A 71,215-nucleotide genomic window follows, 5' to 3' on the forward strand; every position below is an offset into this window, starting at 1 on the left:
GGATCCTCAACTTCAAGGCTGTAGGAGTAAGTTACGCATTGCAGGACCCTCAGCTTCTAGGCTGTAGGAGTACGTTATGCATTGCAGGATCCTCAGTTCTAGGCTGTAGGAGTAAGTTACGCATTGCAGGATCCTCAGCTTCTAGGCTGTAGGAGTAAGTTACACATTGCAGGATCCTCCGCCTCTAAGCTGTAGGAGTAAGTTACGCATTGCAGGATCCTCAGCTTCTAGGCTGTAGGAGTAAGTTACACATTGCAGGATACTCTGCTTCTAGGCTGTAGGAGTAAGTTATGCATTGCAGAATCCTCAGCTTCTAGGCTGTAGGAGTGTGTTACGCATTGCAGGATCCTCAGCTTCTAGGCTGTAGGATTAAGTTTCGCATTGCAGGATCCTCAGCTTCAAGGCTGTAGGAGTAAGTTACGCATTGCAGGATCCTCAGCTTCTAGGCTGTAGGAGTAAGTTACGCATTGCAGGATCCTCAGCTTCTAGGCTGTAGGAGTAAGTTTCGCATTGCAGGATCCTCAGCTTCTAGGCTGTCGGAGTAAGTTTCGCATGGCAGGATCCTCAGCTTCTAGGCTGTAGGAGTAAGTTACACATTGCAGGATCCTCAGCTTCTAGGCTGTAGGAGTAAGTTTCGCATTGCAGGATCCTCAGCTTCTAGGCTGTAGTAGTAAGTTACGTGTTGCAGGATCCTCAGCTTCAAGGCTGTAGGAGTAAGTTACGCATTGCAGGATCCTCATTTCTAGGCTGTAGGAGTAAGTTACGCATTGCAGGATCCTCAGCTTCTAGGCTGTAGGAGTAAGTTACGCATTGCAGGATCCTCAGCTTCTAGGCTGTAGGAGTAAGTTACGCATTGCAGGATCCTCAGCTTGGCTGTAGGAGTAAGTTTCGCATTGCAGCATCCTCAGCTTCTAGGCTGTAGGAGTAAGTTACGCATTGCAGGATCCTCAGCTTCTAGGCTGTAGGAGTAAGTTACGCATTGCAGGATCCTCAGCTTCTAGGCTGTAGGAGTAAGTTTCACATTGCAGGATCCTCAGCTTCTAGGCTGTAGGAGTAAGTTACGTGTTGCAGGATCCTCAGCTTCTAGGCTGTAGGAGTAAGTTACGCATTGCAGGATCCTCAGCTTCAAGGCTGTAGGAGTAAGTTTTGCATTGCAGGATCCTCAGCTTCTAGGCTATAGGAGTAAGTTACGCATTGCAGAATCCTCAATTCTAGGCTGTAGGAGTAAGTTACGCATTGCAGGACCCTCAGCTTCTAGGCTGTAGGAGTAAGTTACACATTGCAGGATCCTCAGCTTCTAGGCTGTAGGAGTAAGTTATGCATTGCAGGATCCTCAGCTTCTAGGCTGTAGGAGTAAGTTATGCATTGCAGGATCCGCAGTTCTAGGCTGTAGGAGTAAGTTACACATTGCAGGATCCTCCGCTTCTAGGCTGTAGGAGTAAGATACACATTGCAGGATCCTCAGCTTCTAGGCTGTAGGAGTAAGTTACGCATTGCAGGATCCTCAGCTTCTAGGCTGTAGGAGTAAGTTATGCATTGCAGGATCCTCAGCGTCTAGGCTGTAGGAGTAAGTTACGCATTGCAGGATCCTCAGCTTCTAGGCTGTAGGAGTAAGTTACACATTGCAGAATCCTCTGTTCTAGGCTGTAGGAGTAAGTTACGCATTGCAGAATCCTCAGCTTCTAAGCTGTAGGAGTAAGTTACGCATTGCAGGATCCTCAGTTCTAGGCTGTAGGAGTAAGTTACGCATTGCAGGATCCTCCGCTTCTAGGCTGTAGGAGTAAGTTACACATTGCAGGATCCTCAGCTTCTAGGCTGTAGGAGTAAGTTACGCATTGCAGGATCCTCAGCTTCTAGGCTGTAGGAGTAAGTTATGCATTGCAGGATCCTCAGCTTCTAGGCTGTAGGAGTAAGTTATGCATTGCAGGATCCTCAGCTTCTAGGCTGTAGGAGTAAGTTATGTATTGCAGGATCCTCAGTTCTAGGCTGTAGGAGTAAGTTACGCATTGCAGGATCCTCCGCTTCTAGGCTGTAGGAGTAAGTTACGCATTGCAGGATCCTCAGCTTCTAGTCTGTAGGAGTAAGTTACTCATTGCAGGATCCTCAGCTTCTAGGCTGTAGGAGTAATTTACACATTGCAGGATCCTCAGCTTCTAGGCTGTAGGAGTAAGTTACACATTGCAGGATCCTCAGCTTCTTGGCTGTAGGAGTAAGTTATGCATAGCAGAATCCTCAGCTTCTTGGCTGTAGGAGTAAGTTACACATTGCAGGATCCTCAACTTCTAGGCTGTAGGAGTAAGTTACGCATTGCAGGACCGTCAGCTTCTAGGCTGTAGGAGTAAGTTACGCATTGCAGGACGCTCAGCTTCTAGGCTGTAGGAGTAAGTTACGCATTGCAGGATCCTCAGCTTCTAGGCTGTAGGATTAAGTTATGCATTGCAGGATCCTCAGCTTCTAGGCTGTAGGAGTAAGTTACGCATTGCAGGACCCTCAGCTTCTAGGCTGTAGGAGTAAGTTACGCATTGCAGGATCCTCAGTTCTAGGCTGTAGGAGTAAGTTACGCATTGCAGGATCCTCAGCTTCTAGGCTGTAGGAGTAAGTTATGCATTGCAGGATACTCAGCTTCTAGGCTGTAGGAGTAAGTTACACATTGCAGGATACTCCGCTTCTAGGCTGTAGGAGTAAGTTATGCATTGCAGGATCCTCAGCTTCTAGGCTGTAGGAGTAAGTTACACATTGCAGGATCCTCAGCTTCTAGGCTGTAGGAGTAAGTTACGCATTGCAGGATCCTCAGCTTCAAGGCTGTAGGAGTAAGTTACGCATTGCAGGATCCTCAGCTTCTAGGCTGTAGGAGTAAGTTACACATTGCAGGATCCTCAGCTTCTAGGCTGTAGGAGTAAGTTACGCATTGCAGGATTCTCAGCTTCTAGGCTGTAGGAGGAAGTTACGCATTGCTGGACCCTCAGCTTCTAGGCTGTCGGAGTAAGTTACGCATTGCAGGATCCTTAGCTTCTAGGCTGTAGGAGTAAGTTACACATTGCAGGATCCTCAGCTTCTTGGCTGTAGGAGTAAGTTATGCATTGCAGAATCCTCAGCTTCTTGGCTGTAGGAGTAAGTTACACATTGCAGGATCCTCAGCTTCTAGGCTGTAGGAGTAAGTTACGCATTGCAGGACCATCAGCTTCTAGGCTGTAGGAGTAAGTTACGCATTGCAGGACGCTCAGCTTCTAGGCTGTAGGAGTAAGTTACCCATTGCAGGATCCTCAGCTTCTAGGCTGTAGGAGTAAGTTACGCCTTGCAGGATCCTCAACTTCAAGGCTGTAGGAGTAAGTTACGCATTGCAGGACCCTCAGCTTTTAGGCTGTAGGAGTACGTTATGCACTGCAGGATCCTCAGTTCTAGGCTGTAGGAGTAAGTTACGCATTGCAGGATCCTCAGCTTCTAGGCTGTAGGAGTAAGTTACACATTGCAGGATCCTCCGCCTCTAAGCTGTAGGAGTAAGTTACGCATTGCAGGATCCTCAGCTTCTAGGCAGTAGGAGTAAGTTACACATTGCAGGATACTCAGCTTCTAGGCTGTAGGAGTAAATTACACATTGCAGGATCCTCAGCTTCTAGGCTGTAGGAGTAAGTTATGCATTGCAGAATCCTCAGCTTCTAGGCTGTAGGAGTAAGTTACACATTGCAGGATCCTCAGCTTCTAGGCTGTAGGAGTAAGTTACGCATTGCTGAATCCTCATCTTCTAGGCTGTAGGAGTAAGTTACGCATTGCAGGATCCTCAGCTTCTTGGCTGTAGGAGTAAGTTACACATTGCAGGATCCTCAGCTTCTAGGCTGTAGGAGTAAGTTACGCGTTGCAGGACCCTCAGCTTCTAGGCTGTAGGAGTAAGATACGCGTTGCAGGATCCTCAGCTTCTAGGCTGTAGGAGTAAGTTTCGCATTGCAGGATCCTCAGCTAGTAGGCTGTAGGAGTAAGTTACACATTGCAGAATCCTCTGCTTCTAGGCTGTAGGAGTAAGTTACACATTGCAGGATCCTCAGCTTCTAGGCTGTAGGAGTAAGTTACGCATTGCAGGACCCTCAGCTTCTAGGCTGTAGGAGTAAGTTATGCATTGCAGGATCCTCCGCTTCTAGGCTGTAGGAGTAAGTTACGCATTGCAGGATCCTCAGCTTCTAGGTTGTAGGAGTAAGTTACACATTGCAGGATCTTCAGCTACTTGGCTGTAGGAGTAACTTACACATTGCAGGATCCTCAGCTTCTAGGCTGTAGGAGTAAGTTACACAATGCAGGATCCTCAGCTTCTAGGCTGTAGGAGTAAGTTATGCATTGCAGGATCCTCAGCTTCTTGGCTGTAGGAGTAAGTTATGCATTGCAGAATCCTCAGCTTCTTGGCTGTAGGAGTAAGTTACACATTGCAGGATCCTCAGCTTCTAGGCTGTAGGAGTAAGTTACGCATTGCAGGACCATCAGCTTCTAGGCTGTAGGATTAAGTTACGCATTGCAGGACGCTCAGCTTCTAGGCTGTAGGAGTAAGTTACCCATTGCAGGATCCTCAGCTTCTAGGCTGTAGGAGTAAGTTACGCCTTGCAGGATCCTCAACTTCAAGGCTGTAGGAGTAAGTTACGCATTGCAGGACCCTCAGCTTCTAGGCTGTAGGAGTACGTTATGCATTGCAGGATCCTCAGTTCTAGGCTGTAGGAGTAAGTTACGCATTGCAGGATCCTCAGCTTCTAGGCTGTAGGAGTAAGTTACACATTGCAGGATCCTCCGCCTCTAAGCTGTAGGAGTAAGTTACGCATTGCAGGATCCTCAGCTTCTAGGCTGTAGGAGTAAGTTACACATTGCAGGATACTCAGCTTCTAGGCTGTAGGAGTAAGTTACACATTGCAGGATCCTCAGCTTCTAGGCTGTAGGAGTAAGTTATGCATTGCAGAATCCTCAGCTTCTAGGCTGTAGGAGTGTGTTACGCATTGCAGGATCCTCAGCTTCTAGGCTGTAGGATTAAGTTTCGCATTGCAGGATCCTCAGCTTCAAGGCTGTAGGAGTAAGTTACGCATTGCAGGATCCTCAGCTTCTAGGCTGTAGGAGTAAGTTACGCATTGCAGGATCCTCAGCTTCTAGGCTGTAGGAGTAAGTTTCGCATTGCAGGATCCTCAGCTTCTAGGCTGTCGGAGTAAGTTTCGCATGGCAGGATCCTCAGCTTCTAGGCTGTAGGAGTAAGTTACACATTGCAGGATCCTCAGCTTCTAGGCTGTAGGAGTAAGTTTCGCATTGCAGGATCCTCAGCTTCTAGGCTGTAGTAGTAAGTTACGTGTTGCAGGATCCTCAGCTTCAAGGCTGTAGGAGTAAGTTACGCATTGCAGGATCCTCAGTTCTAGGCTGTAGGAGTAAGTTACGCATTGCAGGATCCTCAGCTTCTAGGCTGTAGGAGTAAGTTACGCATTGCAGGATCCTCAGCTTCTAGGCTGTAGGAGTAAGTTACGCATTGCAGGATCCTCAGCTTGGCTGTAGGAGTAAGTTTCGCATTGCAGCATCCTCAGCTTCTAGGCTGTAGGAGTAAGTTACGCATTGCAGGATCCTCAGCTTCTAGGCTGTAGGAGTAAGTTACGCATTGCAGGATCCTCAGCTTCTAGGCTGTAGGAGTAAGTTTCGCATTGCAGGATCCTCAGCTTCTAGGCTGTAGGAGTAAGTTACGCATTGCAGGATCCTCAGCTTCTAGGCTGTAGGAGTAAGTTTCACATTGCAGGATCCTCAGCTTCTAGGCTGTAGGAGTAAGTTACGTGTTGCAGGATCCTCAGCTTGGCTGTAGGAGTAAGTTACGCATTGCTGAATCCTCATCTTCTAGGCTGTAGGAGTAAGTTACGCATTGCAGGATCCTCAGCTTCTTGGCTGTAGGAGTAAGTTACACATTGCAGGATCCTCAGCTTCTAGGCTGTAGGAGTAAGTTACGCGTTGCAGGACCCTCAGCTTCTAGGCTGTAGGAGTAAGATACGCGTTGCAGGATCCTCAGCTTCTAGGCTGTAGGAGTAAGTTTCGCATTGCAGGATCCTCAGCTAGTAGGCTGTAGGAGTAAGTTACACATTGCAGAATCCTCTGCTTCTAGGCTGTAGGAGTAAGTTACACATTGCAGGATCCTCAGCTTCTAGGCTGTAGGAGTAAGTTACGCATTGCAGGACCCTCAGCTTCTAGGCTGTAGGAGTAAGTTATGCATTGCAGGATCCTCCGCTTCTAGGCTGTAGGAGTAAGTTACGCATTGCAGGATCCTCAGCTTCTAGGTTGTAGGAGTAAGTTACACATTGCAGGATCTTCAGCTACTTGGCTGTAGGAGTAACTTACACATTGCAGGATCCTCAGCTTCTAGGCTGTAGGAGTAAGTTACACAATGCAGGATCCTCAGCTTCTAGGCTGTAGGAGTAAGTTATGCATTGCAGGATCCTCAGCTTCTTGGCTGTAGGAGTAAGTTATGCATTGCAGAATCCTCAGCTTCTTGGCTGTAGGAGTAAGTTACACATTGCAGGATCCTCAGCTTCTAGGCTGTAGGAGTAAGTTACGCATTGCAGGACCATCAGCTTCTAGGCTGTAGGATTAAGTTACGCATTGCAGGACGCTCAGCTTCTAGGCTGTAGGAGTAAGTTACCCATTGCAGGATCCTCAGCTTCTAGGCTGTAGGAGTAAGTTACGCCTTGCAGGATCCTCAACTTCAAGGCTGTAGGAGTAAGTTACGCATTGCAGGACCCTCAGCTTCTAGGCTGTAGGAGTACGTTATGCATTGCAGGATCCTCAGTTCTAGGCTGTAGGAGTAAGTTACGCATTGCAGGATCCTCAGCTTCTAGGCTGTAGGAGTAAGTTACACATTGCAGGATCCTCCGCCTCTAAGCTGTAGGAGTAAGTTACGCATTGCAGGATCCTCAGCTTCTAGGCTGTAGGAGTAAGTTACACATTGCAGGATACTCAGCTTCTAGGCTGTAGGAGTAAGTTACACATTGCAGGATCCTCAGCTTCTAGGCTGTAGGAGTAAGTTATGCATTGCAGAATCCTCAGCTTCTAGGCTGTAGGAGTGTGTTACGCATTGCAGGATCCTCAGCTTCTAGGCTGTAGGATTAAGTTTCGCATTGCAGGATCCTCAGCTTCAAGGCTGTAGGAGTAAGTTACGCATTGCAGGATCCTCAGCTTCTAGGCTGTAGGAGTAAGTTACGCATTGCAGGATCCTCAGCTTCTAGGCTGTAGGAGTAAGTTTCGCATTGCAGGATCCTCAGCTTCTAGGCTGTCGGAGTAAGTTTCGCATGGCAGGATCCTCAGCTTCTAGGCTGTAGGAGTAAGTTACACATTGCAGGATCCTCAGCTTCTAGGCTGTAGGAGTAAGTTTCGCATTGCAGGATCCTCAGCTTCTAGGCTGTAGTAGTAAGTTACGTGTTGCAGGATCCTCAGCTTCAAGGCTGTAGGAGTAAGTTACGCATTGCAGGATCCTCAGTTCTAGGCTGTAGGAGTAAGTTACGCATTGCAGGATCCTCAGCTTCTAGGCTGTAGGAGTAAGTTACGCATTGCAGGATCCTCAGCTTCTAGGCTGTAGGAGTAAGTTACGCATTGCAGGATCCTCAGCTTGGCTGTAGGAGTAAGTTTCGCATTGCAGCATCCTCAGCTTCTAGGCTGTAGGAGTAAGTTACGCATTGCAGGATCCTCAGCTTCTAGGCTGTAGGAGTAAGTTACGCATTGCAGGATCCTCAGCTTCTAGGCTGTAGGAGTAAGTTTCGCATTGCAGGATCCTCAGCTTCTAGGCTGTAGGAGTAAGTTACGCATTGCAGGATCCTCAGCTTCTAGGCTGTAGGAGTAAGTTTCACATTGCAGGATCCTCAGCTTCTAGGCTGTAGGAGTAAGTTACGTGTTGCAGGATCCTCAGCTTCTAGGCTGTAGGAGTAAGTTACGCATTGCAGGATCCTCAGCTTCTAGGCTGTAGGAGTAAGTTTTGCATTGCAGGATCCTCAGCTTCTAGGCTATAGGAGTAAGTTACGCATTGCAGAATCCTCAATTCTAGGCTGTAGGAGTAAGTTACGCATTGCAGGACCCTCAGCTTCTAGGCTGTAGGAGTAAGTTACACATTGCAGGATCCTCTGCTTCTAGGCTGTAGGAGTAAGTTATGCATTGCAGGATACTCAGCTTCTAGGCTGTAGGAGTAAGTTATGCATTGCAGGATCCGCAGTTCTAGGCTGTAGGAGTAAGTTACACATTGCAGGATCCTCCGCTTCTAGGCTGTAGGAGTAAGATACACATTGCAGGATCCTCAGCTTCTAGGCTGTAGGAGTAAGTTACGCATTGCAGGATCCTCAGCTTCTAGGCTGTAGGAGTAAGTTATGCATTGCAGGATCCTCAGCGTCTAGGCTGTAGGAGTAAGTTACGCATTGCAGGATCCTCAGCTTCTAGGCTGTAGGAGTAAGTTACACATTGCAGAATCCTCTGTTCTAGGCTGTAGGAGTAAGTTACGCATTGCAGAATCCTCAGCTTCTAAGCTGTAGGAGTAAGTTACGCATTGGAGGATCCTCAGTTCTAGGCTGTAGGAGTAAGTTACGCATTGCAGGATCCTCCGCTTCTAGGCTGTAGGAGTAAGTTACACATTGCAGGATCCTCAGCTTCTAGGCTGTAGGAGTAAGTTACGCATTGCAGGATCCTCAGCTTCTAGGCTGTAGGAGTAAGTTATGCATTGCAGGATCCTCAGGTTCTAGGCTGTAGGAGTAAGTTATGCATTGCAGGATCCTCAGCTTCTAGGCTGTAGGAGTAAGTTATGTATTGCAGGATCCTCAGTTCTAGGCTGTAGGAGTAAGTTACGCATTGCAGGATCCTCCGCTTCTAGGCTGTAGGAGTAAGTTACGCATTGCAGGATCCTCAGCTTCTAGTCTGTAGGAGTAAGTTACTCATTGCAGGATCCTCAGCTTCTAGGCTGTAGGAGTAATTTACACATTGCAGGATCCTCAGCTTCTAGGCTGTAGGAGTAAGTTACACATTGCAGGATCCTCAGCTTCTTGGCTGTAGGAGTAAGTTATGCATAGCAGAATCCTCAGCTTCTTGGCTGTAGGAGTAAGTTACACATTGCAGGATCCTCAACTTCTAGGCTGTAGGAGTAAGTTACGCATTGCAGGACCGTCAGCTTCTAGGCTGTAGGAGTAAGTTACGCATTGCAGGACGCTCAGCTTCTAGGCTGTAGGAGTAAGTTACGCATTGCAGGATCCTCAGCTTCTAGGCTGTAGGATTAAGTTATGCATTGCAGGATCCTCAGCTTCTAGGCTGTAGGAGTAAGTTACGCATTGCAGGACCCTCAGCTTCTAGGCTGTAGGAGTAAGTTACGCATTGCAGGATCCTCAGTTCTAGGCTGTAGGAGTAAGTTACGCATTGCAGGATCCTCAGCTTCTAGGCTGTAGGAGTAAGTTATGCATTGCAGGATACTCAGCTTCTAGGCTGTAGGAGTAAGTTACACATTGCAGGATACTCCGCTTCTAGGCTGTAGGAGTAAGTTATGCATTGCAGGATCCTCAGCTTCTAGGCTGTAGGAGTAAGTTACACATTGCAGGATCCTCAGCTTCTAGGCTGTAGGAGTAAGTTACGCATTGCAGGATCCTCAGCTTCAAGGCTGTAGGAGTAAGTTACGCATTGCAGGATCCTCAGCTTCTAGGCTGTAGGAGTAAGTTACACATTGCAGGATCCTCAGCTTCTAGGCTGTAGGAGTAAGTTACGCATTGCAGGATTCTCAGCTTCTAGGCTGTAGGAGTAAGTTACGCATTGCTGGACCCTCAGCTTCTAGGCTGTCGGAGTAAGTTACGCATTGCAGGATCCTTAGCTTCTAGGCTGTAGGAGTAAGTTACACATTGCAGGATCCTCAGCTTCTTGGCTGTAGGAGTAAGTTATGCATTGCAGAATCCTCAGCTTCTTGGCTGTAGGAGTAAGTTACACATTGCAGGATCCTCAGCTTCTAGGCTGTAGGAGTAAGTTACGCATTGCAGGACCATCAGCTTCTAGGCTGTAGGAGTAAGTTACGCATTGCAGGACGCTCAGCTTCTAGGCTGTAGGAGTAAGTTACCCATTGCAGGATCCTCAGCTTCTAGGCTGTAGGAGTAAGTTACGCCTTGCAGGATCCTCAACTTCAAGGCTGTAGGAGTAAGTTACGCATTGCAGGACCCTCAGCTTTTAGGCTGTAGGAGTACGTTATGCACTGCAGGATCCTCAGTTCTAGGCTGTAGGAGTAAGTTACGCATTGCAGGATCCTCAGCTTCTAGGCTGTAGGAGTAAGTTACACATTGCAGGATCCTCCGCCTCTAAGCTGTAGGAGTAAGTTACGCATTGCAGGATCCTCAGCTTCTAGGCAGTAGGAGTAAGTTACACATTGCAGGATACTCAGCTTCTAGGCTGTAGGAGTAAGTTACACATTGCAGGATCCTCAGCTTCTAGGCTGTAGGAGTAAGTTATGCATTGCAGAATCCTCAGCTTCTAGGCTGTAGGAGTAAGTTACACATTGCAGGATCCTCAACTTCTAGGCTGTAGGAGTAAGTTACGCATTGCTGAATCCTCATCTTCTAGGCTGTAGGAGTAAGTTACGCATTGCAGGATCCTCAGCTTCTTGGCTGTAGGAGTAAGTTACACATTGCAGGATCCTCAGCTTCTAGGCTGTAGGAGTAAGTTACGCGTTGCAGGACCCTCAGCTTCTAGGCTGTAGGAGTAAGATACGCGTTGCAGGATCCTCAGCTTCTAGGCTGTAGGAGTAAGTTTCGCATTGCAGGATCCTCAGCTAGTAGGCTGTAGGAGTAAGTTACACATTGCAGAATCCTCTGCTTCTAGGCTGTAGGAGTAAGTTACACATTGCAGGATCCTCAGCTTCTAGGCTGTAGGAGTAAGTTACGCATTGCAGGACCCTCAGCTTCTAGGCTGTAGGAGTAAGTTATGCATTGCAGGATCCTCCGCTTCTAGGCTGTAGGAGTAAGTTACGCATTGCAGGATCCTCAGCTTCTAGGTTGTAGGAGTAAGTTACACATTGCAGGATCTTCAGCTACTTGGCTGTAGGAGTAACTTACACATTGCAGGATCCTCAGCTTCTAGGCTGTAGGAGTAAGTTACACAATGCAGGATCCTCAGCTTCTAGGCTGTAGGAGTAAGTTACGCATTGCAGAATCCTCAGCTTCAAGGCTGTAGGAGTAAGTTACACATTGGAGGATCCTCAGCTTCTAGGCTGTAGGAGTAAGTTACACAATGCAGGATCCTCAGCTTCTAGGCTGTAGGAGTAAGTTACGTATTGCAGGACCCTCAGCTTCTAGGCTGTAGGAGTCAGTTACGCATTGCAGGATCCTTAGCTTCTAGGCTGTTTGAGTAAGTTACGCATTGCAGGACCCTCAGCTTCTAGGCTGTAGGAGTAAATTACACATTGCAGGATCCTCAGCTTCTTGGCTGTAGGAGTAAGTTATGCATTGCAGGATCCTCAGCTTCTAGGCTGTAGGAGTAAGTTACGCATTGCAGGACCCTCAGCTTCTAGGCTGTAGGAGTAAGTTACGCATTGCAGGACCCTCAGCTTCTAGGCTGTAGGAGTAAGTTACGCATTGCAGGATCCTCAGCTAGTAGGCTGTAGGAGTAAGTTACGCATTGCAGAATCCTCAGCTTCTAGGCTGTAGGAGTAAGTTACACATGGCAGGATCCTCAGCTTCTAGGCTATAGGAGTAAGGTACGCATTGCAGGATCCTCAGCTTCTAGGCTGTAGGAGTAAGTTACACATTGCAGGATCCTCAGCTTCATGGCTGTAGGAGTAAGTTAAACATTGCAGGATCCTCAGCTTCTAGGCTGAAGGAGTAAGTTATGCATTGCAGGACCCTCAGCTTCTAGGCTTTAGGAGTAAGTTACGCATTGCAGGATCCTCAGTTCTAGGCTGTAGTAGTAAGTTTCGCATTGCAGGATCCTCAGCTAGTAGGCTGTAGGAGTAAGTTACACATTGCAGACTCCTCAGCTTCTAGGCTGTAGGAGTAAGTTACGCATTGCAGGACCCTCAGCTTCTAGGCTGTAGGAGTAAATTACACATTGCAGGATCCTCAGCTTCTTGGCTGTAGGAGTAAGTTATGCATTGCAGGATCCTCAGCTTCTAGGCTGTAGGAGTAAGTTACGCATTGCAGGACCCTCAGCTTCTAGGCTGTAGGAGTAAGTTACGCATTGCAGGACCCTCAGCTTCTAGGCTGTAGGAGTAAGTTACACATTGCAGGATCCTCAGCTAGTAGGCTGTAGGAGTAAGTTACGCATTGCAGAATCCTCAGCTTCTAGGCTGTAGGAGTAAGTTACGCATTGCAGGATCCTCAGCTTCTAGGCTATAGGAGTAAGGTACGCATTGCAGGATCCTCAGCTTCTAGGCTGTAGGAGTAAGTTACACATTGCAGGATCCTCAGCTTCATGGCTGTAGGAGTAAGTTAAACATTGCAGGATCCTCATCTTCTAGGCTGAAGGAGTAAGTTATGCATTGCAGGACCCTCAGCTTCTAGGCTTTAGGAGTAAGTTACGCATTGCAGGATCCTCAGTTCTAGGCTGTAGTAGTAAGTTTTGCATTGCAGGATCCTCAGCTAGTAGGCTGTAGGAGTCAGTTACACATTGCAGAATCCTCAGCTTCTAGGCTGTAGGAGTAAGTTACGCATTGCAGGATCCTCAGCTTCTAGGCTGTAAGAGTAAGTTACGCATTGCAGGATCCCCAGCTTCTAGGCTGTAGGAGTAAGTTTCGCATTGCAGGATCCTCAGCTTCTAGGCTGTAGGAGTAAGTTTCGCATGGCAGGATCCTCAGCTTCTAGGCTGTAGGAGTAAGTTACGTGTTGCAGGATCCTCAGCTTCTAGGCTGTAGGAGTAAGTTACGCATTGCAGGATCCTCAGCTTCTAGGCTGTAGGAGTAAGTTTTGCATTGCAGGATCCTCAGCTTCTAGGCTGTAGGAGTAAGTTACGCATTGCAGAATCCTCAGTTCTAGGCTGTAGGAGTAAGTTACGCATTGCAGGACCCTCAGCTTCTAGGCTGTAGGAGTAAGTTACACATTGCAGGATCCTCAGCTTCTAGTCTGTAGGAGTAAGTTATGCATTGCAGGATCCTCAGCTTCTAGGCTGTAGGAGTAAGTTATGCATTGCAGGATCCTCAGTTCTAGGCAGTAGGAGTAAGTTACACATTGCAGGATCCTCCGCTTCTAGGCTGTAGGAGTAAGATACACATTGCAGGATCCTCAGCTTCTAGGCTGTAGGAGTAAGTTGCGCATTGCAGGATCCTCAGCTTCTAGGCTGTAGGAGTAAGTTATGCATTGCAGGATCCTCAGCTTCTAGGCTGTAGGAGTAAGTTACACATTGCAGAATCCTCTGTTCTAGGCTGTAGGAGTAAGTTATGCATTGCAGGATCCTCAGCTTCTAAGCTGTAGGAGTAAGTTACGCATTGCAGGATCCTCAGTTCTAGGCTGTAGGAGTAAGTTACGCATTGCAGGATCCTCCGCTTCTAGGCTGTAGGAGTAAGTTACACATTGCAGGATCCTCAGCTTCTAGGCTGTAGGAGTAAGTTACGCATTGCAGGATCATCAGCTTCTAGGCTGTAGGAGTAAGTTATGCATTGCAGGATCCTCAGCTTCTAGGCTGTAGGAGTAAGTTACGCATTGCAGGATCCTCAGCTTCTAGGCTGTAGGAGTAAGTTATGCATTGCAGGATCCTCAGTACTAGGCTGTAGGAGTAAGTTACGCATTGCAGGATCCTCCGCTTCTAGGCTGTAGGAGTAAGTTACGCATTGCAGGATCCTCAGCTTCTAGTCTGTAGGAGTAAGTTACACATTGCAGGATCTTCAGCTTCTAGGCTGTAGGAGTAAGTTACACATTGCAGGATCCTCAGCTTCTAGGCTGTAGGAGTAAGTTACACATTGCAGGATCCTCAGCTTCTTGGCTGTAGGAGTAAGTTATGCATAGCAGAATCCTCAGCTTCTTGACTGTAGGAGTAAGTTACACATTGCAGGATCCTCAGCTTCTAGGCTGTAGGAGTAAGTTACGCATTGCAGGACCCTCAGCTTCTAGGCTGTAGGAGTAAGTTACGCATTGCAGGACGCTCAGCTTCTAGGCTGTAGGAGTAAGTTACGCATTGCAGGATCCTCAGCTTCTAGGCTGTAGGAGTAAGTTTCGCATTGCAGGATCCTCAGCTTCTAGGCTGTAGTAGTAAGTTACGTGTTGCAGGATCCTCAGCTTCAAGGCTGTAGGAGTAAGTTACGCATTGCAGGATCCTCAGTTCTAGGCTGTAGGAGTAAGTTACGCATTGCAGGATCCTCAGCTTCTAGGCTGTAGGAGTAAGTTACGCATTGCAGGATCCTCAGCTTCTAGGCTGTAGGAGTAAGTTACGCATTGCAGGATCCTCAGCTTGGCTGTAGGAGTAAGTTTCGCATTGCAGCATCCTCAGCTTCTAGGCTGTAGGAGTAAGTTACGCATTGCAGGATCCTCAGCTTCTAGGCTGTAGGAGTAAGTTACGCATTGCAGGATCCTCAGCTTCTAGGCTGTAGGAGTAAGTTTCGCATTGCAGGATCCTCAGCTTCTAGGCTGTAGGAGTAAGTTACGCATTGCAGGATCCTCAGCTTCTAGGCTGTAGGAGTAAGTTTCACATTGCAGGATCCTCAGCTTCTAGGCTGTAGGAGTAAGTTACGTGTTGCAGGATCCTCAGCTTCTAGGCTGTAGGAGTAAGTTACGCATTGCAGGATCCTCAGCTTCTAGGCTGTAGGAGTAAGTTTTGCATTGCAGGATCCTCAGCTTCTAGGCTATAGGAGTAAGTTACGCATTGCAGAATCCTCAATTCTAGGCTGTAGGAGTAAGTTACGCATTGCAGGACCCTCAGCTTCTAGGCTGTAGGAGTAAGTTACACATTGCAGGATCCTCTGCTTCTAGGCTGTAGGAGTAAGTTATGCATTGCAGGATACTCAGCTTCTAGGCTGTAGGAGTAAGTTATGCATTGCAGGATCCGCAGTTCTAGGCTGTAGGAGTAAGTTACACATTGCAGGATCCTCCGCTTCTAGGCTGTAGGAGTAAGATACACATTGCAGGATCCTCAGCTTCTAGGCTGTAGGAGTAAGTTACGCATTGCAGGATCCTCAGCTTCTAGGCTGTAGGAGTAAGTTATGCATTGCAGGATCCTCAGCGTCTAGGCTGTAGGAGTAAGTTACGCATTGCAGGATCCTCAGCTTCTAGGCTGTAGGAGTAAGTTACACATTGCAGAATCCTCTGTTCTAGGCTGTAGGAGTAAGTTACGCATTGCAGAATCCTCAGCTTCTAAGCTGTAGGAGTAAGTTACGCATTGGAGGATCCTCAGTTCTAGGCTGTAGGAGTAAGTTACGCATTGCAGGATCCTCCGCTTCTAGGCTGTAGGAGTAAGTTACACATTGCAGGATCCTCAGCTTCTAGGCTGTAGGAGTAAGTTACGCATTGCAGGATCCTCAGCTTCTAGGCTGTAGGAGTAAGTTATGCATTGCAGGATCCTCAGGTTCTAGGCTGTAGGAGTAAGTTATGCATTGCAGGATCCTCAGCTTCTAGGCTGTAGGAGTAAGTTATGTATTGCAGGATCCTCAGTTCTAGGCTGTAGGAGTAAGTTACGCATTGCAGGATCCTCCGCTTCTAGGCTGTAGGAGTAAGTTACGCATTGCAGGATCCTCAGCTTCTAGTCTGTAGGAGTAAGTTACTCATTGCAGGATCCTCAGCTTCTAGGCTGTAGGAGTAATTTACACATTGCAGGATCCTCAGCTTCTAGGCTGTAGGAGTAAGTTACACATTGCAGGATCCTCAGCTTCTTGGCTGTAGGAGTAAGTTATGCATAGCAGAATCCTCAGCTTCTTGGCTGTAGGAGTAAGTTACACATTGCAGGATCCTCAACTTCTAGGCTGTAGGAGTAAGTTACGCATTGCAGGACCGTCAGCTTCTAGGCTGTAGGAGTAAGTTACGCATTGCAGGACGCTCAGCTTCTAGGCTGTAGGAGTAAGTTACGCATTGCAGGATCCTCAGCTTCTAGGCTGTAGGATTAAGTTATGCATTGCAGGATCCTCAGCTTCTAGGCTGTAGGAGTAAGTTACGCATTGCAGGACCCTCAGCTTCTAGGCTGTAGGAGTAAGTTACGCATTGCAGGATCCTCAGTTCTAGGCTGTAGGAGTAAGTTACGCATTGCAGGATCCTCAGCTTCTAGGCTGTAGGAGTAAGTTATGCATTGCAGGATACTCAGCTTCTAGGCTGTAGGAGTAAGTTACACATTGCAGGATACTCCGCTTCTAGGCTGTAGGAGTAAGTTATGCATTGCAGGATCCTCAGCTTCTAGGCTGTAGGAGTAAGTTACACATTGCAGGATCCTCAGCTTCTAGGCTGTAGGAGTAAGTTACGCATTGCAGGATCCTCAGCTTCAAGGCTGTAGGAGTAAGTTACGCATTGCAGGATCCTCAGCTTCTAGGCTGTAGGAGTAAGTTACACATTGCAGGATCCTCAGCTTCTAGGCTGTAGGAGTAAGTTACGCATTGCAGGATTCTCAGCTTCTAGGCTGTAGGAGTAAGTTACGCATTGCTGGACCCTCAGCTTCTAGGCTGTCGGAGTAAGTTACGCATTGCAGGATCCTTAGCTTCTAGGCTGTAGGAGTAAGTTACACATTGCAGGATCCTCAGCTTCTTGGCTGTAGGAGTAAGTTATGCATTGCAGAATCCTCAGCTTCTTGGCTGTAGGAGTAAGTTACACATTGCAGGATCCTCAGCTTCTAGGCTGTAGGAGTAAGTTACGCATTGCAGGACCATCAGCTTCTAGGCTGTAGGAGTAAGTTACGCATTGCAGGACGCTCAGCTTCTAGGCTGTAGGAGTAAGTTACCCATTGCAGGATCCTCAGCTTCTAGGCTGTAGGAGTAAGTTACGCCTTGCAGGATCCTCAACTTCAAGGCTGTAGGAGTAAGTTACGCATTGCAGGACCCTCAGCTTTTAGGCTGTAGGAGTACGTTATGCACTGCAGGATCCTCAGTTCTAGGCTGTAGGAGTAAGTTACGCATTGCAGGATCCTCAGCTTCTAGGCTGTAGGAGTAAGTTACACATTGCAGGATCCTCCGCCTCTAAGCTGTAGGAGTAAGTTACGCATTGCAGGATCCTCAGCTTCTAGGCAGTAGGAGTAAGTTACACATTGCAGGATACTCAGCTTCTAGGCTGTAGGAGTAAGTTACACATTGCAGGATCCTCAGCTTCTAGGCTGTAGGAGTAAGTTATGCATTGCAGAATCCTCAGCTTCTAGGCTGTAGGAGTAAGTTACACATTGCAGGATCCTCAACTTCTAGGCTGTAGGAGTAAGTTACGCATTGCTGAATCCTCATCTTCTAGGCTGTAGGAGTAAGTTACGCATTGCAGGATCCTCAGCTTCTTGGCTGTAGGAGTAAGTTACACATTGCAGGATCCTCAGCTTCTAGGCTGTAGGAGTAAGTTACGCGTTGCAGGACCCTCAGCTTCTAGGCTGTAGGAGTAAGATACGCGTTGCAGGATCCTCAGCTTCTAGGCTGTAGGAGTAAGTTTCGCATTGCAGGATCCTCAGCTAGTAGGCTGTAGGAGTAAGTTACACATTGCAGAATCCTCTGCTTCTAGGCTGTAGGAGTAAGTTACACATTGCAGGATCCTCAGCTTCTAGGCTGTAGGAGTAAGTTACGCATTGCAGGACCCTCAGCTTCTAGGCTGTAGGAGTAAGTTATGCATTGCAGGATCCTCCGCTTCTAGGCTGTAGGAGTAAGTTACGCATTGCAGGATCCTCAGCTTCTAGGTTGTAGGAGTAAGTTACACATTGCAGGATCTTCAGCTACTTGGCTGTAGGAGTAACTTACACATTGCAGGATCCTCAGCTTCTAGGCTGTAGGAGTAAGTTACACAATGCAGGATCCTCAGCTTCTAGGCTGTAGGAGTAAGTTACGCATTGCAGAATCCTCAGCTTCAAGGCTGTAGGAGTAAGTTACACATTGGAGGATCCTCAGCTTCTAGGCTGTAGGAGTAAGTTACACAATGCAGGATCCTCAGCTTCTAGGCTGTAGGAGTAAGTTACGTATTGCAGGACCCTCAGCTTCTAGGCTGTAGGAGTCAGTTACGCATTGCAGGATCCTTAGCTTCTAGGCTGTTTGAGTAAGTTACGCATTGCAGGACCCTCAGCTTCTAGGCTGTAGGAGTAAATTACACATTGCAGGATCCTCAGCTTCTTGGCTGTAGGAGTAAGTTATGCATTGCAGGATCCTCAGCTTCTAGGCTGTAGGAGTAAGTTACGCATTGCAGGACCCTCAGCTTCTAGGCTGTAGGAGTAAGTTACGCATTGCAGGACCCTCAGCTTCTAGGCTGTAGGAGTAAGTTACGCATTGCAGGATCCTCAGCTAGTAGGCTGTAGGAGTAAGTTACGCATTGCAGAATCCTCAGCTTCTAGGCTGTAGGAGTAAGTTACACATGGCAGGATCCTCAGCTTCTAGGCTATAGGAGTAAGGTACGCATTGCAGGATCCTCAGCTTCTAGGCTGTAGGAGTAAGTTACACATTGCAGGATCCTCAGCTTCATGGCTGTAGGAGTAAGTTAAACATTGCAGGATCCTCAGCTTCTAGGCTGAAGGAGTAAGTTATGCATTGCAGGACCCTCAGCTTCTAGGCTTTAGGAGTAAGTTACGCATTGCAGGATCCTCAGTTCTAGGCTGTAGTAGTAAGTTTCGCATTGCAGGATCCTCAGCTAGTAGGCTGTAGGAGTAAGTTACACATTGCAGACTCCTCAGCTTCTAGGCTGTAGGAGTAAGTTACGCATTGCAGGACCCTCAGCTTCTAGGCTGTAGGAGTAAATTACACATTGCAGGATCCTCAGCTTCTTGGCTGTAGGAGTAAGTTATGCATTGCAGGATCCTCAGCTTCTAGGCTGTAGGAGTAAGTTACGCATTGCAGGACCCTCAGCTTCTAGGCTGTAGGAGTAAGTTACGCATTGCAGGACCCTCAGCTTCTAGGCTGTAGGAGTAAGTTACACATTGCAGGATCCTCAGCTAGTAGGCTGTAGGAGTAAGTTACGCATTGCAGAATCCTCAGCTTCTAGGCTGTAGGAGTAAGTTACGCATTGCAGGATCCTCAGCTTCTAGGCTATAGGAGTAAGGTACGCATTGCAGGATCCTCAGCTTCTAGGCTGTAGGAGTAAGTTACACATTGCAGGATCCTCAGCTTCATGGCTGTAGGAGTAAGTTAAACATTGCAGGATCCTCATCTTCTAGGCTGAAGGAGTAAGTTATGCATTGCAGGACCCTCAGCTTCTAGGCTTTAGGAGTAAGTTACGCATTGCAGGATCCTCAGTTCTAGGCTGTAGTAGTAAGTTTTGCATTGCAGGATCCTCAGCTAGTAGGCTGTAGGAGTCAGTTACACATTGCAGAATCCTCAGCTTCTAGGCTGTAGGAGTAAGTTACGCATTGCAGGATCCTCAGCTTCTAGGCTGTAAGAGTAAGTTACGCATTGCAGGATCCCCAGCTTCTAGGCTGTAGGAGTAAGTTTCGCATTGCAGGATCCTCAGCTTCTAGGCTGTAGGAGTAAGTTTCGCATGGCAGGATCCTCAGCTTCTAGGCTGTAGGAGTAAGTTACGTGTTGCAGGATCCTCAGCTTCTAGGCTGTAGGAGTAAGTTACGCATTGCAGGATCCTCAGCTTCTAGGCTGTAGGAGTAAGTTTTGCATTGCAGGATCCTCAGCTTCTAGGCTGTAGGAGTAAGTTACGCATTGCAGAATCCTCAGTTCTAGGCTGTAGGAGTAAGTTACGCATTGCAGGACCCTCAGCTTCTAGGCTGTAGGAGTAAGTTACACATTGCAGGATCCTCAGCTTCTAGTCTGTAGGAGTAAGTTATGCATTGCAGGATCCTCAGCTTCTAGGCTGTAGGAGTAAGTTATGCATTGCAGGATCCTCAGTTCTAGGCAGTAGGAGTAAGTTACACATTGCAGGATCCTCCGCTTCTAGGCTGTAGGAGTAAGATACACATTGCAGGATCCTCAGCTTCTAGGCTGTAGGAGTAAGTTGCGCATTGCAGGATCCTCAGCTTCTAGGCTGTAGGAGTAAGTTATGCATTGCAGGATCCTCAGCTTCTAGGCTGTAGGAGTAAGTTACACATTGCAGAATCCTCTGTTCTAGGCTGTAGGAGTAAGTTATGCATTGCAGGATCCTCAGCTTCTAAGCTGTAGGAGTAAGTTACGCATTGCAGGATCCTCAGTTCTAGGCTGTAGGAGTAAGTTACGCATTGCAGGATCCTCCGCTTCTAGGCTGTAGGAGTAAGTTACACATTGCAGGATCCTCAGCTTCTAGGCTGTAGGAGTAAGTTACGCATTGCAGGATCATCAGCTTCTAGGCTGTAGGAGTAAGTTATGCATTGCAGGATCCTCAGCTTCTAGGCTGTAGGAGTAAGTTACGCATTGCAGGATCCTCAGCTTCTAGGCTGTAGGAGTAAGTTATGCATTGCAGGATCCTCAGTACTAGGCTGTAGGAGTAAGTTACGCATTGCAGGATCCTCCGCTTCTAGGCTGTAGGAGTAAGTTACGCATTGCAGGATCCTCAGCTTCTAGTCTGTAGGAGTAAGTTACACATTGCAGGATCTTCAGCTTCTAGGCTGTAGGAGTAAGTTACACATTGCAGGATCCTCAGCTTCTAGGCTGTAGGAGTAAGTTACACATTGCAGGATCCTCAGCTTCTTGGCTGTAGGAGTAAGTTATGCATAGCAGAATCCTCAGCTTCTTGACTGTAGGAGTAAGTTACACATTGCAGGATCCTCAGCTTCTAGGCTGTAGGAGTAAGTTACGCATTGCAGGACCCTCAGCTTCTAGGCTGTAGGAGTAAGTTACGCATTGCAGGACGCTCAGCTTCTAGGCTGTAGGAGTAAGTTACGCATTGCAGGATCCTCAGCTTCTAGGCTGTAGGAGTAAGTTATGCATTGGAGGATCCTCAGCTTCTAGGCTGTAGTAGTAAGTTACGCATTGCAGGACCCTCAGCTTCTAGGCTGTAGGAGTAAGTTACGCATTGCAGGATCCTCAGTTCTAGGCTGTAGGAGTAAGTTACACATTGCAGGATCCTCAGCTTCTAGGCTGTAGGAGTAAGTTATGCATTGCAGGATACTCAGCTTCTAGGCTGTAGGAGTAAGTTACACATTGCAGGATACTCCGCTTCTAGGCTGTAGGAGTAAGTTACACATTGCAGGATCCTCAGCTTCTAGGCTGTAGGATTAAGTTACGCATTGCAGAATCCTCAGCTTCTAGGCTGTAGGAGTAAGTTACACATTGCAGGATCCTCAGCTACTAGGCTGTAGGAGTAAGTTACACAATGCAGGATCCTCAGCTTCTAGGCTGTAGGAGTAAGTTACGTATTGCAGGACCCTCAGCTTCTAGGCTGTAGGAGTCAGTTACGCATTGCAGGATCCTTAGCTTCTAGGCTGTTTGAGTAAGTTACGCATTGCAGGACCCTCAGCTTCTAGGCTGTAGGAGTAAATTACACATTGCAGGATCCTCAGCTTCTTGGCTGTAGGAGTAAGTTATGCATTGCAGGATCCTCAGCTTCTAGGCTGTAGGAGTAAGTTACGCATTGCAGGACCCTCAGCTTCTAGGCTGTAGGAGTAAGTTACGCATTGCAGGACCCTCAGCTTCTAGGCTGTAGGAGTAAGTTACGCATTGCAGGATCCTCAGCTAGTAGGCTGTAGGAGTAAGTTACGCATTGCAGAATCCTCAGCTTCTAGGCTGTAGGAGTAAGTTACACATGGCAGGATCCTCAGCTTCTAGGCTATAGGAGTAAGGTACGCATTGCAGGATCCTCAGCTTCTAGGCTGTAGGAGTAAGTTACACATTGCAGGATCCTCAGCTTCATGGCTGTAGGAGTAAGTTAAACATTGCAGGATCCTCAGCTTCTAGGCTGAAGGAGTAAGTTATGCATTGCAGGACCCTCAGCTTCTAGGCTTTAGGAGTAAGTTACTCATTGCAGGATCCTCAGTTCTAGGCTGTAGTAGTAAGTTTCGCATTGCAGGATCCTCAGCTAGTAGGCTGTAGGAGTAAGTTACACATTGCAGACTCCTCAGCTTCTAGGCTGTAGGAGTAAGTTACGCATTGCAGGACCCTCAGCTTCTAGGCTGTAGGAGTAAATTACACATTGCAGGATCCTCAGCTTCTTGGCTGTAGGAGTAAGTTATGCATTGCAGGATCCTCAGCTTCTAGGCTGTAGGAGTAAGTTACGCATTGCAGGACCCTCAGCTTCTAGGCTGTAGGAGTAAGTTACGCATTGCAGGACCCTCAGCTTCTAGGCTGTAGGAGTAAGTTACACATTGCAGGATCCTCAGCTAGTAGGCTGTAGGAGTAAGTTACGCATTGCAGAATCCTCAGCTTCTAGGCTGTAGGAGTAAGTTACGCATTGCAGGATCCTCAGCTTCTAGGCTATAGGAGTAAGGTACGCATTGCAGGATCCTCAGCTTCTAGGCTGTAGGAGTAAGTTACACATTGCAGGATCCATAGCTTCATGGCTGTAGGAGTAAGTTAAACATTGCAGGATCCTCATCTTCTAGGCTGAAGGAGTAAGTTATGCATTGCAGGACCCTCAGCTTCTAGGCTTTAGGAGTAAGTTACGCATTGCAGGATCCTCAGTTCTAGGCTGTAGTAGTAAGTTTTGCATTGCAGGATCCTCAGCTAGTAGGCTGTAGGAGTCAGTTACACATAGCAGAATCCTCAGCTTCTAGGCTGTAGGAGTAAGTTACGCATTGCAGGATCCTCAGCTTCTAGGCTGTAAGAGTAAGTTACACATTGCAGGATCCTCAGCTTCTAGGCTGTAGGAGTAAGTTACGCATTGCAGGATCATCAGCTTCTAGGCTGTAGGAGTAAGTTACGCATTGCAGGATCCTCAGCTTCTAGGCTGTAGGAGTAAGTTACGCATTGCAGGATCCTCAGCTTCTAGGCTGTAGGAGTAAGTTATGCATTGCAGGATCCTCAGTACTAGGCTGTAGGAGTAAGTTACGCATTGCAGGATCCTCCACTTCTAGGCTGTAGGAGTAAGTTACGCATTGCAGGATCCTCAGCTTCTAGTCTGTAGGAGTAAGTTACACATTGCAGGATCTTCAGCTTCTAGGCTGTAGGAGTAAGTTACACATTGCAGGATCCTCAGCTTCTAGGATGTAGGAGTAAGTTACACATTGCAGGATCCTCAGCTTCTTGGCTGTAGGAGTAAGTTATGCATAGCAGAATCCTCAGCTTCTTGGCTGTAGGAGTAAGTTACACATTGCAGGATCCTCAGCTTCTAGGCTGTAGGAGTAAGTTACGCATTGCAGGACCCTCAGCTTCTAGGCTGTAGGAGTAAGTTACGCATTGCAGGACGCTCAGCTTCTAGGCTGTAGGAGTAAGTTACGCATTGCAGGATCCTCAGCTTCTAGGCTGTAGGAGTAAGTTATGCATTGGAGGATCCTCAGCTTCTAGGCTGTAGTAGTAAGTTACGCATTGCAGGACCCTCAGCTTCTAGGCTGTAGGAGTAAGTTACGCATTGCAGGATCCTCAGTTCTAGGCTGTAGGAGTAAGTTACACATTGCAGGATCCTCAGCTTCTAGGCTGTAGGAGTAAGTTATGCATTGCAGGATACTCAGCTTCTAGGCTGTAGGAGTAAGTTACACATTGCAGGATACTCCGCTTCTAGGCTGTAGGAGTAAGTTACACATTGCAGGATCCTCAGCTTCTAGGCTGTAGGATTAAGTTACGCATTGCAGAATCCTCAGCTTCTAGGCTGTAGGAGTAAGTTACACTTTGCAGGATCCTCAGCTTCTAGGCTGTAGGAGTAAGTTACGTATTGCAGGACCCTCAGCTTCTAGGCTGTAGGAGTCAGTTACGCATTGCAGGATCCTTAGCTTCTAGGCTGTTTGAGTAAGTTACGCATTGCAGGACCCTCAGCTTCTAGGCTGTAGGAGTAAATTACACATTGCAGGATCCTCAGCTTCTTGGCTGTAGGAGTAAGTTATGCATTGCAGGATCCTCAGCTTCTAGGCTGTAGGAGTAAGTTACGCATTGCAGGACCCTCAGCTTCTAGGCTGTAGGAGTAAGTTACGCATTGCAGGACCCTCAGCTTCTAGGCTGTAGGAGTAAGTTACGCATTGCAGGATCCTCAGCTAGTAGGCTGTAGGAGTAAGTTACGCATTGCAGAATCCTCAGCTTCTAGGCTGTAGGAGTAAGTTACACATGGCAGGATCCTCAGCTTCTAGGCTATAGGAGTAAGGTACGCATTGCAGGATCCTCAGCTTCTAGGCTGTAGGAGTAAGTTACTCATTGCAGGATCCTCAGCTTCATGGCTGTAGGAGTAAGTTAAACATTGCAGGATCCTCAGCTTCTAGGCTGAAGGAGTAAGTTATGCATTGCAGGATCCTCAGCTTCTAGGCTTTAGGAGTAAGTTACGCATTGCAGGATCCTCAGTTCTAGGCTGTAGTAGTAAGTTTCGCATTGCAGGATCCTCAGCTAGTAGGCTGTAGGAGTAAGTTACACATTGCAGACTCCTCAGCTACTAGGCTGTAGGAGTAAGTTACGCATTGCAGGACCCTCAGCTTCTAGGCTGTAGGAGTAAATTACACATTGCAGGATCCTCAGCTTCTTGGCTGTAGGAGTAAGTTATGCATTGCAGGATCCTCAGCTTCTAGGCTGTAGGAGTAAGTTACGCATTGCAGGACCCTCAGCTTCTAGGCTGTAGGAGTAAGTTACACATTGCAGGATCCTCAGCTAGTAGGCTGTAAGAGTAAGTTACGCATTGCAGAATCCTCAGCTTCTAGGCTGTAGGAGTAAGTTACGCATTGCAGGATCCTCAGCTTCTAGGCTATAGGAGTAAGGTACGCATTGCAGGATCCTCAGCTTCTAGGCTGTAGGAGTAAGTTACACATTGCAGGATCCATAGCTTCATGGCTGTAGGAGTAAGTTAAACATTGCAGGATCCTCATCTTCTAGGCTGAAGGAGTAAGTTATGCATTGCAGGACCCTCAGCTTCTAGGCTTTAGGAGTAAGTTACGCATTGCAGGATCCTCAGTTCTAGGCTGTAGTAGTAAGTTTTGCATTGCAGGATCCTCAGCTAGTAGGCTGTAGGAGTCAGTTACACATTGCAGAATCCTCAGCTTCTAGGCTGTAGGAGTAAGTTACGCATTGCAGGATCCTCAGCTTCTAGGCTGTAAGAGTAAGTTACGCATTGCAGGATCCTCAGCTTCTAGGCTATAGGAGTAAGTTTCGCATTGCAGGATCCTCAGCTTCTAGGCTGTAGGAGTAAGTTTCGCATGGCAGGATCCTCAGCTTCTAGGCTGTAGGAGTAAGTTACGTGTTGCAGGATCCTCAGCTTCTAGGCTGTAGGAGTAAGTTACGCATTGCAGGATCCTCAGCTTCTAGGCTGTAGGAGTAAGTTTTGCATTGCAGGATCCTCAGCTTCTAGGCTGTAGGAGTAAGTTACGCTTTGCAGAATCCTCAGTTCTAGGCTGTAGGAGTAAGTTACGCATTGCAGGACCCTCAGCTTCTAGGCTGTAGGAGTAAGTTACACATTGCAGGATCCTCAGCTTCTAGTCTGTAGGAGTAAGTTATGCATTGCAGGATCCTCAGCTTCTAGGCTGTAGGAGTAAGTTATGCATTGCAGGATCCTCAGCTTCTAGGCTGTAGGAGTAAGTTACACATTGCAGAATCCTCTGTTCTAGGCTGTAGGAGTAAGTTATGCATTGCAGGATCCTCAGCTTCTAAGCTGTAGGAGTAAGTTACGCATTGCAGGATCCTCAGTTCTAGGCTGTAGGAGTAAGTTACGCATTGCAGGATCCTCCGCTTCTGGGCTGTAGGAGTAAGTTACACATTGCAGGATCCTCAGCTTCTAGGCTGTAGGAGTAAGTTACGCATTGCAGGATCATCAGCTTCTAGGCTGTAGGAGTAAGTTATGCATTGCAGGATCCTCAGCTTCTAGGCTGTAGGAGTAAGTTACGCATTGCAGGATCCTCAGCTTCTAGGCTGTAGGAGTAAGTTATGCATTGCAGGATCCTCAGTACTAGGCTGTAGGAGTAAGTTACGCATTGCAGGATCCTCCGCTTCTAGGCTGTAGGAGTAAGTTACGCATTGCAGGATCCTCAGCTTCTAGTCTGTAGGAGTAAGTTACACATTGCAGGATCTTCAGCTTCTAGGCTGTAGGAGTAAGTTACACATTGCAGGATCCTCAGCTTCTAGGCTGTAGGAGTAAGTTACACATTGCAGGATCCTCAGCTTCTTGGCTGTAGGAGTAAGTTATGCATAGCAGAATCCTCAGCTTCTTGGCTGTAGGAGTAAGTTACACATTGCAGGATCCTCAGCTTCTAGGCTGTAGGAGTAAGTTACGCATTGCAGGACCCTCAGCTTCTAGGCTGTAGGAGTAAGTTACGCATTGCAGGACGCTCAGCTTCTAGGCTGTAGGAGTAAGTTACGCATTGCAGGATCCTCAGCTTCTAGGCTGTAGGAGTAAGTTATGCATTGGAGGATCCTCAGCTTCTAGGCTGTAGTAGTAAGTTACGCATTGCAGGACCCTCAGCTTCTAGGCTGTAGGAGTAAGTTACGCATTGCAGGATCCTCAGTTCTAGGCTGTAGGAGTAAGTTACACATTGCAGGATCCTCAGCTTCTAGGCTGTAGGAGTAAGTTATGCATTGCAGGATACTCAGCTTCTAGGCTGTAGGAGTAAGTTACACATTGCAGGATACTCCGCTTCTAGGCTGTAGGAGTAAGTTACACATTGCAGGATCCTCAGCTTCTAGGCTGTAGGATTAAGTTACGCATTGCAGAATCCTCAGCTTCTAGGCTGTAGGAGTAAGTTACACATTGCAGGATCCTCAGCTACTAGGCTGTAGGAGTAAGTTACACAATGCAGGATCCTCAGCTTCTAGGCTGTAGGAGTAAGTTACGTATTGCAGGACCCTCAGCTTCTAGGCTGTAGGAGTCAGTTACGCATTGCAGGATCCTTAGCTTCTAGGCTGTTTGAGTAAGTTACGCATTGCAGGACCCTCAGCTTCTAGGCTGTAGGAGTAAATTACACATTGCAGGATCCTCAGCTTCTTGGCTGTAGGAGTAAGTTATGCATTGCAGGATCCTCAGCTTCTAGGCTGTAGGAGTAAGTTACGCATTGCAGGACCCTCAGCTTCTAGGCTGTAGGAGTAAGTTACGCATTGCAGGACCCTCAGCTTCTAGGCTGTAGGAGTAAGTTACGCATTGCAGGATCCTCAGCTAGTAGGCTGTAGGAGTAAGTTACGCATTGCAGAATCCTCAGCTTCTAGGCTGTAGGAGTAAGTTACACATGGCAGGATCCTCAGCTTCTAGGCTATAGGAGTAAGGTACGCATTGCAGGATCCTCAGCTTCTAGGCTGTAGGAGTAAGTTACACATTGCAGGATCCTCAGCTTCATGGCTGTAGGAGTAAGTTAAACATTGCAGGATCCTCAGCTTCTAGGCTGAAGGAGTAAGTTATGCATTGCAGGACCCTCAGCTTCTAGGCTTTAGGAGTAAGTTACTCATTGCAGGATCCTCAGTTCTAGGCTGTAGTAGTAAGTTTCGCATTGCAGGATCCTCAGCTAGTAGGCTGTAGGAGTAAGTTACACATTGCAGACTCCTCAGCTTCTAGGCTGTAGGAGTAAGTTACGCATTGCAGGACCCTCAGCTTCTAGGCTGTAGGAGTAAATTACACATTGCAGGATCCTCAGCTTCTTGGCTGTAGGAGTAAGTTATGCATTGCAGGATCCTCAGCTTCTAGGCTGTAGGAGTAAGTTACGCATTGCAGGACCCTCAGCTTCTAGGCTGTAGGAGTAAGTTACGCATTGCAGGACCCTCAGCTTCTAGGCTGTAGGAGTAAGTTACACATTGCAGGATCCTCAGCTAGTAGGCTGTAGGAGTAAGTTACGCATTGCAGAATCCTCAGCTTCTAGGCTGTAGGAGTAAGTTACGCATTGCAGGATCCTCAGCTTCTAGGCTATAGGAGTAAGGTACGCATTGCAGGATCCTCAGCTTCTAGGCTGTAGGAGTAAGTTACACATTGCAGGATCCATAGCTTCATGGCTGTAGGAGTAAGTTAAACTTTGCAGGATCCTCATCTTCTAGGCTGAAGGAGTAAGTTATGCATTGCAGGACCCTCAGCTTCTAGGCTTTAGGAGTAAGTTACGCATTGCAGGATCCTCAGTTCTAGGCTGTAGTAGTAAGTTTTGCATTGCAGGATCCTCAGCTAGTAGGCTGTAGGAGTCAGTTACACATAGCAGAATCCTCAGCTTCTAGGCTGTAGGAGTAAGTTACGCATTGCAGGATCCTCAGCTTCTAGGCTGTAAGAGTAAGTTACACATTGCAGGATCCTCAGCTTCTAGGCTGTAGGAGTAAGTTACGCATTGCAGGATCATCAGCTTCTAGGCTGTAGGAGTAAGTTACGCATTGCAGGATCCTCAGCTTCTAGGCTGTAGGAGTAAGTTACGCATTGCAGGATCCTCAGCTTCTAGGCTGTAGGAGTAAGTTATGCATTGCAGGATCCTCAGTACTAGGCTGTAGGAGTAAGTTACGCATTGCAGGATCCTCCGCTTCTAGGCTGTAGGAGTAAGTTACGCATTGCAGGATCCTCAGCTTCTAGTCTGTAGGAGTAAGTTACACATTGCAGGATCTTCAGCTTCTAGGCTGTAGGAGTAAGTTACACATTGCAGGATCCTCAGCTTCTAGGCTGTAGGAGTAAGTTACACATTGCAGGATCCTCAGCTTCTTGGCTGTAGGAGTAAGTTATGCATAGCAGAATCCTCAGCTTCTTGGCTGTAGGAGTAAGTTACACATTGCAGGATCCTCAGCTTCTAGGCTGTAGGAGTAAGTTACGCATTGCAGGACCCTCAGCTTCTAGGCTGTAGGAGTAAGTTACGCATTGCAGGACGCTCAGCTTCTAGGCTGTAGGAGTAAGTTACGCATTGCAGGATCCTCAGCTTCTAGGCTGTAGGAGTAAGTTATGCATTGGAGGATCCTCAGCTTCTAGGCTGTAGTAGTAAGTTACGCATTGCAGGACCCTCAGCTTCTAGGCTGTAGGAGTAAGTTACGCATTGCAGGATCCTCAGTTCTAGGCTGTAGGAGTAAGTTACACATTGCAGGATCCTCAGCTTCTAGGCTGTAGGAGTAAGTTATGCATTGCAGGATACTCAGCTTCTAGGCTGTAGGAGTAAGTTACACATTGCAGGATACTCCGCTTCTAGGCTGTAGGAGTAAGTTACACATTGCAGGATCCTCAGCTTCTAGGCTGTAGGATTAAGTTACGCATTGCAGAATCCTCAGCTTCTAGGCTGTAGGAGTAAGTTACACATTGCAGGATCCTCAGCTTCTAGGCTGTAGGAGTAAGTTACGTATTGCAGGACCCTCAGCTTCTAGGCTGTAGGAGTCAGTTACGCATTGCAGGATCCTTAGCTTCTAGGCTGTTTGAGTAAGTTACGCATTGCAGGACCCTCAGCTTCTAGGCTGTAGGAGTAAATTACACATTGCAGGATCCTCAGCTTCTTGGCTGTAGGAGTAAGTTATGCATTGCAGGATCCTCAGCTTCTAGGCTGTAGGAGTAAGTTACGCATTGCAGGACCCTCAGCTTCTAGGCTGTAGGAGTAAGTTACGCATTGCAGGACCCTCAGCTTCTAGGCTGTAGGAGTAAGTTACGCATTGCAGGATCCTCAGCTAGTAGGCTGTAGGAGTAAGTTACGCATTGCAGAATCCTCAGCTTCTAGGCTGTAGGAGTAAGTTACACATGGCAGGATCCTCAGCTTCTAGGCTATAGGAGTAAGGTACGCATTGCAGGATCCTCAGCTTCTAGGCTGTAGGAGTAAGTTACTCATTGCAGGATCCTCAGCTTCATGGCTGTAGGAGTAAGTTAAACATTGCAGGATCCTCAGCTTCTAGGCTGAAGGAGTAAGTTATGCATTGCAGGATCCTCAGCTTCTAGGCTTTAGGAGTAAGTTACGCATTGCAGGATCCTCAGTTCTAGGCTGTAGTAGTAAGTTTCGCATTGCAGGATCCTCAGCTAGTAGGCTGTAGGAGTAAGTTACACATTGCAGACTCCTCAGCTACTAGGCTGTAGGAGTAAGTTACGCATTGCAGGACCCTCAGCTTCTAGGCTGTAGGAGTAAATTACACATTGCAGGATCCTCAGCTTCTTGGCTGTAGGAGTAAGTTATGCATTGCAGGATCCTCAGCTTCTAGGCTGTAGGAGTAAGTTACGCATTGCAGGACCCTCAGCTTCTAGGCTGTAGGAGTAAGTTACACATTGCAGGATCCTCAGCTAGTAGGCTGTAAGAGTAAGTTACGCATTGCAGAATCCTCAGCTTCTAGGCTGTAGGAGTAAGTTACGCATTGCAGGATCCTCAGCTTCTAGGCTATAGGAGTAAGGTACGCATTGCAGGATCCTCAGCTTCTAGGCTGTAGGAGTAAGTTACACATTGCAGGATCCATAGCTTCATGGCTGTAGGAGTAAGTTAAACATTGCAGGATCCTCATCTTCTAGGCTGAAGGAGTAAGTTATGCATTGCAGGACCCTCAGCTTCTAGGCTTTAGGAGTAAGTTACGCATTGCAGGATCCTCAGTTCTAGGCTGTAGTAGTAAGTTTTGCATTGCAGGATCCTCAGCTAGTAGGCTGTAGGAGTCAGTTACACATTGCAGAATCCTCAGCTTCTAGGCTGTAGGAGTAAGTTACGCATTGCAGGATCCTCAGCTTCTAGGCTGTAAGAGTAAGTTACGCATTGCAGGATCCTCAGCTTCTAGGCTGTAGGAGTAAGTTTCGCATTGCAGGATCCTCAGCTTCTAGGCTGTAGGAGTAAGTTTCGCATGGCAGGATCCTCAGCTTCTAGGCTGTAGGAGTAAGTTACGTGTTGCAGGATCCTCAGCTTCTAGGCTGTAGGAGTAAGTTACGCATTGCAGGATCCTCAGCTTCTAGGCTGTAGGAGTAAGTTTTGCATTGCAGGATCCTCAGCTTCTAGGCTGTAGGAGTAAGTTACGCTTTGCAGAATCCTCAGTTCTAGGCTGTAGGAGTAAGTTACGCATTGCAGGACCCTCAGCTTCTAGGCTGTAGGAGTAAGTTACACATTGCAGGATCCTCAGCTTCTAGTCTGTAGGAGTAAGTTATGCATTGCAGGATCCTCAGCTTCTAGGCTGTAGGAGTAAGTTATGCATTGCAGGATCCTCAGTTCTAGGCAGTAGGAGTAAGTTACACATTGCAGGATCCTCCGCTTCTAGGCTGTAGGAGTAAGATACACATTGCAGGATCCTCAGCTTCTAGGCTGTAGGAGTAAGTTGCGCATTGCAGGATCCTCAGCTTCTAGGCTGTAGGAGTAAGTTATGCATTGCAGGATCCTCAGCTTCTAGGCTGTAGGAGTAAGTTACGCATTGCAGGATCCTCAGCTTCTAGGCTGTAGGAGTAAGTTACACATTGCAGAATCCTCTGTTCTAGGCTGTAGGAGTAAGTTATGCATTGCAGGATCCTCAGCTTCTAAGCTGTAGGAGTAAGTTGCGCATTGCAGGATCCTCAGTTCTAGGCTGTAGGAGTAAGTTATGCACTGCAGGATCCTCCGCTTCTAGGCTGTAGGAGTAAGTTACACATTGCAGGATCCTCAGCTTCTAGGCTGTAGGAGTAAGTTACGCATTGCAGGATCATCAGCTTCTAGGCTGTAGGAGTAAGTTACGCATTGCAGGATCCTCAGCTTCTAGGCTGTAGGAGTAAGTTACGCATTGCAGGATCCTCAGCTTCTAGGCTGTAGGAGTAAGTTACGCATTGCAGGATCCTCAGTACTAGGCTGTAGGAGTAAGTTACGCATTGCAGGATCCTCCGCTTCTAGGCTGTAGGAGTAAGTTACGCATTGCAGGATCCTCAGCTTCTAGTCTGTAGGAGTAAGTTACACATTGCAGGATCTTCAGCTTCTAGGCTTTAGGAGTAAGTTACACATTGCAGGATCCTCAGCTTCTAGGCTGTAGGAGTAAGTTACACATTGCAGGATCCTCAGCTTCTTGGCTGTAGGAGTAAGTTATGCATAGCAGAATCCTCAGCTTCTTGGCTGTAGGAGTAAGTTACACATTGCAGGATCCTCAGCTTCTAGGCTGTAGGAGTAAGTTACGCATTGCAGGACCCTCAGCTTCTAGGCTGTAGGAGTAAGTTACGCATTGCAGGACGCTCAGCTTCTAGGCTGTAGGAGTAAGTTACGCATTGCAGGATCCTCAGCTTCTAGGCTGTAGGAGTAAGTTATGCATTGGAGGATCCTCAGCTTCTAGGCTGTAGTAGTAAGTTACGCATTGCAGGACCCTCAGCTTCTAGGTTGTAGGAGTAAGTTACGCATTGCAGGATCCTCAGTTCTACGCTGTAGGAGTAAGTTACACATTGCAGGATCCTCAGCTTCTAGGCTGTAGGAGTAAGTTATGCATTGCAGGATACTCAGCTTCTAGGCTGTAGGAGTAAGTTACACATTGCAGGATACTCCGCTTCTAGGCTGTAGGAGTAAGTTACACATTGCAGGATCCTCAGCTTCTAGGCTGTAGGATTAAGTTACGCATTGCAGAATCCTCAGCTTCTAGGCTGTAGGAGTAAGTTACACATTGCAGGATCCTCAGCTTCTAGGCTGTAGGAGTAAGTTACGCATTGCAGGGTCCTCAGCTTCTAGGCTGTAGGAGTAAGTTACGCATTGCAGGATCCTCAGCTTCTAGGCTGTAGGAGTAAGTTACACATTGCAGGATCCTCAGCTTCTAGGCTGTAGGAGTAAGTTGCACATTGCAGGATCCTCAGCTTCTAGGCTGTAGGAGTAAGTTACGCATTGCAGGACCCTCAGCTTCTAGGCTGTAGGAGTAAGTTACGCATTGCAGGATCCTTAGCTTCTAGGCTGTAGGAGTAAGTTACACATTGCAGGATCCTCAGCTTCTTGGCTGAAGGAGTAAGTTACACATTGCAGGATCCTCAGCTTCTAGGCTGTAGGAGTAAGTTACGCATTGCAGGACCATCAGCTTCTAGGCTGTAGTAGTAAGTTACGCATTGCAGGATCCTCAGCTTCTAGGCTGTAGGAGTAAGTTACCCATTGCAGGATCCTCAGCTTCTAGGCTGTAGGAGTAAGTTACGCCTTGCAGGATCCTCAACTTCAAGGCTGTAGGAGTAAGTTACGCATTGCAGGACCCTCAGCTTCTAGGCTGTAGGAGTAAGTTATGCATTGCAGGATCCTCAGTTCTAGGCTGTAGGAGTAAGTTACGCATTGCAGGATCCTCAGCTTCTAGGCTGTAGGAGTAAGTTACACATTGCAGGATCCTCCGCCTCTAAGCTGTAGGAGTAAGTTACGCATTGCAGGATCCTCAGCTTCTAGGCTGTAGGAGTAAGTTACACATTGCAGGATCCTCAGCTTCTAGGCTGTAGGAGTAAGTTTCACATTGCAGGATCCTCAGCTAGTAGGCTGTAGGAGTAAGTTACACATTGCAGAATCCTCTGCTTCTAGGCTGTAGGAGTAAGTTACACATTGCAGGATCCTCAGCTTCTAGGCTGTAGGAGTAAGTTACACATTGCAGGACCCTCAGCTTCTAGGCTGTAGGAGTAAGTTATGCATTGCAGGATCCTCCGCTTCTAGGCTGTAGGAGTAAGTTACGCATTGCAGGATCCTCAGCTTCTAGGTTTTAGGAGTAAGTTACACATTGCAGGATCTTCAGCTACTTGGCTGTAGGAGTAAGTTACACATTGCAGGATCCTCAGCTTCTAGGCTGTAGGAGTAAGTTACACAATGCAGGATCCTCAGCTTCTAGGCTGTAGGAGTAAGTTACGCATTGCTGGACCCTCAGCTTCTAGGCTGTAGGAGTAAGTTACGCATTGCAGGATCCTTAGCTTCTAGGCTGTAGGAGTAAGTTACGCATTGCAGGACCCTCAGCTTCTAGGCTGTAGGAGTAAGTTACACATTGCAGGATCCTCAGCTTCTAGGCTGTAGGAGTAAGTTACGCATTGCAGGATCCTCAGCTTCTAGGCTGTAGGAGTAAGTTACACATTGGAGGATCCTCAGCTTCTAGGCTGTAGGAGTAAGTTACACAATGCAGGATCCTCAGCTTCTAGGCTGTAGGGGTAAGTTACGCATTGCAGGACCCTCAGCTTCTAGGCTGTAGGAGTAAGTTACGCATTGCAGGATCCTTAGCTTCTAGGCTGTTTCAGTAAGTTACGCATTGCAGGACCCTCAGCTTCTAGGCTGTAGGAGTAAGTTACACATTGCAGGATCCTCAGCTTCTTGGCTGTAGGAGTAAGTTATGCATTGCAGGATCCCCAGCTTTTAGGCTGTAGGAGTAAGTTACGCATTGCAGGACCCTCAGCTTCTAGGCTGTAGGAGTAAGTTACGCATTGCAGGACCCACAGCTTCTAGGCTGTAGGAGTAAGTTACGCATTGCAGGATCCTCAGCTAGTAGGCTGTAGGAGTAAGTTACGCATTGCAGAATCCTCAGCTTCTAGGCTGTAGGAGTAAGTTACGCATTGCAGGATCCTCAGCTTCTAGGCTGTAGGAGTAAGTTACGCATTGCAGGATCCTCAGCTTCTAGGCTGTAGGAGTAAGTTACACATTGCAGGATCCTCAGCTTCATGGCTGTAGGAGTAAGTTAAACATTGCAGGATCCTCAGCTTCTAGGCTGTAGGAGTAAGTTACGCATTGCAGGACCCTCAGCTTCTAGGCTTTAGGAGTAAGTTACGCATTGCAGGATCCTCAGTTCTAGGCTGTAGGAGTAAGTTTCGCATTGCAGGATCCTCAGCTAGTAGGCTGTAGGAGTAAGTTACACATTGCAGAATCCTCAGCTTCTAGGCTGTAGGAGTAAGTTACGCATTGCAGGATCCTCAGCTTTTTGGCTGTAGGAGTAAGTTACACATTGCAGGATCCTCAGCTTCTAGGCTGTAGGAGTAAGTTACACATTGCAGGATCCTCAGCTTCTTGGCTGTAGGAGTAAGTTACGCATTGCAGGATCCTCAGCTTCTAGGCTGTAGGAGTAGGTTACACATTGCAGGATCCTCAGCTTCTAGGCTGTAGGAGTAAGTTACACATTGTAGGATCCTTCGCTTCTAGGCTGTAGGAGTAAGTTACAAATTGCAGGCAGTGGCGTAACTAGGGGGGGTCAGGCAGGGTGCATGCCCTGGGCACTGAGGGACCGGCGGTGCGGGGGGGCGCTGCTGGCCACGGTCTGGCCCGCCCTAGTTAGCCACCAGTGTAGCGCTGACCGCAGTGAATGCGGTCAGCGCTACACATTTTCACAGGACCGGCGCTAGGCTTCAAGCGCCGGTCCTGTGCTGCACACCTGAGCCCGTTGCCTCCCCCTGAGTGCTTTCCCAATAGCGCCAGGAGGCAGGCTCAGGCTGTACATAACACACGCATCGCCGCCTGCTTTGGCAGCGATGCGTGTGTTAAACAGCTGCCAATGAGAGTCACATATACTCTCATTGACTGCTGCAGCACCCACTGCAAGAGCCAGGCTTCCATCCGGCTCCTGCAGTGGGTAAAGGGACAGACGTCATGACATCATGAAGTCTCTCCCATTATGCTGAGTGCACCAGCCCGGGAGGACTGGCGGGCGGCAGCGTCGGGAGCAGTGTCGAGGTCCGGAGCAGCAGCGTGGATTCAGGTAAGTATATTTTTATATATTTTTTTTAAAACCTGTCTGCACTACTGGGAGCACAATGGGGGAGGGGGGTGGCTACTACTGGGGGGACCTCTACTGGGGGTGGGGGCACAACGAAGGGGTGGCTACCACTGGAGGCACCATTATTGGGAAGACCTCTACTGGGGGGGCTATTACTGGGGGCCCCATTATTGGGAGGAGCTCTACTGGGGGAGGTTATTACTGGGGACACTTAATCGAGAGGGGGAACCTCAACTGGGGACCACTACTTGTGGGGGAACTACTACTGGGGGCATTATAAAAGGGGCCTACTACTAGGGGCACTGCACTGGGGGCACCACAACTGGGGGCAATAATAGGAAGGACCACTACAGGGGGCACTGGATAGGGGGGATCTCTACTGGGGGCCTGCATCAGGGGGACCACTACTGGGGGCACTGCATGGGAGAGGGGGGGACTACTGCTGGGGGCACTATATAAGGGGCTTACTGCTAGGGGCACTACACTGAGGGGACCACTACAGGGGGCACTAGATAGGGGGGGATCACTACTGGGTGCCTGCATAAGGGAGACCACTACTGGGAAAACTGCATGGGGGGACTACTGCTGGGGGCACTATATAAAGGGCACTGCATAGGGGGAGGGGGGGGACTACTACTGGGGGCACTATATAAAGGGCACTGCATAGGCGATACCACTACTGGGCGCACTGCATTGTGGGGACTGCTACTGGGGGCACTGCATAAGGGGGAACACTCATGGGGCACTGCATTTGGGGGGACTACTACTGTGGGCACTGAATAAGGGGAACTAATTGGGGGCTGTATATGGGGGACCACTACTGGGGATACTGTATAAGGGGCACTACTATGGGCCTGCATAAGAGGGACCACAACTGCATACTGGGGGTACTGTATAAGGGGTACTACTGGGGTTAAGGTGCATATGGATAGGAATGTTCAGCATGAAAATAAAGGGGTGTGTCATGTTGACATGCCCCATTTTTAAGTGACCACACCCATTCTTTTTTCCCACGCGCGCCAAAGGCGCGCGCACATATCGGGGTGTTGGGGGGGGTTCCTTTTCAAATTTGCCCTGGGCTCCAAATACCCTAGTTACGTCACTGATTGCAGGATCCTCAGCTTCTTGGCTGTAGGAGTAAGTTACACATTGCAGGATCCTCAGCTTCTAGGCTGTAGGAGTAAGTTACGCATTGCAGAATCCTCAGCTTCTAGGCTGTAGGAGTAAGTTACGCATTGCAGGATCCTCAGCTTCTAGGCTGTAGGAGTAAGTTACACATTGCAGGATCCTCAGCTTCTAGGCTGTAGGAGTAAGTTACGCATTGCAGGACCCTCAGCTTCTAGGCTGTAGGAGTAAGTTACGCATTGCAGGATCCTCAGCGTCTAGGCTGTCGGAGTAAGTTTCGCATTGCAGGATCCTCAGCTAGTAGGCTGTAGGAGTAAGTTACACATTGCAGAATCCTCTGCTTCTAGGCTGTAGGAGTAAGTTACACATTGCAGGATCCTCAGCTTCTAGGCTGTAGGAGTAAGTTACGCATTGCAGGACCCTCAGCTTCTAGGCTGTAGGAGTAAGTTATGCATTGCAGGATCCTCCGCTTCTAGGCTGTAGGAGTAAGTTACGCATTGCAGGATCCTAAGCTTCTAGGTTGTAGGAGTAAGTTACACATTGCAGGATCTTCAGCTACTTGGCTGTAGGAGTAAGTTACACATTGCAGGATCCTCAGCTTCTAGGCTGTAGGAGTAAGTTACGCATTGCAGGATCCTCAGCTTCTAGGCTGTAGGAGTAAGTTACGCATTGCAGGATCCTCGGCTTCTAGGCTGTAGGAGTAAGTTACACATTGCAGGACCCACAGCTTCTAGGCTGTAGGAGTAAGTTACGCATTGCAGGATCCTCAGCTAGTAGGCTGTAGGAGTAAGTTACGCATTGCAGAATCCTCAGCTTCTAGGCTGTAGGAGTAAGTTACGCATTGCAGGATCCTCAGCTTCTAGGCTGTAGGAGTAGGTTACACATTGCAGGATCCTCAGCTTCTAGGCTGTAGGAGTAAGTTACACATTGCAGGCTGTGGCGTAATTAGGGGGGGTCAGGCAGGGTGCATGCCCTGGGCACTGAGGGACCGGTGGTGCAGGGGGGCGCTGCTGGCCACGGTCTGGCCCGCCCTAGTTAGCCACCAGTGTAACGCCGACCGCAGTGAATGCGGTCAGCGCTACACATTTACACAAGACCGGCGCTAGGCTTCAAGCGCCGGTCCTGTGCTGCACACCTGAGCCCGTTGCCTCCCCCTGAGCACTTGCCCAACAGCACCAGGAGGCGGGCTCAGGCTGTACATAACACACGCATCGCCGCCAGCGCTGGCAGCGATGCGTGTGTTAAACAGCTGCCAATGAGAGTCAGATATACTCTCATTGACTGCTGCAGCACCCACTGCAAGAGCCGGGCTTCCATCCGGCTCTTGCAGTGGGTAATGGAACAGACGTCATGACATCATGACGTCTCTCCCATTATGCTGAGTGCACCAGCCCGGGAGGACTGGCGGGCGGCAGCGTCGGGAGCGGTGTCGAGGTCCGGAGCAGCAGCGTGGATTCAGGTAAGTATATTTTTATATATTTTTTTTAAAACCTGTCTGCACTACTGGGGGCACAATGGGGGAGGGGGGTGGCTACTACTGGCGGGACCTCTACTGGGGGTGGGGGCACAACGGGGGGGTGGCTACCACTGGGGGCACCATTATTGGGAAGACCTCTACTGGGGGGGCTATTACTGGGGGCACCATTATTGGGAGGAGCCCTACTGGGGGAGGTTATTACTGGGGACACTTAATCGAGAGGGGGAACCTCAACTGGGGACCACTACTTGTGGGGGAACTACTACTGGGGGCATTATAAAAGGGGCCTACTACTAGGGGCACTGCACTGGGGGCAACACAACTGGGGGCAATAATAGGAAGGACCACTACAGGGGGCACTGGATAGGGGGGATCACTACTGGGGGCCTGCATCAGGGGGACCACTACTGGGGGCACTGCATGGGAGAGGGGTGGACTACTGCTGGGGGCACTATATAAGGGGCTTACTGCAGGGGCACTGCACTGGGGGGACCACTACAGGGGGCAATAGATAGGGGGGGATCACTACTGGGTGCCTGCATAAGGGAGACCACTACTGGGAAAACTGCATGGGGGGACTACTGCTGGGGGCACTATATAAAGGGCACTGCATAGGGGGAGGGTGGGGACTACTACTGGGGGCACTATATAAAGGGCACTGCATAGGGGATACTGCTACTGGGCGCACTGCATTGTGGGGACTGCTACTGGGGGCACTGCATAAGGGGGAACACTACATGGGGCACTGCATTTGGGGGGACTACTACTGTGGGCACTGAATAAGGGGAACTAATTGGGGGCTGTATATGGGGGACCACTACTGGGGATACTGTATAAGGGGCACTACTATGAGCCTGCATAAGAGGGACCACAACTGCATACTGGGGGTACTGTATAAGGGGTACTACAGGGGTTAAGGTGCATATGGATAGGAATGTTCAGCATGAAAATAAAGGGGTGTGTCATGTTGACACGCCCCATTTTTAAGTGACCACGCCCATTCTTTTTTCCCACGCGCGCCGAAGGCGCGCGCACATATCGGTGTGTTGGGGGGGGCTCCCTTTTCAAATTTGCCCTGGGCTCCAAATACCCTAGTTACGTCACTGATTGCAGGATCCTCAGCTTCTTGGCTGTAGGAGTAAGTTACACATTGCAGGATCCTCAGCTTCTAGGCTGTAGGAGTACGTTACACATTGCAGGATCCTCAGCTTCGAGGCTGTAGAAGTAAGTTAGACATTGCAGGACCCTCAGTTTCTAGTCTGTAGGAGTAAGTTACACATTGCAGGATCCTCAGTTCTAGGCTGTAGGAGTAAGTTACACATTGCAGGATCCTCAGCTTCTTGGCTGTAGGAGTAAGTTACACATTGCAGGATCCTCAGCTTCTAGGATGTAGGAGTAAGTTACACATTGCAGGATCCTCAGCTTCTAGGCTGTAGGAGTAAGTTACGCATTGCAGGATCCTCAGCTTCTAGGCTGTAGGAGTAAGTTACGCATTGCAGGACCCTCAGCTTCTGGGCTGTAGGAGTAACTTACGCATTGCAGGATCCTCAGCTTCTAGGCTGTAGGAGTAAGTTACGCATTGCAGGATCCTCAGCTTCTAGGCTGTAGGAGTAAGTTACGCATTGCAGGATCCTTAGCTTCTAGGCTATAGGAGTAAGTTACGCATTGCAGTACCCTCAGCTTCTGGGCTGTAGTAGTAAGTTACGCATTGCAGGACCCTCAGCTTCTAGGCTGTAGGAGTAAGTTACGCATTGCAGTATCCTCAGCTTCTAGGCTGTAGGAGTAAGTTACGCATTGCAGGACCGTCAGCTTCTAGTCTGTAGAAGTAAGTTACGCATTGCAGGACCCTCAGCTTCTAGGCTGTAGGAGTAAGTTACGCATTGCAGGACCCTCAGCTTCTAGGCTGTAGAAGTAAGTTACGCATTGCAGGTCCCTCAGCTTCTAGCCTGTAGGAGTAAGTTATGCATTGCAGGATCCTCAGCTTCTAGGCTGTAGGAGTAAGTTACGCATTGCAGGACCCTCAGCTTCTTGGCAGTAGGGGAAAGTTACGCATTGCAGGACCCTCAGCTTCTGGGCTGTAGGAGAAAGTTACACATTTCAGTTCCCTCAGCTTCTGGGCTGTAGGAGTAAGTTACACATTGGAGGACACTCACTGTACATTCTACAATAGTTCCACAGATTTTATTTGTTTAAACTAATTTTACCAACTAATGTAAAGAGGGCTGATATTTACTAAAGAAGACTTTCCAAAATTGTTCCCAGATCTGGTTTGTCTTCAGACCATACACGATTGGATTAAGCAAGGGTGGAACCAGTAGATACAGGTCAGAGAGTATAATGTGGATATAAGGTGGAATCCTCTCACCACCATACCGATGTGATAGGAAAGAAAAGATGGCCAGGACGTATAGACTTAGAAAGACACAAATATGGGGTGTACATGTGTTAAATGCTTTCAGACGAGAGTCTTTAGATGGCAGACTGAAGACTGCAAGGAAAATCATGGTGTAAGATATTAGAATAAATAGCAAATCAACCCCTAGAATAGTGAAGGCCACCATTAATCCCCAAGCGCTATTTATTCTAATGTCGGCTGCGGCAAGTTTCACAACCGCCATGTGCTCGCAGTACGAATGCGCTATGACGTTGGTCTTGAATGCAGTAAATCTTTTTAACAAAATGAGTAAAGGACCAACCAAGACAACTGCTCTGACCAGCAGCACGATGACCAGTTTCCCTATCAGACTATTGGTCATTACAGAACCATAGCGGAGTGGCTGACATATGGCAATGTAACGGTCAAACGCCATGGCTAAGAGTAACCCAGATTCAAAGCTTGTAAAGGAATGAATAAAGAACATCTGGAGAAGACATGCATCAAAGCTAATGAGTCTTGCATTGAACCAATAGATACACAACATTTTAGGGGTGAAACTTGTACAAAGTAGGGTGTCATTGTTTGCCAGCATGGAAAGTAATATAAACATCGGCTTATGGAATCCGGGTGATGCAGAGATGACAGCCACAAGGGAAGGAGTTTATAAAGCCATTTGCATGAACTCGCAGGCCAGTGACCGCCAATAGACGCTGCTGCGTGCGACTCTGATTGAGGCCATAATTGTTTTATGTGGTGTCTGCTTTACTATCATTTCATCCTCAGCTTCTTGGCTGTAGGAGTAAGTTATGCATTGCAGGATCCTCAGTTCTAGGCTGAACTAGTAAGTTACGCATTGCAGGATCCTCAGTTTCTAGGCTGTAGGAGTAAGTTACGCATTGCAGGATCCTCTGCATGTAGGCTGTAGGAGTAAGTTAAACATTGCAGGACCCTCAGCTTCTAGGCTGTAGGAGTAACTTACGCATTGCAGAATCCTCAGCTTCTTGGCTGTAGGAGTAAGTTACGCATTGCAGGATCCTCAGCTTCTAAGCTGTAGGAGTAAGTTATGCATTGCAGGACCCTCAGCTTCTAGGCTGTAGGAGTAAGTTACGCATTGCAGGACCCTCAGCTTCTAGGTTGTAGGAGAAAGTTACGCATTGCAGGATCCTCAGCTTCTTGGCGGTAGGAGTAAGTTACACATTGCAGGATCCTCATCTTCTTGGCTGTAGGAGTAAATTACGCATTGCAGGATCCTCAGCTTCTAGGCTGTAAAAGTAAGTTACGCATAGCAGGATCCTCAGCTTCTAGGCTGTAGGAGTAAGTTATGCATTGCAGGATCCTCAGCTTCTAGGCTGTAAAAGTAAGTTACGCATTGCAGGATCCTCAGCTTCTAAGCTGTAGGAGTAAGTTACGCATTGCAGGACCCTCAGCTTCTAGGCTGTAGGAGAAAGTTACGCATTGCAGGATCCTCAGCTTCTAGGCTGTAGGAGTAAGTTACGTATTGCAGGATCCTCAGCTTCTAGGCTTTAGGAGTAAGTTACACAATGCAGGATCCTCAGCTTCTAGGCTGTAGGAGTAAGTTACACATTGCAGGATCCTCAGCTTCTAGGATGTAGGAGTAAGTTACACATTGCAGGATCCTCAGCTTCTAGGCTGTAGGAGTAAGTTATGCATTGCAGGATTCTCAGCTTCTAGGCTGTAGGAGTAAGTTACGCATTGCAGGACCCTCAGCTTCTGAGCTGTAGGAATAACTTACGCATTGCAGGATCCTCAGCTTCTAGGCTGTAGGAGTAAGTTATGCATTGCAGGATCCTCAGCTTCTTGGCTGTAGGAGTATGTTACACTTTGCAGGATCCTCAGCTTCTAGGCTGTAGGAGTAAGTTATGCATTGCAGGATCCTCAGCTTCTAGGCTGTACAAGTAAGTTACGCATTGCAGGACCCTCAGCTTCTGAGCTGTAGGAATAACTTACGCATTGCAGGATCCTCAGCTTTTAGGCTGTAGGAGTAAGTTATGCATTGCAGGATCCTCAGCTTCTTGGCTGTAGGAGTAAGTTACGCATTGCAGGATCCTTAGCTTCTAGGCTGTAGGAGTAAGTTACACATTGCAGGACTCTCAGCTTCTTGGCTGTAGGAGTAAGTTACGCATTGCAGGATCCTCAGCTTCTTGGCTGTAAAAGTAAGTTACGCATTGCACGATCCTCAGCTTCTAGGCTGTAGGAGTAATTTACGCATTGCAGGATCCTCAGCTTCTAGGCTGTAGGAGTAAGTTACGCATTGCAGGTCCCTCAGCTTCTAGTCTGTAGGAGTAAGTTACGCATTGCAGGATCCTCAGCTTCTAGGCTGTAGGAGTAAGTTACGCATTGCAGGACCCTCAGCTTCTTGGCAGTAGGGGTAAGTTGCGCATTGCAGGTCCCTCAGCTTCTGGGCTGTAGGAGAAAGTTACACATTTCAGTTCCCTCAGCTTCTGGGCTGTAGGAGTAAGTTACACATTGCAGGACACTCACTGTACATTCTACAATAGTTCCACAGATTTTATTTGTTTAAACTAATTTTACCAACTAATGTAAAGAGGGCTGATATTTACTAAAGAAGACTTTCCAAAATTGTTCCCAGATCTGGTTTGTCTTCAGGCCATACACGATTGGATTAAGCATGGGTGGAACCAGTAGATACAGGTCAGAGTGTATAATGTGGATATAAGGTGGAATCCTCTCACCACCATACCGATGTGATAGGAAAGAAAAGATGGCCAGGACGTATAGACTTAGAAAGACACAAATATGGGTTGTACATGTGTTAAATGCTTTCAGACGAGAGTCTTTAGATGGCAGACTGAAGACTACATGGAAAATCATGGTGTAAGATATTAGAATAAATAGCAAATCAACCCCTAGAATATTGAAGGCCACCATTAATCCCCAAGCACTATTTATTCTAATGTCGGCTGTGGCAAGTTTCACAACCGCCATGTGCTCGCAGTAGGAATGCGCTATGACGTTGGTCTTGAATGCAGGAAATCTTTTTAACAAAATGAGTAAAGGACCAACCAAGACAACTGCTCTGACCAGCAGCACGATGACCAGTTTCCCTATCAGACTATTGGTCATTACAGAACCATAGCGGAGTGGCTGACATATGGCAATGTAACGGTCAAACGCCATGGCTAAGAGTAACCCAGATTCAAAGCTTGTAAAGGAATGAATAAAGAACATCTGGAGAAGACATGCATCAAAGCTAATGAGTCTTGCATTGAACCAATAGATACACAACATTTTAGGGGTGAAACTTGTACAAAGTAGGGTGTCATTGTTTGCCAGCATGGAAAGTAATATAAACATCGGCTTATGGAATCCGGGTGATGCAGAGATGACAGCCACAAGGGAAGGAGTTTATACCGCCATTTGCATGAACTCGCAGGCCAGTGACCGCCAATAGATGCTGCTGCGTGCGACTCTGATTGAGGCCATTTTTGTTTTATGTGGTGTCTGCTTTACTATCATTTCATCCTCAGCTTCTTGGCTGTAGGAGTAAGTTATGCATTGCAGGATCCTCAGTTCTAGGCTGAACTAGTAAGTTACGCATTGCAGGATCCTCAGTTTCTAGGCTGTAGGAGTAAGTTACGCATTGCAGGATCCTCTGCATGTAGGCTGTAGGAGTAAGTTACACATTGCAGAACCCTCAGCTTCTAGGCTGTAGGAGTAAGTTACGCATTGCAGAATCCTCAGCTTCTTGGCTGTAGGAGTAAGTTACGCATTGCAGGATCCTCAGCTTCTAAGCTGTAGGAGTAAGTTACGCATTGCAGGACCCTCAGCTTCTAGGCTGTAGGAGTAATTTACGCATTGCAGGACCCTCAGCTTCTAGGCTGTAGGAGGAAGCTACGCATTGCAGGATCCTCAGCTTCTAGGCTTTAGGAGTAAGTTACACATTGCAGGATCCTCAGCTTCTAGGCTGTAGGAGTAAGTTACACATTGCAGGATCCTCAGCTTCTAGGATGTAGGAGTAAGTTACACATTGCAGGATCCTCAGCTTCTAGGCTGTAGGAGTAAGTTACACATTGCAGGATCCTCAGCTTCTAGGCTGTAGGAGTAAGTTACGCATTGCAGGATCCTTAGCTTCTAGGCTGTAAGAGTAAGTTACACATTGCAGGATCCTCAGCTTCTTGGCTGTAGGAGTAAGTTATGCATTGCAGAATCCTCAGCTTCTAGGCTGTAGGAGTAAGTTACACATTGCAGGATCCTCTGCTTCTAGGCTGTAGGAGTAAGTTACGCATTGCAGGACCCTCAGCTTCTGGGCTGTAGGAGTAAGTTACGCTTTGCAGGACCCTCAGCTTCTAGGCTGTAGGAGTAAGTTACGCATTGCAGGATCCTCAGCTAGTAGGCTGTCGGAGTAAGTTACGCATTGCAGAATCCTCAGCTTCTAGGCTGTAGGAGTAAGTTACACATTGCAGGATCCTCAGCTTCTTGGCTGTAGGAGTAAGTTACGCATTGCAAGATCCTCAGCTTCTAGGCTGTAGGAGTAAGTTACACATTGCAGGATCCTCAGCTTCTTGGCTGTAGGAGTAAGTTACACATTGCAGGATCCTCAGCTTCTAGGCTGTAGGAGTAAGTTAAGCGTTGCAGGACCCTCAGCTTCTAGGCTGTAGGAGTAAGTTACGCATTGCAGGATCCTCAGCTTCTAGGCTGTAGGAGTAAGTTTCGCATTGCAGGATCCTCAGCTAGAAGGCTGTAGGAGTAAGATACACATTGCAGAATCCTCTGCTTCTAGGCTGTAGGAGTAAGCTACACATTGCAGGATCCTCAGCTTCTAGGCTGTAGGAGTAAGTTACGCATTGCAGGATCCTCAGCTTCTAGGCTGTAGGAGTAAGTTACGCATTGCAGGACCCTCAGCTGCTAGGCTATAGGAGTAAGTTATGCATTGCAGGATCCTCAGTTCTAGGCTGTAGGAGTAAGTTACGCATTGCAGGATCCTCAGCTTCTAGGCTGTAGGAGTAAGTTACGCATTGCAGGACCCTCAGCTTCTAGGCTGTAGGAGTAAGTTACGCATTGCAGGACCCTCAGCTTCTAGGCTGTAGGAGTAAGTTACGCATTGCAGGATCCTCAGCTAGTAGGCTGTAGGAGTAAGTTACGCATTGCAGAATCCTCAGCTTCTAGACTGTAGGAGTAAGTTACACATTGCAGGATCCTCAGCTTCTAGGCTGTAGGAGTAAGTTACGCATTGCAGGATCCTCAGCTTCTAGGCTGTAGGAGTAAGTTACACATTGCAGGATCCTCAGCTTCTAGGCTGTAGGAGTAATTTACACATTGTAGGATCCTCAGCATCTAGACTGTAGGAGTAAGTTACACATTGCAGGATCCTCTGCATCTAGGCTGTAGGAGTAAGTTACACATTGCAGGACCCTCATCTTCTAGGCTGTAGGAGTAAGTTATGCATTGCAGGACCCTCAGCTTCTTTGCTGTAGGAGTAAGTTACGCATTGAAGTATCCTCAGCTTCTAGGCTGTAGGAGTAAGTTATGCATTGCAGGACCCTCAGCTTCTAGTCTGTAGGAGTAAGTTACGCATTGCAGGACCCTCAGCTTCTGGGCTGTAGGTGTAAGTTACGCATTGCAGGACCCTCAGCTTCTAGGCTGTAGACGTAAGTTACGCATTGCAGGACCCTCAGCTTCTAGGATGTAGGAGTAAGTTACGCATTGCAGGATCCTCAGCTTCTAGGCTGTAGGAGTAAGTTACGCAGTGCAGGTCCCTCAGCTTCTGGGTTGTAGGAGTAAGTTACACATTGCAGGTCCCTCAGCTTCTAGTCTGTAGGAGTAAGTTACGCATTGCAGGTCCCTCAGCTTCTAGTCTGTAGGAGTAAGTTACGCATTGCAGGATCCTCAGCTTCTTGGCTGTAGGAGTAAGTTACGCATTGCAGGACCCTCAGCTTCTTGGCAGTAGGGGTAAGTTACGCATTGCAGGTCCCTCAGCTTCTGGGCTGTAGGAGAAAGTTACACATTTCAGTTCCCTCAGCTTCTGGGCTGTAGGAGTAAGTTACACATTGCAGGACACTCACTGTACATTCTACAATAGTTCCACAGATTTTATTTGTTTAAACTAATTTTACCAACTAATGTAAAGAGGGCTGATATTTACTAAAGAAGACTTTCCAAAATTGTTCCCAGATCTGCTTTGTCTTCAGGCCATACACGATTGGATTAAGCATGGGTGGAACCAGTAGATACAGGTCAGAGAGAATAATGTGGATATAAGGTGGAATCCTCTCACCACCATACCGATGTGATAGGAAAGAAAAGATGGCCAAGACGTATAGACTTAGAAAGACACAAATATGGGGTGTACATGTGTTAAATGCTTTCAGACGAGAGTCTTTAGATGGCAGACTGAAGACTACATGGAAAATCATGGTGTAAGATATTAGAATAAATAGCAAATCAACCCCTAGAATAGTGAAGGCCACCATTAATCCCCAAGCACTATTTATTCTAATGTCGGCTGCGGCAAGTTTCACAACCGCCATGTGCTCGCAGTAGGAATGCGCTATGACGTTGGTCTTGAATGCAGGAAATCTTTTTAACAAAATGAGTAAAGGACCAACCAAGACAACTGCTCTGACCAGCAGCACGATGACCAGTTTCCCTATCAGACTATTGGTCATTACAGAACCATAGCGGAGTGGCTGACATATGGCAATGTAACGGTCAAACGCCATGGCTAAGAGTAACCCAGATTCAAAGCTTGTAAAGGAATGAATAAAGAACATCTGGAGAAGACATGCATCAAAGCTAATGAGTCTTGCATTGAACCAATAGATGCACAACATTTTAGGGGTGAAACTTGTACAAAGTAGGGTGTCATTGTTTGCCAGCATGGAAAGTAATATAAACATGGGCTTGTGGAGTCCGGGTGATGCGGAGATGACAGTAATTAGTGTTATATTTCCCAGTAAGGCGAGTATATAAAATATACAGAAGGAAGTGGAGAGCCACGTGTGTCCATTCTGTAGACCAGGAATCCCAACCAGTATAAAGAAAGTGGGATACAAGGAGGAATTTATCATGTTTTGCTGCATCTCAATTGCTCCATTAATCATCGTCATTACTCTGATCTCGTAGCTGCATAAACCACCAGTGTTCCTGGGGATGAGATGGACATAAAAATATCAATTTACAATATAAATGAATAAATCAGAAGTATCTTTAAGTTTGTTTTAGTCCTCCCCCACCAAGATAACTTCGATATGTATCCCACTCCTAAATTAAGCACTAGGAGGACTGTTAGTGTTAGGCACTAGGGGGGAGGGTTAGGTACTAGGGGGACTGTTAGGTTTATGGGTTAGGGCTAGGCACTACGGAGACTGTTAGGGTTAGGCACTAGGGGGAAGGGTTAGGTTTATGGGATAGGGTTAGGCACTAGGGGGACTGTTAAGTTTATGGGTTAGGGTTAGGCATTAGGGGGACTGTTAGGGTTAGGCACTAGGGGGGAGGGTAACCGTCAAAAAAAGTCCAGATAACTGGGAGTTTGAGCAGACGTTGGAGCGGAAGTGTCAAGAAGGCCGATAGTGTAACCTGTGGACTGGTCCTGTGGTTACGGAGCCAAATGTGCGACTAATGAGCTGATGTTGATGGCTGGTGAGCCGATGAGATGGCCAACAGGCCGATGGTGATGGCTGGTGAGCTGATGGAATGACCAACAGGCCGATGATTTGGTCAAGGGACTGATGGTGTGGCCACTGAGCCAATGGTAATGGCTAGTGAGCTGATGGAGTCGCCAACAGGCCGATGATATGGTCTAGGGACCGATGGTGCGGCCACTGAGCCGATGGTGATGGCTAGTGAGCCAAAGGAGTGGCTAACAGGCCGATGATTCAGTCTAGGGACCAATGGTGTGGCCACTGAGCCGATGATGATGGTTAGTGAGCCGATGGAGTGGCTAACAGGTTGATAATTTGGTCAAGGGACCGATGGTACAGCCACAGGGGGTCATTCAGACCCGCTCACGAGCAAAGTTCACTTGCAAGCGGGGCGATGTTGTGAGAATGCGCATGCACACGACGGAGGGAGCTCCGTCGTGCGCATGCACGAGACCCGGCGAGCGAGGAGAAATACGTCGCTCGGGGTCTTGCACCAAAGGGGGCGTGCTGTCGATGGTGACTGACAGCACGCCTCCTTTGGTGGGTGTGCCGGGGGCGTGGTGGCCAGACGGAGGCGTTCCCATGGGAACACCTACCGTCTGAGTCCGGCCCCACTGACATCAGTAATGATGTCAGTGTGAGTGACTTTGGCTCTGATAGAGCCAAAATCACTCCTGGGCTTGCGGCAGTGAGACCCTACCGCAAGGGTCTCGTCGCAAGCCCGATGGTCGCGATGGTCTTGACCATTGCGACCATCATCATGGACGCTCGCACAAGCTGTGGGTGGTAACCCACAGCTATGCGAGCGTTCATAAGGCCGCTCATAATTCCAGTCTGGTTCATAAGGAGCGTTCATAAGGCCTCTGATTCCAGTCTGGTTCATAAGGAGCGTTCATAAGGCATAAGGCCACATTTAAATAAGACGGCCCTGATTCAGAGTGAGCGTTCTGTTCAGAGCGTTCAGCTCTGAATCAGGGCCACTGAGCGGATGGTGATGGCTAGTGAGCCTATGGAGTGGCCAACAGGCCGATGATTCATTATAGGGACCGGTGGTGCGGCCACTGAGCCGATGGTGATGGCTAGTGAGCCGATGTAGTGGCCAACAGGCTGATGATTCATTATAGGGACCGGTGGTGCGGCCACTGAGCCGATGGTGATGGCTAGTGAGCCGATGTAGTGGTCAACAGGCTGATGATTCGGTCTAAGGACCGGTGGTGCGGCCACTGAGCTGATGGTGTGAAAACACTGATGGTGCTGCGGCTAAGTGTGCCGATGGCAGCACAGGGATGCTGGGGAAGCTAGCCTGGAATGAGGGAGCACCCAGCGCCCAGAGTCGGCAGGAATCAGCTGGTGCTGCGGCTAAGGAGAGCCGATGGCAGCACAGGGATCTGGAGAAGCTGTACCGTAGGGGAAGCGCCCAGCGCCCAGAGTTAGCAAGTAGCAGCTGGTCTGGAGTTGTAGCAGTTGGTCTGGAGTTTAAGGTACACGGTGGTGGCAGGACAACAGTGTGCCCCACAGCACGTAAGCGAAGTGCTGACCATGCAGCAGCCGATGGAGTAACAAATCTAGTATAGTCCAAAGGGTATAAATATCCAGGAGCACCAATCACCCAGCAGGGCAGCCTTGACCTCACTTCCTGGGGCGTGCCAATCGTCCTGGCCTGGGAAAACACTGGAGTAACCCCAACTTGTCCGGGCACTATTTAAGAGGCCAAAACGCGATTGGTAACACCTAAGTCCTTTATGTTGTATCTGGCCGGCAGTACCTCTGTGCTACCAGAGGTGCTGCTGATGTATTCTGACATTTTCTCCTCACATACAGATGTTTATCTCACTCCCCTGTTTAATCACCTGCATCTGCCTCATTTATTCCTGCTCCTCACCATGCACCTTGCTGGTCATTGATTGTTTTCCTTGGATTGTATTCCACTGCATGAACCTGTGCTCCTGTCTATTGGACTTCTGCAAGCTGCAGCTCCACTGCTGTCTATGAGTCTGCCTTATCTACTCTGCAGCTTATTGCCTTTACTTGTATCCCATCTGTATATGTCCAGTCTGTGCCACACCTGCCAGCTGGGTATCTGCCAGCTGTTCCTCCTATTGCTGCATGTGAATCTGGTCCATCCACTCTGCAACATCTGGTTCTTGTTTGTATCCAGATTTGCAGACCTTCAAGTTTCTGTTCATCACCAGCTCCAGTCTGGATCAAGCCTCTGATTCCAGTCTGATTCAAGTATCACTCCTGGTTTTCCTGCATTGCCTGAACTATGGCCCTCATTCAGACCCACTCGCAAGCGGGCGCACGTACGTTAGGCGTACGTACAAAAATATTTAAATTCAATGGCTCGCTCGTATTTTCGTTCGCATCTAAAATTCCTCCCTAAACTCTGACGACCCCTCCTCTAACTAACGAGCGTACGAAATAGCGAGCGTACATCCCCGAAATGGCTTGAAAGGAACGCACGCACAAGTATAAACAGGAAGTGGCCTTGTCAGATGTCGATTACCTGCTCCTTTATTCTGCCTACCTCCATCAATCGTATCATGCCAATCAATGTATCAATTAGCTTAATTGTTTGTTTTTTTTCAACACAATGCAAGAAACTTTACTCTTGTCCGTGTTTGTGTTTACCCGCAGAATACGTACGGATGAAACATTCGCTTTTATTGTTCAAAAAACATGTGAACCACAATTAAACAATTGTTCTATTGCTGTGGATCCCCGCATATTTCCCTGGGTTCATTTCTTTATTTAAATTTGCTTACGCATGTCACTGCATCAAGCCTATCATAACTCTCCAGAGATTTCTGGCCCTGTCGAACACATGACTCATACACTAACCAATAAAATTGCTCCTGTTAATTTCCAAAATACATTAGCCAATCAGTAAATTTTTACACACTTTATCAAAAATGATTTTTAAGAAAAACACCATTGCCATCATGAGAGCCTCCGCATTCACCAGGCGTGAGCTGCTGGTGCTTACGGAGGTCATGGATCGCCGGATCACCAGCCAACCTCAACCCATCACCAACCGGCAGAAGCGCTCCGCGTATGCGGAGGCACGGTCCCGCCTGCGGTCATTCGGCTCACGCCGCAACATCGGGCAGCTGGAGCGCAGGTGGTCCGACCTGCAACGGCGAACGCCCCGCTTGCTGGCATGCTTTCGCATGCAGATCGAGGAAAGTAAGTGTTATGTATTGTGGTTTTAATGTTTGTGTTTGTGGGGCAAACTGCGTGTGCATGTTTTCCTGTCTGTCCTATTTATTATTTGTACTCATATCTGCGTGTGCATGTTTTCCTGTCTGTCCTATTTATTATTTGTACTCATATCTGCGTGTGCATGTTTTCCTGTCTGTCCTATTTATTATTTGTACTCATATCTGCGTGTGCATGTTTTCCTGTCTGTCCTATTTATTATTTGTACTCATATCTGCGTGTGCATGTTTTCCTGTCTGTCCTATTTATTATTTGTACTCATATCTGCGTGTGCATGTTTTCCTGTCTGTCCTATTTATTATTTGTACTCATATCTGCGTGTGCATGTTTTCCTGTCTGTCCTATTTATTATTTGTACTCATATCTGCGTGTGCATGTTTTCCCTCTATTTCTGATTTATTCATTCTACTCCTATTTGGCTTATTTTTTGGGTTGTTTTTTTTTTTTAGTTTTGGTCCCCGGATTTGTCCATAAACTAACCGCAATTTCTTTGACATATTTTAGGGGGACAGCCAAGACTCCGCCGTCACCGTCCGTCCAGACGGCGTTCCCGGCCACTATCCCCAACCCCCAGCCAACACTCCACCCCAAATCTTTCCCCTATTCCCCACTCCTCCCCATCCTTCCCAGACCCTCTCCCGGAAATGTCGGGCCTCCTTCCCCTCCGTCCCACTTCCCCCTCTCCTCCACCCACCCCTCTTCCAATTACCCCCTCCCCGGAGTCCATCATAACTCCTCCCCATTCTTTGGGGAATGACGGATCCTCCGAGGAGGATCATGGAGGCATTTCCGGAGCTCCCGTTTTGGCTCCCGATATGTTTTTATTTTGTTTTTTTTTAAAGCACAAACTGTTTGTATGTAATCATGTGTCGTGCCTTTCTTCGTGTTTTTGTGGCTTGACTTTTGGTGATTGTGAAGGTTTGCCTTTACCTCTTCCTGGTGATTTCAACATACACATATCACACCTGTGGGAATTTGTACATAGGCCTTGTATTTTTGCCAGCCCCCCCCTTTTTTTTTTTTTTTCGGTTTAGGAGTGATTTCGTTGTGTTTTTGTTTTTTTAATGTGGATTCCCTATTGTTGTATTAACCCACACACTTTTCTCACCCACAGAGGAACAGAGGCGTCGGCAAGAGGTGGCGGATTGTGTTGGCCAGATGCGCCAACATGTAATTGGCATTCTGGTGGCCCTCGACCGGCTGTCTGGCCTCCTTCCCCAGTAGTTTTTTTTTTTTTGTTAACTTTTCAAAATAAATTTTTTCAGACAAATATACGTTCTGGCTCATTTTTTAAATCCAAAACCAAGATAGTTTAGCCTGACATAAGTAGACTGTTCCTGCAAGGATTTCCCTTTTTTAAAAGTTAGATTGTGTTTTGTCTTTGTATGTCAAACAGACACAAGAAACACATAACAGTAACAATGTCATTTCCCTTTTTGGGTGTAGTGTCAATTACATATTTCTACATTTTACAGGTTCCTAGTTGGTGCGCAAGCTGCTTAGGCCAATCTTACAAATCCCAAGGTTGGGCCAGGCTTCCTTTTGGTGTGGGTTGGGAAGCTGAAAACATATTTCAGTTTAGCTCAACTGGCGTCAGTACTGGATTACCCCTTAGTCAAATGTAACTTGTGTTAACCTGGTTACACTTGCTGTTAACGTCCCAAAAAAGGAAGACCATTTCACTCTCCAAACATTTATTCACAACATAACAGAGAAAACAAAGTGGTCACTCCCAAAAAAAGAACACAGTGATAAATTCAAATACAACACATACCAAGAAATAATTAAATAAAAACAAAAAATCAAGAACTGGTTGACGAAGGACCATGCCAACATGATTCCACAAACATGGCGTTGCGATATGGGTTCCAGAATATATGCCCAAAAGGACCAGATCCAGGTTTGGTAAGGGTAGCAGGAAGTAGTGAGCGTTGGAGTGCCAAAGATTATGTGAACAAACAGAAGATGGTGAGAAAAAAAACACAAAATTAGATGTTCGCAAACAAACACAAACACATTAGGTATAAACACTGTAGTTTTGTTACAACTTACCTAAAAAATCTGGCCACCACATCATCGCGTATGGCCCCCCCACATACTGACCTCCGACCGGGGGGGCCATCCTCAGGTAAGGCATCCTCTGGCTGCATCCTTATGGCAATGTTGTGAAATATCCCACACAGGACCACAATTTTAGACACCATATCCGGCACATACATGAGCTCGCCACCAGAGCGGTGGAGGCATCTGAATCGGCCTTTTAAAAGGCCGATACAGCGCTCCACCACTTGCCTGGTGGCTGTAAGTGCGGAATTATACGCACTTTGTGGCCCTGGTGTGGGAGCCAAATAAGGAGTGAGCAGCCAGGACATGCAAGGGTATCCACTGTCTCCTGTGAAAAAAAATAGACAACATCAGGAACACTGTGTATCAAGCTTAACATTGTTATGTACTAAAGGTCTCCACTTACCCAGAAGCCACGCATCACCAGCTTGTAGGTTGGTTAATTTCTGCCATATCCCTGATTGCCGGATGACGAAGGAGTCATGAGCACTTCCTGGTAATTTAGCATTCAGGGACAGGATCTGGAGGGAGGCATCACATACCACCATTACATTCAGGGAGTGATAGTGTTTACGGTTTCTAAATATTGCCTCCAGCCGTGCTGGAGGCTGAAGTGGTATGTGAGTACCATCCACAACCCCTATGATGTGTGGGAAGCCAGCTATTTGGTAAAAATTGGCCTTGGCCACACTAAGGGCACCCATATCCAAAGGCATTTTAATAAAATGATGGAGGTGCTTGAAAAGTGCCTCCATCACTGCCCTCAGGATCCGGGAAAAGGAGGATTGGGAGATGCCCGCCACTATTCCCACCGTTGTTTGAAACGATCCTGAGGCACAGAAATGTAACACCGCCATAAATTGCGTCAGTGGTGGTATTGCTGTTGGACTGTCAATTTGCCGCTCAAGATCACTTTCTATTAATGAGAGAGTGTCTATGATGATTTTGGGAAGTAGACGGTAGCGTCTTAAAACCTCATCATCGGGCATTCCAAAAAGGGTGACACGTGTTCGAAATATCTGGGGCCTTGCATGCCTACGATGCCTACGCCTGGGACGAGTTTGAGGTTGGTCGTCTTCCGGGAGCAGGGCCAGAACAATTCGCCCCAGATCTACCTGAAATTCAAAGTTTACAATGTAAGGCTTTTGAGCCACCCCAAAAGTAACATAAAACAACTTAGCTTTATGATACCATCCATAGCTGCTTACATGCCGGGGTATTGTCATGATACGTATAAACTGTAAAAAAGCCAAAAATGAGACATCAAAAATTTAGAGGGTGATTTTATGTTTGTCAAATTGGTGCAAGCCAACACATAAAATAGGCGAAACACACATTTGGCCATCGATGAAAACGACATTGCACACCGTACGTCAAATAGGGGTCAAATGGACCCCAAAAATGGAAAAGGGAAAAGCAAAACTGGTTTACATGATGAATAAGCCTCGAAAAATGCGTTAATTAGTTCGCAAATGCAAGTCACTACACCAACAGTCAAAAATGCGTTAATTAGTTCGCAAATGCAAGTCACTACACCAACAGTCAAAAATGCGTTAATTAGTTCGCAAATGCAAGTCACTACACCAACAGTCAAAAATGCATTAATTAGTTCGCAAATGCAAGTCACTACACCAACAGTCACAAATGCGTTAATTAGTTCGCAAATGCAAGTCACTACACCAACAGTCAAAAATGCGTTAATTAGTTCGCAAATGCAAGTCACTACACCAACAGTCAAAAATGCGTTAATTAGTTCGCAAATGCAAGAAAAATAATGGACTTACCAAAATCGAATATATAAGATTTCCAACAAAAAGGTCTTTGGGTCCGAAAGCCAAAACAAACTAAAATAGATGAAATTAGTGTAAAAAAAAAAAAAAAACCAGAAGTAGACACCAATTGGCCACAAATTAGACTGCACAAAACTTACCAAATCAGGAAACGATGGCAAAAAATAAACCAAAAAAATGCGAACGGAAAACCAAAACAACTGTAGCAAAACAAAAAAAATACAAACACCGCCAAATCCTCCAACCGCAAACAACCAAATCCAACCAACTTAACCGCCAACAATCCAACAACGCAACCTCGACTCCACACACACCAAGCCATAAATAGTGTTTATTTTCCCGCACAAATTAAGGATGAATCATAGGGACGCACAATCAATGATGCGGCCGCAAACTAAGGACGCATGTATAAATACGTCACGAAATCACATTTAATTTCTGGTTGATTTCATTCTGGAAGCAGAGACATGGCTTCAGACCAGGGAAACAATGGCCCAAATTCTGGCGGTAAGGCCTTCATGCATTTTGTCTCAATGATTCTTTTAAAACATAATATTGTGCAAGTTGTGAAGTGGCTAAATCTGCATATTTACCAAAATAGGTGAGGAGGATGACATGGAAGAGACTGCTGGCCCCAGTCAACCCGCCAAAGCTGCCAAAAAAAAAGGCAGCCACATTTCACAAGCAAGGAGATGGAGGTTTTGATCCAGAAGTGCGTTGACATCCTGCCCCAGGCAGCCAGGAATATGAGCCAAAGCCAGAAGTGGAGAATGTGGGAGGAGGTCGCCGTTGCTGTCAATAGGGTGGGTGATTATGTCCGTCTAGCCCGGGATGTCAAACGGCGGTAAGTAAACACTTTCCCATCCTATAAACAAACCCCATTGTAAAAAAAAGGATAATGGTTCCAATTTCATTCCACAGATGGGCAGACTTCAAATATCGTCTCAAGCAAAAACTTGCCGACAGGGCTAGGCATGCAAGGGGGACAGGTGGGGGTCCCACCCCTGTGTCATTGGAGTTGACAGACTTAGAAGAGCTGGCACAGGGGTGTGTGCAGGCTGTGGAGGTGTTTGGCGTGTCCAACATGGATACGGACATGCCAGACTTTGCGGCTCCTCATGTTGGCCAAGGTAAGTCTTGTGATGTCACCAACTCTGAAATGCTATTGTGCCAATATGTAGATTCTAATGTGAGTCTTTTCGCATTTTTCCTAACAGAGACAGAGGCGGATGAGTCTGCTCCAGAGGGGAGCCTTGGCCGCAGAATTTCTGCTGGCTCTGCAGGGGAGGAACCAGTACATCCGGCTGAGGACCCTGCAGAAGCCAGTCCAGGGCGTGCCCCCTCGCAGGCAGTGGGCCTCCTCACAGAACTCAATTTTAAATCGGATTTCCATACGGAGATTCTGCAGAGGATGGACGCCAGTCTGATACGGGTGGCTGAGGCCCTGGAGCAAAATGCTGCGGCCAACGTGACCATTGCTCAGGCCCTGGCGGAAAATACCAGGGCCAACATCCGCATCGCCGATGCCCTGGAGCAGCTCGTTTGCCAGCACATGGTGGAGCCGACCTCCCTTCCTGCCGGAACATCCGGATCCTCCACCTCTGGCACAACATCAGCCAATCCTCCAAATGTGCCTAGCCCTGTGCCTAGTCCAGAGGCCACAACATCTGCCTCTGGACAGGCCAGCCCGATGGCATCCCGGACCCGGTCTGGCGCCCACCCTCACCCAGCCAAACGGGCGAGAAAACGGTGACAGCAATGGCGACTTTTCCCACACTCCTTCTGTGCTTGGCTCATATTCCTTTCTGGTCAAAACTTCCCTCTCCTTTCTTGTGAAATTTTTTTAAATTTTGTATTTACGCTTATGTTAGTAGTTATGTTTTTTTTTTTTTTAACAAATATCTTTGCCACAAAAAAAAGGCAACAAAATATTAGGCCAATTTGTTTGTGTTTAAACAATAAATTTAAAACAAAACACTGACATTGTATTGTGACATTATTGTACAAATGGGTTACATTTAATCCTGGCCCTAAAGGCAAAAACTGACCCTCTTATAAAAAAAAAAAGGCCTCTTTAAGGAACGTTTAAAAAATCACATAGCGATGCAAATTCCACAGTAAACCAAAAAAAAGGGGAGCTAATTAAAACTAGGGGTGAGCGGGTTCGGTTTTACTCGGATTTACTCGGTTCTTAGCGCCACTTTACCGCAAATTCGGATTTATTATATTGGCTATCCAAAACACATGATAGGCGATAGCCAATAAAATGCCGTTTAAAGATCCGAGTAAATCCGAGTAAAACCGAACCCGCTCACCCCTAATTAAAACATGATGACATTATTGTTACAATAGGCCATAACCAACAAATTGTGGCCAAAATAAAACACCAAAAATGTACGCTAATTGATTGTGTAATCATGACATTAGCAGCTCTGATTTCCACCTGCGTACGCTTTTGTGCTATCCCAATAAACTGCTTTCCAAACACATACCAAGCCGGTTTTCAATCCAACACTAATTACTTTACTGACCAGCCGCGATTAATCGCAGCACCATCCTTGAGTCCCGGGACGGAGGAGAAGGCCATCGCCAATGTGGTCGAGTAATCCTGACCCTAAGCTGTGCGAGCATTTTGAAGGGAAAGCGGATGTTCCAGTGACGTATGAGACGGTCCGAACACATTTGACGTTCGCATCTGCTAATGTATGTACGCCCCAAAAACGCCTCGCCACGCCTGCGTTTTTTCATCTCCACCCCCGTCAACACCCAAAAACGCCCTGTTCTGTCAATCACATTTGACATGTCACTTCCTGTACGCTATTTTAGGAACGAGAGAAAAAAAACTCGCAATCTGCCGTACGCACATGCGCAGTGTAACACCGACGCATGCGCGGTTAGTCAACATCGGAACGCAACGAGCGTACTGTTGTTAACGTGCGGCTCTGAATGAGGGCCAATGTTTCTTTTTCAATAAACAGTTTATACTTCACTATGCTCCTGACTCCACAGCTGTCATTACAATAATCCAGTTACATAACACCCACCAGTGCAGGAGGCCCAACTGTTACACAATTCCAGGCCAAATCAGTCCAGAATTCCTGGGCAGCCAAGCCCCACCAAATGTCTGCAAAGAGATCTAGTGGATCCTAAAACAGAGAGCACATCAGTGTACAATACAGAAGAGGTGGCATGCCCACAGAAAAATCTGAGTCTGAGTCTGAAGTATCAGCAAAACATCCAGAAAAACCCTGCTCCTCAACCTGCACACCCCACCTCAGGACCCAAACCATTCACCAATGATCCCACAGGCAGGAGCTGTGGGCAATCTAGACAGGGAGGAGGAAGGGGATCTGGGAGCAGCCTCGCCAGCGTATGGACACAGTGCTCATTAAAGACAAAAATAGTTGTAACTGTGCAGGGAATATGTTGGCTAAAGCTGCAGAAGTAGCCATTCAGGCCTTATGGGACAATACAGCAGGCTCAGATGCAACAGCAGTGAAACCAGGAGGAGAGAACAGAACTAACATGACAGAAGCACCCTTGATGGCTGCTATGGACTGTAGTCCTTCCAGCCAGTTCGCTGGTGAGACCAAACTTGTGAAACGGATACCGTGGAAATGGGGTATGGTGCTACTTAAACCTGGCACTACATATGGTGGATAGGGCATTTCCACTAGGCCATTGGCAGCCAAAATTGGCACTGTCCTCAGAAGCAAACTCTGGTTCCTGGGGAACCATGGGTGCTGAAGGCCTGTGGTGCTGGGCACCTGAATAGCCAGTGCCAGTATGCACACCAGCTGTGCTCCACTTAAGAAGCAGCTTGGGTGGAGCTCTGGAGCCAGGACGTATGGCCAGGAGTGTAAACAAGAGGCCTGGAACTTGTATAAGCAGGAGGAGGAGATGGAAAGTCAATATGGACCTTCCGCAAAATAGGGGCCTCCACTCAGGCACATTGATAGATGACAACTTGCTGCACACTGCTGGGGACACATTCAGCAAGTATAGCAGCAGTTTGTAAGTCCTGGAGGGCTGCATAACCAGAGGAAGAAAAAGAAGTAAAAAAATGGGGAAGAGCACAACAGGAAAGGAAGCGGAGATATTAAATAGGATGAAAAGTGCACACACTACTCCCTGCAAATTCCGATATGACAATGAGGTCAGTAACCAGATCCTGCTCTCTAAAATAAACACTCCAAGAATCCACCCCAGGATCTTCATTTGCTCCTCTTATACTTCATCAGTTTGGTTAACTCTTTACAATCAGCACAAAATGTTCACTAACTCTGATGACCTCAGAGTTTAAATTCCTTCATGCTTAAGCAGCCTTCAGTTCCTCTGAGATAACATAATGATGGTTCTGCTCTTTAGCTAAATCTCTTCACAAATAGTGACAATAAATCTGAATACAGCTGATTGTCTGTTTGATAGAGAGCAGGTAATGATGCCTTTTGCCCCAGCCACTTATTGCGGTGTGTAGGTGAATGAACCGCGGCTAGGCAGACACGACACACCACTTGCTGCTCACCTTGTGCCTGGTAAATTTGCTCCATCTGCGTAATTATCTGTTAAAATAAAATTAATTTTTTAATATGATGTATTATTTTATAATATTATATGTATTTTAATTGAGGTTCTGTTCTAAACCATCACATGACAGAGACCTGCTTCTTCTACGATAGAATGTAAAATCCAGCTCATCATTCAATTTATGATCACAGGAAAATGGTGTAAATTACTGTTAATAGATTAAATATATCAGGTGAGGTGCGGCTTAAGACCCGGCCTACGTAGTCAAGATGGCGGCCATGGCACTGAGGGGGGTCCCTTGTGCTGCAGCACCATTTTATTTTGAACTATCTGCAATAGGCGCCATGCACTGTAAATGTATATGTAATAATGTTTTTTGAACATGTTATGTATCATGCGTGTGTTGTGGAATTGTGTAAATGTATGGTCTATGCACTTATAGGAGGCTATTTCAAAGGTATCTTGTTTAATTAGGCTTTGACATTGCAAACAGATTGTACTGGGGACATTCCCAAAAGTGTTAAGGGGCCTATCCATTAGGTGACCTGAGAGTCTGAACGTCTAGCGTTCAGACCTTCAGGTCGCCGAGGTGCGGTGCCCTCACTGAACGTCATTCAGTGCCGAAGCCCGACCTCCTATCTCTGAGCATGCCGAACCTGACGAGCGTCATCAGGTTGACGGGCATGTTCAGTAGATAGTTGGGGACGGCAAGGACCCAGCGTGCACGTGCATTGTTGGCCCTTGCCGGCTATTCATTACCCGACTTTGTGAACATTGCGACCAAAACCTACAGGTTTTGGTCGTATTGGTCACAAAGTCGGGTATTGGATAGGCCCCTTTAATGTACATGACTGTATCCTCACATCAGCAAAGGTCATAAGTTAATTTAAAGCACTTTCTTTGAAATGCACTCAAAGGGATTATCCTGTATTGTAGAGTTTTCTAAGAAGCTGTTTAGGACAGAGAAGGTTATGTGCTAAATCAGGTTGTGTTTAAGCCAAACTGGTTTGGGTCATAGATTTATGAAAGGACGAATCCAAGTGTTTAGTTCCTGTGAAATGTGATTTGTATTTACATTTTGAGTCTGAGTTGTCTGATTTTGTACTAGTTCTAGAGATCTAGGGGCAGGAATACAACCTGCTGTATCGTGTCACGTTACTATATAAAGGATTGATGTGGTTCTGTAATGTGACTATCAGAGAGGATTGTACTTCTGTGACATCTCTATGCTTTTGCAAGGGAATCTTTTGCAAGGGAACTTAAGTCTTTTTAAAGTCATATGATTATTAAACATTGTGCCTTAAGACGCCTGTATCTGCTTGTACCCTGTGACTACCAGAAGATCTCCAAATGCTAATCCACTTTCCAGCTGTTCTGGATAGGGCCAAGTATCTTCAAGCTGAAACCCTCTGCGATATACTCAGTGCAGACTGCTCCATAGTAAGGGATCAGTGGGAATTAGCCAACACACCCAGGAGCACCCAGGGTGTCCACACATACCCAGAAGTAGGCGGTTCCAGGGGTGGGTGATAGGAGACTGTGTAGATGGGATGGTACCAGGTGCTGGTGAAGGAGCATGGTGGTGGCAGTGAGTTACCCGCCCACAAACCACTGGGAGTTGTCAGTAACAGGTGTTTACTGATGGTGGGAGGTATTCCCTAGGGGTGCTGGAGTAAGCCCACGCAGGTTACTCAGGGATCAGTAACCACCCTCTATTCTATCAGTGACAAATACCTGTGATCACCTGGCGGAGTGAGGTCATCCGATCACATGAAGTTTTAAAATGGGATCACTGATCCCTGTGAAAATAAAAAGTAGAGATGTGCGCCGACCCTCGTGTTTTGGTTTTGGATCTGGATCTCCCCTGGTTTTGGATCTGAATCTGGTTTTGGATCTTTTTCCTTGGTGTTTTGTTTTTCGCTTTCGGTTTTGGATCTGTTTTTTTTCCCAAAAATTATATAAAAAGCTAAAACCACATAATTTGGGCCTATTTTTGTTCCTACAGTATTATTAACCTTAATAACAATAATTTTCAGGCATTTCCATGCATTTATAACCACCTCACAATAGACCAACAGAGTGATTGAATAAGATCAGCGTGGGTTAAACTTCGAGTCTGGGGGCTGGCTTGGGTAACACCATGTGACTTAGTTGCCCTATAGGATAGGTATGTGTGTTTTAACTAGGTGTGTGGGCTGAGACAAAGCCTCTTTTGTTCCTGTCTTGGCAGAAGATAAGTGCTGTGCAAGATTGTGCTGTTTTTCTTGCACTCTTCCTAACTGCTCTCTGTGTCTAGCTCTCTTTCATTCTCTAGTCTTCCTCACTGTTATTCTTTTTCTGTCTTCACCTACTTTCATCTTCTTTCCTTTCCCTTCCCTCTCCTCCTGTGCATCTCTTTCACTGCCTTCCTTCCCTTGCTCTGTCATCTAGTATATCCCCTTCTGGAGCCCCATGTCCCGCCCGCGCCGCTCAATGTACCCCCCCCGCCATTACCTGGATGGTGCCGGGTCCCCTCCCGCTGCTGCCGCCTCATCCGGCGTTTTAGAATGCAGAGGAGGCCGTGGAGCGCGAGCGCGCGTGTCAGCCTATTTTTCCCCAAAATAGGCCAAAGGCTGCAGCGAGCTGGCTGGCTAAAGTAAGCAACAGAGCAGCGGCACAAACACACGACGGTTTAAAAAAATATAGGACATCTATGACACATTGCCACACAGCAGTGGCAGACAGGATGGCAGTTTAATAAACTATAATAATGTCAGTCGTCAATGCCCCAAATTGTGCAAAATGTAAAGGAAAGAGGTGCAAGATGGAATTGTCCCTCCCACCCACTCTTATGTGGGATAGTAAAACACAGTTTAACAAACCAAGCACTTTAGCCACTAGGACTGACACTTTCGTGGCTGAACTCCTTGGTTTGTTTGGGCCCCACAAAACATTTTTTAGAAGGACTACTTGCAATTAAGGAGGTTGATGATGAGGGTGTTGGTGGTGGAGATTGCATGTTATGGTCCATACTGCTGGTAGCTGATACTGGACTGATTGTTATTAATCTACAAATTATAATTTTGTTAAACAAATTGCATGAACTCGCTGCAAATTACGTAACATGGAGGAGGTGCCTAGATGGTTAACGTCCCTTCCTCTGCTAACTTTGGCTTTACAAATGGAACAGATGCCTTCTCAACTGTTGTCAGAATTTAGACTAAAATATTTCCACACCCAAGACGTGGCTTTTCTGGCTTTCTTTTTATCATTAGCAAGAACTGCTGCCACTGGTGGCTGATTTACGCAAACCACATCCTTATCATCAACATCCTCATTAGCGTCAGACAGGGCACAAATTTCCCTCTCATCCTCCTTTTGCACGTCCTCCACATTATCATCCTCATTTTTTATTATTTCACCATCTAACACTAGCACAGCCGTCATGGCGTCAGAGATCCGCTGTGATACTGGGTGACAGCTGTTATACTTACTTCCTCTATCAAAGGACTGTTTAAAAGTCAATTGTTTTTTTAACTTACTACTAGTAGTAGTGTTCTTGGTCCCTTTCTGGGATGAAGATCCACCCCCAGCAGCAGCAACAGGCGTGGCACTCAAGGATCCTTTGGAGGAATCACGGATAGGAGAGGAGTCAGTCACGCTTATGAAATTGGATGCAGGACTACTTCCAATCACGAATGAAGATGTCGATGCAGGTGTTGGTGGTGGAGATTGCAGGCGCTTGGATCCAGATAGAAGGGAGCAGCTAGGTGAAACTGGACTGATAGTTGTTCGTTTTTTTCTCCCCAAAGTTTTAGAATTTGAAATACCCTTTCCAATTTGATGAATGTGCTGCAAGTGACATAACAGGGAGGAGGTTCCAATATGGGTTAAGGTCCTTACCTCTACTCACTGTTACTTGGCAATGGTTACAAATAGCTTGGCTATGGTTGTCTGGATTTGGGTGGAAATAATTCCACACATGAGAAGTGGATTTTTTGGTCCTTTGCCCAGGCATGGCAACAATGGGATTTTTCCCACCATGGGCAACAACACTGTTGCCGGATTTACAGTTTTTACGCAAACATTCTCGCCATCAACATCCTCATCATCCTTGTTGTTATCGCCAATTACATAAATATCCTCCTCATCCTCCTTGTGCAATTCCACAGAAGCATCCTCGATTTCTATGTCAGAAGGCACACAAATGGTGGAAGGAGGATCCTCTTCAACTACAGTATTAGAAAGGTCAGGCTCACACATGGCAACCTCGGACACACTTGAACTCTCCTCTAGGATTTCAGATTTTTCCGAGCATACAGTTGGTTCCAGTGGCTTACTCGTCTTAACAATTTAAACATTTTTTGTACCTCTCCTACAAGCAGAGGGGCTTAAATTATCACTAGAACCATCAGTCATATATACAGGCCAATGCCTTATCCTTTCCTTGCCACTTCATGTAGTGAATGGCATATGGCCAATTTTTTTGTTTCTCTAAAGCTGACTTAGCTTTAAATTTTTTTTGCTTTAACAAGGTAAAAGTTGCTTTTTTTAGCCTCACTTTTTGGCCTGACTTAAGCCTTGGTACATTGGCCTTCATAGATGACGTTGACGGACTTGCATCGTCATCATGACTGCTGCCGGCAGCTACAAGACTGGTATGTGGATCCTACTCTCCTGTCATGTGACTGTCCTCCATACTCACTACGCACACAACCACACACAATCATAATCTTGGTTTTATTTTTATTATTTTGGGCAGCAGCCCCTCGACAGACAGGAGCACAGCACCCTTGTGCAGCTACGCTGATGACAGTGTCAGCCAGGTGTGGCTGACACAAACACAAAAAATATATATATTTTTGGCCCAGCAGCCCTTGACAGACAGCAGCACAGCACCCCTGCGCACCTACGCGCAATGACAGGTGTGGCTAACACTAATTGTTTTTATTTTTTTCACTCTGGGGGTGGAGGAAGAGAACTCCTGAAAGTCAGAGCACCCCCTGGACAACACAGCACTACAGTCAGCCCCTATGGACAGAACGACAGCCAGCCCCTATGGACACAACAACAGACAGACCCTCTATAGACAACAGCCAGCCAACCCCTCTATAGACAACAGCCAGCCAGCCCCTCTATACACAAGTTGACAACAGCCAGCCACTCTATAGACAACAGCCAGCCAGCCCCTCTATAGACAACAGCCAGCCCCTCTATAGACAATAGCCAGCCATCCCCTCTATAGACAACAGCCAGCCAGCTGCTCTATAGACAATAGCCAGCCAGCCCCTATGGACATGACAACAGCCAGCCAGCCCCTCTATAGACAACAGCCAGCCAGCCCCTCTATAGACAACAGCAAGCCAGCCCCTATGGACATGACAACAGCCAGCCCCTCTATAGACTACAGCCAGCCAGCCCCTCTATAGACAACAGCCAGACCCTCTATAGACAACAACCAGCCTCTCTATAGACAACAGCCAGCCAGCCCCTCTATAGACAACAGCCAGCCAGCCCCTCTATAACAACAGCCGGACAGCCCCTCTATAGACAACAGCCAGCCCCTCTACAGGCAACAGCCAGCCAGCCCCTCTATAGACAACAGCCAGCCAGCCCCTCTATAACAACAGCCGAACATCCCCTCTATAGATAGCAGCCAGCCCCTCTACAGACAACAGCCAGCCAGCCCCTCTAAAGACAACAGCCGACCAGCCCCTCTATAGACTACAGACAGCCAGCCCCTCTATAGACAACAGCCAGCCAGCCCCTCTATAGATAATAGCCAGCCAGCCCCTCTATAGACAACAGCCAGCCCCTCTATAGACAACAGCCAGCCCCTATAAAGACAGCAGCCAGCCAGACCCTCTATAGACAACAGCCAGCCCCTCTATAGATAACAACCAGCCAGCCCCTCTATAGACAACAACCAGCCCCTCTATAGACAATAGCCAGCCCCTCTATACACTACAGCCAGCCAGCCCCTCTATAGACAACAGCCAGCCCCTCTATAGACAACAGCAAGCCAGCGCCTCTATAGATAACAGCCAACCAGCCCCTTTATAGACTACAGCCACCCAGCCCCTCTATAGACAACAACCAGCCTCTCTATAGACAACAGCCTTCCAGCCCCTCTAAAGACAACAGCCAGCCAGCCCCTCTATAACAACAGCCAAACAGCCGCTCTATAGACAACAGCCAGCCCCTCTACAGACAACAGCCAGTCAGTCCCTCTATAGACAACAACCAGCCAGCCCAACTATAGACTACAGCCAACCAGCCCCTCTATAACTACAGCCAGCCAGCCCCTCTATAGACAACAACCAGCCTCTCTATAGTCAACAGCCAGCCAACCCTTCTATAGACAACAGCCAGCCAGCCCCTCTATAACAACAGCCGAACAGCCCCTCTATAGACAACAGCCAGCCCCTCTACAGACAACAGCCAGCCAGCCCCTCTATAGACTACAGCCAGCCAGCCCCTATATGGACAGCAGTAGCTAGCCCTTAAGCAACACAACAGTAGCCAGCCCCTATGCACAGCAGCATAGTACAGCTCCCTCCCTTTTCACTCTCCACAGCCAGAATGAAAAATGGCGGTGAATTGCGGGTCCTTTATAGAATCCAAAACCTGCGAGAATCCAACAGCGGGATGATGACGTTTTGCCTCGTTTTCAGATCCGAGTCAGGCGGGAAAACCCGAGCCAACTCAGATCTGCCTCGGATCCCCGTGGTTCGGGTGGGTCCGGTTCTCAGGGAACCGAACCCGCTCATCTCTAATAACAAGGGCCAGTTACATGGACATTCTGGGCAATGCAGGGAGTATGTAGGAAAGAACATAGAAATACAACAAGATATCTCTATGTCTCATCCTATTTTCTTATTGTGCTGCCCTGAACAGACATCTACTGTAAATGGAGCAGATGTGATGAAGTGCAGGATCCTCTAATTGTCATGCAGGAGACGTGTATATGTACAGATGTGATGACGTGCAGGATCCTCTAATCGTCATGTAGGAGACGTGTATATGTACAGATGTGATGACGTGCAGGATCCTCTAATCGTCATGTAGGAGACGTGTATATGTACAGATGTGATGACGTGCAGGATCCTCTAATCGTCATGTAGGAGACGTGTATATGAGACGTGTATATGAACAGATGTGATGACGTGCAGGATCCTCTAATCGTCATGTAGGAGACGTGTATATGTACAGATGTGATGACGTGCAGGATCCTCTAATCGTCATGTAGGAGACGTGTATATGTACAGATGTGATGACGTGCAGGATCCTCTAATCGTCATGTAGGAGACGTGTATATGTACAGATGTGATGACGTGCAGGATCCTCTAATCGTCATGTAGGAGACGTGTATATGTACAGATGTGATGATGTGCAGGATCCTCTAATCGTCATGTAGGAGACGTGTATATGTACAGATGTGATGACGTGCAGGATCCTCTAATCGTCATGCAGGAGACGTGTATATGTACAGATGTGATGACGTGCAGGATCCTCTAATCGTCATGCAGGAGACGTGTATATGTACAGATGTGATGACGTGCAGGATCCTCTAATCGTCATGCAGGAGACGTGTATATGTACAGATGTGATGACGTGCAGGATCCTCTAATCGTCATGTAGGAGACGTGTATATGTACAGATGTGATGACGTACACGATCCTCTAATCGTCATGTAGGAGACGTGTATATGTACAGATGTGATGACGTGCAGGATCCTCTAATCGTCATGTTGGAGACGTGTATATGTACAGATGTAATGATGTGCAGGATCCTCTAATCGTCATGTAGGAGACGTGTATATGTACAGATGTAATGATGTGCAGGATCCTCTAATCGTCATGTAGGAGACGTGTATATGTACAGATGTAATGACGTGCAGGATCCTCTATTCTTCATGTAGGAGACGTGTATATGTACAGACGTGATGACGTGCAGGATCCTCTAATCTTCATGTAGGAGACGTGTATATGTACAGATGTGATGAAGTGCAGGATCCTCTAATCGTCATGTAGGAGACGTGTATATGTACAGATGTGATGAAGTGCAGGATCCTCTAATCTTCATGTAGGAGACGTGTATATGTACAGATGTGATGAAGTGCAGGATCCTCTAATCGCCATGTAGGAGACGTGTATATGTACAAATGTGATGACGTGCAGGATCCTCTAATCGTCATGCAGGAGACGTGTATATGTACAGATGTGATGACGTGCAGGATCCTCTAATCGTCATGCAGGAGACGTGTATATGTACAGATGTAATGACGTGCAGGATCCTCTAATCGTCATGTAGGAGACGTGTATATGTACAGATGTAATGACGTGCAGGATTCTCTATTCGTCATGTAGGAGACGTGTATATGTACAGATGTGATGAAGTGCAGGATCCTCTAATCTTCATGTAGGAGACGTGTATATGTACAGACGTGATGATGTGCAGGATCCTCTAATCGTCATGTAGGAGACGTGTATATGTACCGATGTGATGACTTGCAGGATCCTCTGATCGTCATGTAGGAGACGTGTATATGTACAGATGTGATGACGTGCAGGATCCTCTAATCGTCATGTAGGAGACGTGTATATGTACAGATGTGATGACGTGCAGGATCCTCTAATCTTCATGTAGGAGACGTGTATATGTACAGATGTAATGACGTGCAGGATCCTCTAATCTTCATGTAGGAGACGTGTATATGTACAGACGTGATGATGTGCAGGATCCTATAATCGTCATGTAGGAGACGTGTATATGTACAGATGTAATGATGTGCAGGATCCTCTAATCGTCATGTAGGAGACGTGTATATGTATTGGAGAGGAACAGATTAGCATGAGAGGGACATACAGCGCTGTAGCGTGTGTAATAATGACACCAGTACAGGGATTATTATATAGGAGAGGAATAGATGAGCATGAGAGGGACATATAGCCCTGCAGAGTGTGTAATAATGACACCAGTACAGGAATTATTATATAGGAGAGGAATAGATGAGCATGAGAGGGACATACACACTGTAGAGTGTATAATAATATAACAGAGGTTAGGGCTAGAACAAACGGCACATAAACTTCTAGTCAGGGATAGATGGGGTTAATAAAGTTTAAGATGTTTGTTTGTTTGTTTGACAGAAGGCAGATGTGATAGGTCGATAGGTTAAGGGGCTGTGTTATGTGAGAGGGTGTGGGGAATCTGCTGTGGTAAAATCTGCCTCTTTGAATTTGATCTCCCCCCCTCCCTCCAGTATTGTGTCTGTGGGGCTTATTCATCAACACTAAAATAACGTTTTTAAGGACATTTTCCTTAAATAACGTTATTTTGGTATTCATGAACAGACTTAACACAGGAGATATCACAGATATCTCCTTGCTAAGTCCCCTTGCGTTAATTTCCACACTCCCCATACTTTAGTACATTAGTATGGGGACATTAGTACATTAGTATGGGTACATTAGTACATTAGTATGGGTACATTAGTATGGGGACATTAGTACATTAGTATATTAGTATGGGTACATTAGTACATTAGTATGGGTACATTAGTATTGGGACATTAGTACATTAGTATATTAGTATGGGTACATTAGTATAGGTACATTAGTATGGGTACATTAGTACATTAGAATGGGTACATTAGTATGGGTACATTAGTACATTAGTATGGGTACATTAGTACATTAGTATGGGTACATTATACATTAGTATGGGTACATTAGTACATTAGTATGGGTACATTAGTACATTAGAATGGGTACATTAGTATGGGTACATTAGTACATTAGTATGGGTACATTAGTACATTAGTACGGGTACATTAGTATGGGTACATTAGTACATTAGTATGGGTACATTAGTACATTAGTATGGGTACATTAGTATGGGTACATTAGTACGGGTACATTAGTACATTAGTATGGGTACATTAGTACATTAGTATGGGTACATTAGTATGGGTACATTAGTATGGGTACATTATACATTAGCATGGGTACATTAGTACATTAGAATGGGTACATTAGTATGGGTACATTAGTACATTAGTATGGGTACATTAGTATGGGTACATTAGTACATTAGAATGGGTACATTAGTACATTAGTATGGGTACATTAGTACATTAGTATAGGTACATTAGTACATTAGAATGGGTACATTAGTATGGGTACATTAGTACATTAGTATAGGTACATTAGTACATTAGAATGGGTACATTAGTATGGGTACATTAGTACATTAGTATGGGTACATTAGTACATTAGTATGGGTAGATTAGTATGGGTACATTAGTACATTAGTATGGGTACATTAGTACATTAGAATGGGTACATTAGTATGGGTACATTAGTACATTAGTATGGGTAGATTAGTATGGGTACATTAGTACATTAGTATGGGTACATTAGTACATTAGAATGGGTACATTAGTATGGGTACATTAGTACATTAGTATGGGTACATTAGTACATTAGTATAGGTACATTAGTACATTAGAATGGGTACATTAGTATGGGTACATTAGTACATTAGTATGGGTAGATTAGTATGGGTACATTAGTACATTAGAATGGGTACATTAGTATGGGTACATTAGTACATTAGTATGGGTAGATTAGTATGGGTACATTAGTACATTAGAATGGGTACATTAGTATGGGTACATTAGTACATTAGTATGGGTACATTAGTACATTAGTACATTAGTATGGGTACATTAGTACATTAGTATGGGTACATTAGTACATTAGTATGGGTACATTAGTACATTAGTATGGGGACATTAGTACATTAGTATGGGTACATTAGTACATTAGTACAGGTATATTAGTACATTAGTACATTAGTATGGGGACATTAGTACATTAGTATGGGTACATTAGTACATTAGTACAGGTATATTAGTACATTAGTACATTAGTATGGGTAGATTAGTACATTAGTATGGGTACATTAGTACATTAGTACAGGTACATTAGTACATTAGTACGGGGACATTAGTATGGGTACATTAGTACATTAGTATGGGCTCATTAGTACATTAGTATGGGTACATTAGTACATTAGTATAGGTACATTAGTATGGGTACATTAGTACATTAGTATGGGTACATTAGTACATTAGTATGAGTACATTAGTACATTAGTATAGGTACATTAGTACATTAGTATAGGTACATTAGTACATTAGTATGGGTACATTAGTACATTAGTATGGGTACATTAGTACATTAGTATGGGTACATTAGTACATTAGTATGAGTACATTAGTACATTAGTATAGGTACATTAGTACATTAGTATAGGTACATTAGTACATTAGTATGAGTACATTACTAATTAGTATAGGTACATTAGTACATTAGTATGGGGATGTGAAAATTATGGTATTCATCAAATTCCGATAATGATCAATTTTCGGAATTT

General features: G+C 46.8%; 3 protein-coding genes across 3 annotated transcripts; all 3 read right to left on the bottom strand.

Moving 5' to 3' along the window:
* Positions 1-40,402: 40,402 nt before the first annotated feature.
* LOC148479124 (olfactory receptor 52A5-like) lies at positions 40,403-41,224 on the bottom strand (the record flags this gene model as incomplete). Its single annotated transcript, XM_088454931.1, has 1 exon — positions 40,403-41,224. A coding segment is annotated over one exon (822 nt), but the record flags the coding sequence as incomplete, so codon positions are not given.
* Positions 41,225-43,128: 1,904 nt separating this feature from the next.
* Positions 43,129-43,950, bottom strand: LOC148479125 (olfactory receptor 52A5-like; the record flags this gene model as incomplete). Its single annotated transcript, XM_088454924.1, has 1 exon — positions 43,129-43,950. A coding segment is annotated over one exon (822 nt), but the record flags the coding sequence as incomplete, so codon positions are not given.
* Positions 43,951-46,670: 2,720 nt separating this feature from the next.
* Positions 46,671-47,621, bottom strand: LOC148479126 (olfactory receptor 52A1-like). The gene has a single exon (XM_088454925.1). It carries the CDS (start codon positions 47,619-47,621, stop codon positions 46,671-46,673), a length of 951 nt encoding a protein of 316 aa, XP_088311051.1.
* Between the last annotated feature and the right edge of the window lie 23,594 nt (positions 47,622-71,215).

This window comes from Taudactylus pleione, unplaced genomic scaffold, assembly GCF_031769625.1.
Source record: "Taudactylus pleione unplaced genomic scaffold, aTauple2 ptg000635l, whole genome shotgun sequence".
NCBI lineage: Eukaryota > Metazoa > Chordata > Amphibia > Anura > Myobatrachidae > Taudactylus > Taudactylus pleione.

Bases quoted from the DNA above. Each gene is read 5' to 3' on its own strand.
- LOC148479126 (XM_088454925.1), bottom strand. From the start codon at position 47,621: ATGATAAATTCCTCCTTGTATCCCACTTTCTTTATACTGGTTGGGATT.